Source organism: Cricetulus griseus, chromosome 3, assembly GCF_003668045.3.
Source record: "Cricetulus griseus strain 17A/GY chromosome 3, alternate assembly CriGri-PICRH-1.0, whole genome shotgun sequence".
NCBI lineage: Eukaryota > Metazoa > Chordata > Mammalia > Rodentia > Cricetidae > Cricetulus > Cricetulus griseus.
In genome coordinates this window covers 227,709,119-227,781,207 of record NC_048596.1, presented here as the reverse complement: position 1 = coordinate 227,781,207, position 72,089 = coordinate 227,709,119, and positions in this window count along the sequence as shown.

Genomic DNA, 72,089 nt, shown 5'->3' with positions numbered 1-72,089 from the left:
AACAAGGGAGAGCTGTTGGTTCCCAGACTGGTCACTGGGACACCAGCATGGGACTGATCCAGATCTCCTGAATGTGGGTGTCAGTGAGGAGACCTCGGAAATCTATGGGGCCCCTTGTAGTAGATCAGTACTTATCCCTAGCATAGGAATGGACTTTGGGAGCCCATCCCACATGGATGGATACTCCCTGAGCCTAGACACAAAGGGGTTGGGCATAGGCTTTGGGGTGGCCCTAGCCCAAAGGATACAACAAGCTCTGAAGATCCCCTATGGAAGACCTCACCCTCCCTGGGGAGCAGAAAGGGTATGGGATAGGGAGGGTGTTAGTTGCTGTGGCAGGGGAGGAGGGGAGGGAGAGGGACCTGGGATTGACATGTAAAATAATCTTTCTAATTTAAATAAAAAATTAAAAAATAATTCAGCAAGAATTAGGACAGCCCCATGTTCATCTTTGTACTTCCAATACTTAATAGCAAGCACATTCAAAATATGTTCACTGAATGAAGAGTTACACACTGAATAAACCCAGTATGTACGTATCACAAGGAAAGATTTGCACCAGAGGTACTTGACTCCCTATGAATTACTACTCTTCATGGAGGTCTCTCAGTGGGGATTTAGCATAGTAGATAAATGCAGAGTCCTACGTTGTGTTTATTTGGGGTAGAATTTCCACTTGTAAGTCATTGATTTGTCCATTCTCCTCTTTGATAGGTGATAAAAGGTATACGAAGTCAATAGAGTACAGGTTTGGTTCACACTCGAATCTGAAAGATCTCTTATTTTAAAGTACCCATAGTGTCCTCCCAAGGTCCACAGTAGTCTATGCATGGAAAGGATAAAGCACATTTTGTTGCCATTATGAGTTTGTAAATATTATTCCTTAGTGGGGACCCTCACTTGTGAAAAATGACAGATGCTATAAATAGAACTCTCAGTGTCTGGAGAGATGCTCAGGAGTTAAGAGCTCTTGTTGCTCTTGTAAAGGATCCAGGATTCCTAGAACCTACATGGTGGCTAAGAACCATCTACAATTCCAGTTCCAGAGGATCCAACACCCTTTTCTGGCCTCCACTGCCACCATATGGAAATAATGTCAGGCACACATACATGCAAAGCACCCACATACATAAAAATATAATTTCCATGTAGTATCTTACTATGTAGCCAGGAGTGGCTTCAACTCTCAACCCTTCTGTCTTGGGTTTGCCAGTTTTGGGATTACAACCATGCTTGGGAAACTACCATAACTTTGAGATGGTATAGGGATTTTTTTCTAAAAAAATCTTTGAATTTTTATCCTATTAAAACTCAAAAGTATCTATTCAGGTTTAAATGCATGATTAAGGCTTTTGTTAATCAGTTATTTTCTACAACAATTACAAAACATAAGGAATTCTTATGCTAATGGCATCTAGAGCTCTTGTTTTTCTTTGGTTAGTCATCTGAAACCCATCATGTCTGAAATTTATTCTGAGACACACTCATATAGCAGGTGTGCCTTGGAACTTTGGGACCAACCACAAGCCACAGATGTGTATGAAGGAAAGTCTTACTAAGGAGATTCATTTATGTTTGGGTCCTTATGATGGTCTGATGGTCTGAAAATCCTAGGAAAGGTGTGACCACAGCTTTGCTGAATAGCCCCCACCAGCCATGCTCTCCTTTGCAGCTTGCTCATTGCTAATAGAAAGACTAAGGTAGAAGGGTTAATTAAGTAATGCCACAATAATTTCCTTTCCCAGACTAGTTATCCATCATACAAAGAAAAGACAATAAAAAAGAGAGGGGAAGTAACTATGATCTGTTAACAGTGTAAGTCTCTTCTTAGAGTAGGAAGTTAACGAATACTATAAGGTTGAGGAGGTGGCTCTGTGGAAAGTAACTGTTAAGCATGAGGACCTGAGTTTGATTCCCAGAGCCCATGTGAATCTGGGTGTGATGGTGCACATCTGTAACCCCAGTGTTCCTACCATGAGATGGGAGGAAGATGTGGGGATTATCAGAAAAAATGTCAAACAACAAAATTTGTTGTCTTGAACAAGATGGAAAGGAAAGACTGACACCCGAGTTTGCCCTCTTGTCCCCTGACTTCTATACATGCATAACACACACGCACGCACGCACGCACGCACGCCACACATACACCTTGTAAAAACAAAAGCAAGTTAAAGAATACATAGTGATTTTTTTGCTTTTAATTCCATAATGGTCAAGCCTACCTTTTTGATGAGCTCTGGATCATTTAGGAAACCAGAAGCATCCAACAAATCTGTGATTTTGTTGTTTAAAATTATATATTGGCACAAGAAATAAATAGGGAGCATAAGTTGGGACTGTCAGTTTAGGTTATCTTATTTGTGGCAGATAATAAATGGCTTATGTTTTAAGTGAACAATAAGAAGCAATTAATGATTCAGTAACTTAAAATACAAGAAACTTTGATATGCCACAGCAGGTTAGAGTGTTCTGTTATGCGTCCGTCAACGTCACCATGCCACAGCAAATCCAGAGGCCAGACCATAAGACAAGCATCTGCTGTCCTTGCTATACCTGACTTTGGTCTCAGGATGCAGACTGAGCCCTTAAAGACTTGAAGAAAAAACTTTGATAGAAGAAAGTATATAGGCAGATACAGATCCATAACACCCATTGCCTTCAACACATACGGATATGGACTTTTAAAAGAATTACATGCATATTTGTGTGTGTGTGTGTGTGTGTGTGTGTGTGTGTGTGTGTGTGTGTGTGTGAGTGAGTGAGTGTGTGTATAGTGAGGCGCAATTAATGCGTACTGCAAAGGAGTCAGAGCAAGTTTGAGGAACAGATGTTTTAATAGGAGAGTACTCACGCGCCAGAGTCAGTCCCCTACAACCAGGGGAACCATGGAACAGAGAGAGAGCCACCTGTGTTTGACCCTCATATTTAATGTCTTGCTATGTCACAAACCACGATAGTGTGTTTGGTCTGTGTCACCTGTGCCAGCCCCCAAGAGGGCATGGCTAACATTTCCCCATACGACGTGCATGTGTGTGTGTGTGTGTGTGTGTGTGTGTGTGTGTTCTGTGTGTGGAAGTACATGTACTCATGATATGTATGTGGAGGTCAGAGAAAAATCTCAAGAATTATCCCTCAGGCCCCTCCCACCTTTTGTTTGAAGCAGGGTCTCTCACTGATCTGAAACTTCTTTACATAGTCAAGGGAAGGTGGTGTGTGAGTTTCCAGGCATCTTCCAGTCTCTGTTTTCCATTTTCCAACTGTGGGTTGCATGAGTGTGCCTGCCATGCATGTGGGTTCTGGGGATCTGAACTAAGGTCCTCCGGCTTTCGAAGCAAGTACTCTACTATTGGCCTGCCTGAGTTTCCTTCTTTCTAATCCTTCTGTCCACTGGAGTCATCTCAAATACTGGTCCATAAGCAGAGCTTCAAGCTTTGTTTCTGACCTGTTGCTGCTTACACATATCTCAAGTTCACTGGAGGGCAGTGAACATCAAGCTCATGGAAGTCGGCAGGACTGGTGTTCCACTCTGACAAAAATATCTGAGCAGCTGTGTTTAAACCAGAGTCATGTGATATGGAGTTGACTTGAGAGTAACCTGATATAGTATAATAATTCTGGAAACTTATTTAGGATCATGTCTAAAGAGAAATGAGTTTCATATGTGTCTTTTTCTTTTGGAAGAAAAATTCTTTAAAAAATAACCATTCCTTCTAAATAGGAAAGAGTTATGACTGTAATTTCAGACTTTTTGAGAATAATTAGTCTTTGATAAACTGTTACTAAACTCTTAATATCCTTTCCTTCCTTCCTTCCTTCTTTCTGCTAGGCAAGTGCTCTTGCCACAGTTACATCCTTAGCCCGCTAATTACTTTTTATTTTGAACAGGTTTTCACTGTGACCTCATTCTGTAGTCCAGGCAGGCCTTGAATTTATGCCATTTTTCCTCAGCCTCCTAAGTAGCTGAGACTACTAGATTGCACAATCATATGCAGTTTGCATGCTTTGATTACATGAAAATACATGCATTAAGAATGATGTAATTAATCATTAGTATTGATATAATATGCAGTGTCAATATCTATATCCAGACCAACTGAGGCACAATTATGAAAGGCCCAATGGTACAAAAATAAGAAGGAAAGGAACATGACCATTCTATGGAGATCAGAAAAGAACTCAACATTCTGTGAGCAAATGACTCCTCCTTTCTGGTAAGGGGTTACTCTGCAACCAGAGATGGTATCTTATAAAAGAACTAACCACTTATTCTTGTTTAAATCCATGCAACTCTGCTTTCATTATTTCTCTTGGACACATACATAGTTGTGTAAAGCGTGTGCAGAAACTAATGGATATGTACATATGCACATACATGCCACATACATTCATGTATATACCCCACATTCATATAAAACATACCAACACACAATATACATATGTACAAAAACACAAAATATATCCATTTCATACCCTGTACATCCATGCAAAGAAAAATAAACAAAGCATACATCGGTGCATACATACACAAATATATGTGTATACAGCACACAAATACACAGCACACAGAAACACACATGCATACTTATGCACACTGTTGTAATTTTTTAAAAGCAGCATGAGAGAGAAAGACACCATGCAACAGAATTAAAGTGAAGGGTTTTTATTAAGGGAAAGGGATTGCAAACAATGGAAAGGGGACGGGGGAAGAGCAGCCTCTGGGGACAGGAGCAGTGGGAGAGAGAAAAGAAAGGCAGAGAGGAAGAGAGAGGAACAGGCAGACAGGGAGGGAGGAAGGGAGAGAGGGAAAGAAAAAGAGAGAAAAGGATGGGAGGTGGGCAGGGCCCTCTTAAAAGGGCACAACATAGTGAATAGGCACAGGTAGCATTCTTAGTGGCAGCAGCTGAGGGCGTATCCTGTCAGAACCCAAACGCAGGCAAGTATAAATGACTAAATACTAACACAAACCACATATATAAACACATATACACTCACACTGTACAGACACACATGAGGAACAGTTCACAATAACACATATACATACACATGCTACACAGCATCTAGAGTGCAGAATCTCTCATCTGTGCTCTGACAGTGAACCTTATCAGGGCTAAACTTCTGTCTACATTCCACTGAGAGCACATTATCTGAATAGTGACTTTATAGATGTTCCCAACATAGTTCACTCAAATTGTGCAAAGTGAGTATTTAACCATATTTATGGTGAAGCAAATTTTAGCACATCCATGGCTTAAACATACAGAAAAGATACAGAATAAAAATTCAGCTTCAACACATTTCTCAACTAACTATACAGGGCCCAGAAGCACTATTGGAGAATTGTATCAGGCTTGTGCTTGAGGTAGCTTATCTGTCTCCAAGGCCTTTGTTTCTTATTTCTATTAAATTAACTATTCCACACTAATAGCTATAACTTCTTAAAATCACTTGTAAAATATGAACATATTGCACACATCAAGAGGAAGAAACTTCCCATTGTGGGATGTTATAAATAAATATGGGAAGTAGTATCACCTAATAAAGAGATGAGACTAACTCAAAGCTAATAAACATGGATGTTAAAAAGAGGGATTTATAAACTAGCCATATGATGGCACTGTGTGAGACACTGTAGTTGAGCATGTGCAAAGAAGCTCAATACAGAAACTGATGGTGTTTGAAGGAGTTGGCTTCGTTTTCTATCTTTCACTCTCAAAGACTTATTTTATTTATTTGTTTATTATTTATTTGTGTGTGTGTGTGTGTGTGTGTGTGTGTGTGTGTGTGTGTGTGTGTTCACACCCGTGTGTATGTGGGTGCTGGCAACAGCCAGAAGAGGGTGGATATTGGATCTCCTGAGGTGGAGTCACAGGTGGTTGGTTGTGAGCCTTCCATATGAGTGCTGGGAACTGAACTCATGTCCTCTGCAAGAAAAATCCAAACTCTTCACCACTGGGCCATCTCACAAGACACAGATGTTTCATTCTTTAGAAAATATAAATACAGAACAGAAAATGTCAAAAGCTTAGAAAGGGAACGTTAATTTACTTTGCTAGTCATTCTTTGTGACCATTGCACTTTTATTTGTCATAGCTGGAGAGGAAAACACCCCAACATCTATTCACACTAAAAGGAATAAACAAATAAGTATAACCACACAAAATACTAACCTCTTTACAAATAAAAAAATGAACTGCTGGCTTATGAAACAATAGGGATTCAGCTTAAATACATTAACTAAGTAAAAGAAACAAGACACCAAATACGACATTTCTGTGATGTTCAAGATCAGCATCAAGTAATCTATGAGAAAAGAGCCTAAACACAAGTTGGCACTGAGAGAAGACCAGTGACTGGACAGGGGACCCAGGGAACTTCCTAGGTTTGATTGTCTATAACTTCATTGAGATATTTAGCACATTAACATATGAAGTTGTTAACACTCATTCAACTGTGCATTTACTAGATGGGCATTTTATTATATGTATTTGTACCACCCCAAATATTTCAGCTTACTAATTCACTACTGTGTAGGGAACAGTAAACTATGCCTGTTAGAGGCTGGCTACAGGTGTGTCTGACCACGCCTGTTAAGGCATGGTCAAGGTGAGGTCAGGATGACTCGGGATGGGCTCTTAAGCGGCGGCGAGCACATGGGTGCCCCTTTGCTCTGGCCTACCTGCCTTGCTGCTCCTCTCATGCTCTGGCTTGTGTTTGGCTGGTATTTATCTGAATAAAGATATCTTGACCTTACGGACTATGGATCGTCTTCGTTCTCTTTATACTACTGTATTCCCAAGTGGCTTTTGTATTCTTGGATATAAATTTATTTTTCTAACTATAATGCATGTTGGTAATTCCAACCTACACTGTGGAGCCAGGAAAGCCTAAGACAAGTGCAAGCTTGGTTCTTAGGTTCAAGGTCATAGAGTCAAGATCAGCCCTGTATGATTTGCATGAGCTATCACATAAGGGCAGTGGTGTGAGGAATTACCCGTGGGAAGATTCAAATTTGTGTGAGTACACATAGACCCTGACTCAGCATGTGAGACCAGATAAGGGAAAGGTAGTCAATAATCCAATAAATTTACTTCTTCTTCAATAAACAGAGGCTTCTTCCAATGCCTTCATCTCTTCCCTTCCTAACCAAGGAAGGGCAAGCAGTGTACTCTCCAAGAAATACAGTTGTACTGTGGAAACTGATGAATATTGGTTAGTACTTACCCAGTGATTCTCTAATAAAGTGATACATGTATATTGAAAATTTCATCTTCCAGCACTCTATCAGGCAGATGGATACCATGACCCTGTATTACTATTTAGTCCATCATCTGAAGTTAACCTCAGTATATACACCCATACATAAGAACACCCACTCGCCAGGCGGTCGTGGCGCACGCCTTTAATCCCAGCACTCGGGAGGCAGAGGCAGGCAAATCTATGTGATTTCGAGACCAGCCTGGTTCTACAAGAGCTAGTTCCAGGACAACCCTCAAAGCCACAGAGAAATCTTGTCTCGAAAAACCAAAACCAAAAAAACAAAAAACAAAAAACAAAAAAACAAAAAAACAAAAAGAACACCCACTCATAGGGAAAGAGGGTGATGATAGGTAGATGATAGATAGATAGTCTGACTCTCTCTCTCTCTCTCTCTCTCTCTTCTCTCTCTCTCTCTCTCTCTCTCTCTCTGTGTGTGTGTGTGTGTGTGTGTGTGTGTGTGTGTGTGTATGCTACCACAAAGGTACTGGGGATTGAATCAGAGTCCTCTGGAAAAGCAGTCAGTACTCCTAACTGCTGAGCCATCTCTCTAGCCTACTATGGGTAGTGGTGGTAATTTAAAAGGGCATTGGTCATCATCATGCTGACACTCATTTACAGATAATGAATCTGAGGCCCATAAAGGTTAAATGACTTCCTAAGCCATTCATCTAATTAGGTGCAGAGCTGGAACAAGACGCCATATTTTAAATATCCCAGCCTAGGGTTTTTCTACCACATCAAAAAAAAAAAAAATGATTTTCTTCCATGTAATGTCCAATTTGAAATCTGTGCTCCAGGGAATTGTTGGTTAGATAGTCATTGTGTTATGAAATTCAAGTCTTGGAACTGCCCTAGAGAGATCCTGCAGCTCTTGCGCCCAAATTCTCACAGCATCAGCCTCACACCATGCCACCCAGATGAGAATCTTTCCCTTTTCTTAAAGCCTTCCAGATGCATCTCAACTGGATTTCTTAATTTATTTTCCAGAGCAAAAGAGCAGGTCTTAGAAAATAGCCTAATATGCATAACCCATTAATAGCATCCCAGGAGACAGATGAATCCAAGCCCTGAATGTCCAAAGCACTTTAATTCAGGATGTATTGCCCTGAAGCCCTAGGGATTATTTTTATCGGCATTGACTGTGAATATGAATTGTCTTTCATGCCTGCCTGCTTTGGCTGAGAAGGGAATCTCACACACAGGATTTAACATAGGACCAAGTATCAGAATTTAGGTGATTAATAGAAAAGAAAACTGGAATGAAGGTAAACAAGTATTTCTTCCTTGTACTCCAAACTTTTAATAGGTATTGCATGGTTTCTCTTTTTTCTTTCTTTTTGTTTCCTTTCTCTGTTGTCACTCTTAAAAATGTATTCGGTCCACTACTTCTCTTTTGAATGCTCTTCCACTTTGATTCTCAGCTAGGTGACTATGTCTGGGTCTGCAGTTGGTTACTTTTCCAACAGTCTATTTACGGAGACAGAAAGATGTGGCTGAAGAGGAGATGCCCAAGGGGCAAGCCAGTGAAGGGGTAATTGTATCTTATCCAGAAAGCATTATTGGCACCTTCTCTACCTTGAACGATGCCACATAGCCCTGAATATGTTGCGGCTGAATTAACATGTGCTAAGATAAACTCGATACCACCTGTGTTCCAAAAGGACCCCTACAAGCTTTAGAGGGTCCTGCCATTGGAACAGGGGAAAACAGGAGGAGACTGACCCAAAGTGAAAGCTAGAGGTTTAGTAGTGTATACTTTGTCCTGGCAGTGAAAAGAAATAAAGACACCTGCCCTTTATCTCTCTTTGTCCAACACTGTTAGAAATCCAGGCTAATGCAATAATGCAAGAAGATACAAAAAAAGCAGACTCATTTGAAAGAAAGAAATAAAAGTGTCATTGTGTGTGAATGAATTGGTTCTATATGGGGGAAAAATCAAAAGTCTCTACAAACAACTTAAATTTAATAAATCTATTTAGCAGCTTGGAAAGCAGCAGGATAAAAAATCAACTCTGTATGTAAAGACCTGGAACAAAGCTAAAATGAAATCTCACAGATGTTGTGACTTGCCTAGCATCAAGGATCACAAAATACCAGAAAATAAACCTTTAAATGCATGTGAATAGTCAGGAAGAATTTGCTAAAACATTAAAACAAATGTAAAGTGTGATTACTTAGATGACACAGAACAGTACGCTATTCATTTAAACAAATATAGGTCAATGATATAGAATAGAGCACAATTTAAGCATATTAAATTAGCATATATGAAATTAGCATATGAAAAGCAAGATGGCTTGGGGGTAAAGGGGTTTGCTGCATAAGCCTGGGTTCCTGAGTTCAATCATCACAACTTATATAAAGGTTGAAGGAGAGAGATAAGTTCACAAAGTTGTCCTCTGGCCTCTCTACATCATCATTGCTGTCATCATCATCATCACACACACACACACACACACACACACACAGAAGAGAGAGAGAGGAGAGAGAGAGAGAGAGACAGACAGAGAGAGAGAGAGAGAGACAGAGAGACAGAGACAGAGACAGAGACAGAGAAACTAAATTTTAAAATTTTTAAATGGAAAGCCCTTGTCCTTATTACAAGTTGTTTCTCCATTATTCTCTGCTCTCTTCTTTGTTTTTACAGTTCAAATTGAAATTCACTAGTATTTTTATTTACTTAATATTCATCTTCACTATCAGACTATTAACTCATGTAAGAAAAGATAGTCTATAGGTTTTAGTAACTGGATATAGCCTAGCACAACACTATACCTGATAGGCATTCAACAAACATTTTTTCTCCAGTTTTTATTTGAATTAGAGACAAGATTGTTTTACATGTCAATCCCAGTTCTCTCTGCCTCCCCTCCTGCCCCCATCCCCAACTAACACCCTACCTATCCCATATCCTTTCTGCTCCCCAGGGAGGGTGAGGCCTTCCATAGGGGGTCTTCATAGTCTGTCATATCCTTTGGGAGAGGGCCTAGACCCATCCCCTTGTGTCTAGGATCAGGGAGTATCCCTCCATGTGGGATGGACTCCCAAAATCTATTCCTATGCTAGGGATAAGTACTGATCTACTACAAAAGACCCCATAGATTTCTGAGGACTCCTCACTGACACCCACACTCATAGGGTCTGGATCAGTCCCAAGCAGGTTTCCCAGAGATCAGTCTGGGAACTAAGAGTTTCCCTTTGTTCAGGTCATCTGTTTCTGTAGGTTTCACCAGCCTGGTCTTGACCCCTTTGCTCATCACTCCTCCTTCTCTGCAACTGGATTCCAGTTCAGTTCAGTGTTTAGCTGTGGGTGTCTGCTTCCACTTCCACCAGCCGCTAGATGAAGGCTATAGGATGGCATATAAGTTAGTCACCAATCTCATTATCAGGGAAGGACATTTAAGGTAGCCTCTCCTCTGTTGCTTAGATTGTTAGTTGGTGTCATCGTTGTAGATCTACGGATATTTCCCTAGTGCCTGATTTCTCTGGAGAGCAAGATAAGAGATTCCATAATACAGGGAGCCATTATAGGTTTAAAGAGAATTCAGCAAGCGTTTATAAAACAGCTAAGTTAGTGGATGTGTCAATAAATGTACTCAATAAAAGAATATTTAAAATACTTGTTTCTTAGTATCCATCTGGTAGAATGTGCTGAGATAAATTCTAGTTGAGTTAAAATGTGTTAAAAAACAGACAAAATATTTTAAAATGAAATGATACAGAATATTAAAATATGGGCAAGACTATTATAAATACAAGATTGGTAGTAGCAAAGTTCAAGGGAAATGTGGCCTTTCAAAGCATTGAGCTTGTTATGCAAAAATGACCTCGTGAAAGCAACTTGAAGCTGCAACAGCTAATTGGGAGGAATATTTGCAATAATACTAAGGAAAAAAATTAATGTCTTTAATATCCAAAATTTTCTTCAAATGAGTAAGCAAAAAAACATTAGCCTTAAAATAAGTGCAGTATGCCAGGCGTTGGTGGCACACGCCTTTAATCCCAGCACTTGGGAGGCTGAGGCAGGTGAATCTCTGTGAGTTCGAGAACAGCCTGGTCTACAGAGCAAGTTCCAGGATGGGCTCCAAAGCAATACAGAGAATACAGAGAAACTCTGTCTCAAAAAACCAAAAAAAAAAGTGCAGCAAAGCACACAAATATATAATTCATAGTGTAAATACCAGTACCTCAAAATTATGATATAATACCAACTGATTAGGATGGTAAGATCATATAGAAGATATGACATGGGTTATGAAAAAAAGTAAAAGTAGAGCAGACTGAAATGCATGAAACAGACAAAGGGTGGGTCCAGTATATCTATATGCCACTGGGGGAGGGGGATTATGGAATTTACAAAAGGTGGTCAGGATAGATGCTTTGAGAAGTGAAGGTTGAACTGAAGGGGTTGGACTAGCTTAGAACACAGAACCACAAACACTCCACATTACCAATCCAGGTGTGGTGCCCCCTCTACCCAGCCTCCCCTGAATACTCGATGATAGTTTATTCTTTGGCTATTAAATAAGGTACTAGACTAATCCATATGGTTCCTGAGCATAATAACTGAGACTGCACATTGACAAATGGGTTAAGAACATCTAGTCTGAGCTTTGCAAATAGATTTCTAAATTTGAGAATCATTTATTTAAAAACTAGAACTTCTAAAGAGAAACAAACAAATGAAACAACAGGATCCCCTGGATGAAGCTAAGCTTTGGAGAATGCCCCAGGGAAAGTCCTCAGAGTACTTCTTCTAGCTCACTGGAAAATCATAGACTTAAAAAAATTGTGTGTGCGCATGAGTGCATAATTATGGAATGTGCCATGGTTCATATGTGGAGGTCAGAGGGCAAACTATAGGTTCTCACTTTCCCTGTGTTTGAGACAGGACCACGTTGTTTACCTCTGAGTAACCAGGCTAACTATATACCAGGCCCATGGTATTCTGTAATTTTCTTCTCTCCATCTTCCATCTCAGCACTGAGATGCACTGGGAGCACTGGGATGTGTCCTACCATTTTTCACTTTATTGGGTTTTGGGGATGCAGAACAAGGTTCTTATGGTCCCATGGCAAGTGCTTTATCCACTGAGCTATCATTCCAGCCCCAGCAAAGGATGACTCAAACCTTCTGTCTTTTTTCCCCTTCCATGGATCATATATATATGTATGATCTTAGAGAGGCAACAGCATTCATTGCATGCAATTTTCACACTTATTAAAAATACTGAAAATTTGTATGATACTATATTGACTAGAGCTCTGTGATTTAAATCATGCTTAGCTTTTAGTCACACAATAAAGAATTTGCTTTTAGTCTAAGAATTCTTTGCATTGTAATCTGATGGAAATTCCCTCATATATTAATAAATGAAAGTCTTGGTTTAGCCTCTCTATTTAAAAAAAAATGTCCAGCTTTTCAAAGATTGGCCAAGAATTCCCAGAACAGAATTAAAGATGTGCAAAATGGTCTTAATAAAATAAATCTCTGCTAATGAAGGTTCATTTTAAATGCTCCTAGAATCCTAAATCAAGTTAAATTATTTGGAAAATACCTTTAAGACTTAAATGGTTGTATCCCCACACAAAGTGGAGGAGTTGGATATTTAATCAATGTGGCTATACAAATTGAGTAATTTAGGTACAAAGTGGATGAGAATAGAAGTCTGGTGGAGGAGGTTTAATTATCTGATTTAGCAGAGTAGGTTGATTAAATCTACTAAATCATAGTCTGTTCTTTCTTTGCATCTGAATACAAAGAAACCAGACAAGTGTTTTTCCCAATCTGAGAACTTTATCAGTTCCCTGTGAGAGACAGAGGTAGTATCAGGGAACTGGTGAGTACCACTTTGTCGTCGCCCATCATACAGATTGCTTTAATAATTCAGAAAACTAATTGCCCTTCTGGCTCCAAACACAATTTTAGTTACAGATATCCTGGATATCTCTGAAATCTTTCTGTTGAATCTCTCTGACTGGGTATTACTCTGTTGAAAGAAGAGCAGCATTCTTAGTTATTTCACACAATAGGGCTATCATCCTTCCAATCATCCAAGCTATAAAGCCAAGTGTCATCCTTCCTCAACAACTCAGCACTTTTAACAGTCAGTGCCTCACTATGCTTTATAAATAGGCATTGAGCTCATTTTTTCTCCACTGACTACTGTCAACTCATCAATTTATACTATTAGTTCTTACATGGGCAAAACTTATAGCAGGGATCATGGAATGGTTAGTGGCAATTGTCACCTTGACAGAACTTAGAATCAGCTGGGAGATGGGCCTCTGGGTATGCCTGTGGCAGATTATCTTGATTATATTCACTAATGTTGGGAGACCCATCTTAATTGTGGATGGGACCAATTTACTGGTTGTGTCCTGGACTCAATGAAAAGGAGAGATGGAGCTGATCAACTGCATTCACTGTTCTTTTCTGGCTGTAGACATGTGACCAAGAGCCTGAGCTCCTGCTTCTGGGACTTTTCTACCACAATGGACTATAAGCTGGATATATGAGCTAAATGAAGCTTCCTTGGAAGCTTTTTGCCTTCTATGTCATGAGGCTTTCAAATCCAACATCATCTCTGGGGCTTCCTTTACCCATGTATTCCTTCCTTCCTTCTTTCCCTTCATCTCTCCCTCCCCTTCCTCTTCCTCTTCCTCTCCCATCCTCTTCTTCTCCCCCAACCTCTCTTCTGTAGTTCAGGCTTCAACTTCAGTATAGCTGAGGCTGACCTTGTATTCATGAAGCTCACATTGCTGCCTCCCAAGTGTTGTGATTGCAAATATGAGCCAAACACAGCTTACTGTAATAACTCACACATCAACAATCACCCTGTTACAAGACAATGGTTCCACATTACTTAATCAAGGTCAGATTTCCTTAAGAATTTTTCCCATTTCCTGTTTGATCCCTGTCTTAGTTAAGGTTTCTATTGCTGTGAAGAGACACCAGGACCATGACAACTCTTATAAAGGAAAACGTTTATTTGGGACTAGCTTACAGTTTCAGAGATTTTGTCCATTATCATCATGGCAGGTCATGGTGGCAGATAGACTGACATGGTGCTGGAGAAGGAGCTGAGAGTTCTGTATCTTGATCTTCAGGCAGAAGAATGAGTCTGTGTCCCATTGGCCAGGCTTGAGCTTATAAGACCTCAAAGCCCACCTCCACAGTGACACATTTCTCCCAATAGGGCCACACTTACTACAACAAGGCCATATCTCTTAATAACACCTTGCCCTATCACTAAGTGTTCAAACATATGAATCCATAGGGGCCATACCTGTTCAAACCACCACAGTCCCTATGCTTCTGGAACTTTGCCCACTTAATCATCTTTCTCAGAAATACTGAACTCTGCTCTCTGTGTGGTGGTTTGAATGTAATTGGCGCCCACAGGCATAGGGAGTAGCACTTTTAGGTGGTGTGGCCTTGTAGAGGAGGTGTAGCATTGCTGGAGGAAGTGTGTCTCAGTTCACTTCCTGTTGCCTGTGGCTCAAGATGTAGAATTTTCAGTTACCTCTCCAGCACCACATCTGCCGGCATGCTGCTGTGCTTCCTACTATGATAATAATGGACTAAACCTCTGAAGTTGTAAGCCAGCCCCAATTAAATGTTTTCCTTTATAACAGTTGCCATGGTCATAGTGTCTCTTCACAGCGATAGAAATCCTAACTAAGACAGAAGTTAGTACCAGGGACTGGGATATTGCTGTGATAGGCCTGACCATGTTTTTATTTGGAGGAATTTGGACTAGGGTACTTTGGGTTAGCAAAGCATGGAAATGCTTAAAGTGGGGCTAATGGGTCATGCTAGTAGGATCATGAAAGACAGTGGCACTGAGGATGATTTGAACTAGGGGGCCTGTCTCAAGAGGTTTCAGAGGAAAAGAATTTGTGTTGCCAAATATTGACTCTGTTGTGTGTGTGACTATTAGTGATAACTCTTACACAGATCAATAAAGAAAAGAAGCAAGCTGAGCAAGGGAAAATATAAAATGTACAGTTCAAGGAGAAAAGGGGGCACCAGGAAGTGGGATGGAGCTAAATCTTGTGATCAAGGAGATAAACAAATTAAAGAAAAGCCAGATTTTAAATGGAATAAAGGGAGTAGTTTCCTCAGAGCAATATCTTACCCAACTAAGTTTCTAACTTGAGGAAATAAATTAAAGAAAAGCTTAGAACTGGATGTATTAGTGCACATCTTTAATTCCAGCACTCCAAAGGCAGAGGCAGGCAGATCTCTGAGTTTGAGGCCAGCCTTGTTTACATAGTAAATTCAAGGACAGCCAAGCTTGAGTGATGAAGGAAATCATCAAAACCAGAAAGCTGGTGAAGATATAATTGAACAAGGGATCATGTTCCAGCCCCAGCAAGCAGTAGAACTTGGCAGCCTTGGCTACATGGCTCTGGCTTTAGAGTCAAGGACAGAAGAAAGGAGTTATGGAATTTCCTTCCCCAACTAAGGAAAGCAGGAAAGTCATTGAGGTTAGGCAGATGGCAGTGGTATCTCTGCATGGAAGCCTAGAGAGACCATTGTATGAGTCTGTGAAGGTGAATCCTGGATTGGCCTAGAAACCCCAAGATGTTGGAGATGCCAGAGCCGTGGTATACTTGCTGAGGAAAGCTGATAACAGAGAGTGGGACCAGACCAAGAGAAACAAGTGTGCTGCAGTCAACAAAAATGATTGGAGCTGGGGATGTAAAGAACACTTTGACATGATACGTGGGGATGCAGAGTTTATTTTGCCCAGTTGGTTTTTGGTCTTCCTTTGGTCCAGTATTTCCTTACTATGTTTTCTTTCTTCCATTTTGGGATGGTAATATATATTCTATGCCATTATATGTTGGAAGTATATGATCTGCTTTTTTATTTTGATTTTATAGTGGATTACAGTTAGGGGATTTTCATGAGTTTCAGAAGAGGCTTTGGGCTTTTATAGACTATGTGAACTTTTGAAGTTGGGCTAAAAGCATTTTGCATTTTGGTATGGGTACATTGCATTATGATATAGTTATAAGCCTTTGGGGTCAAGGAATGGAGTGTGGTATTTTAAATGCAATTGATGCCCATAGGCTCATAGGGCGTGGCACTATTAGGAGTTGTGACCTTGAAGTAGGTATAGTCTTGTTGGAGGGTTGGAGGAACTGTTCTGTTCATAGCAACAGAAACCCTAATTAAGACAGAAAGTGTCTTCTTGTCTTTCTCCATGATGACACCACTTTTGACCTCCTCTGGCACCTGTTACATGTTCATCTGTCTAGTCACTGTGTTATTCAGTACCTGACTATAAATTTATTCCCATAGAGTGAGATTAAGCATGAAAAATAAATTATGTACAATGTTCTTTAGCGATCCATTTGTCTAAGAGGTTTTATCCCCTTTATATCCTTCCAGAATTTGACTTGATAGAGTCTAAGCCCAAGCATTTAACTTCATATTTAATCATTTTCTTCAGTTTTCTTCTTATAAGTTGTTTGCATTCATTTGTGAATTTTGTAAGCATATTATTTTACTAATCAAAATTGTTCTTTGACATTTCTGAACATGTATTCTAATTACTCTTACCTTTAATTTTCCATCCTAGTTATCAGTTCTTTGAATCATTGGTGACACCTTGAATATAGAGGCCCTGTCACAATGCATTTATGCAGAGTGCTTGCAAAGTCAGTTGTAATTCTGGGGAGTATTCAGTTTTGATGATGAGCTTTCTAAACTAGCCATCTTTTGTAGTATAAGCACCAGAAATATTTCTGTTAAATATTCGTACTTCCTGATGTAGATTGGTTAGACATCTTTTTGTGTTTTTTAGTTTTCTTGGCATCTCTGAGTATACTTACTCTTTGGCATTTATTTTTCCTAAGTGGGCTGAGTTTTGGTACTTAATTACTTTATGCTCAGCCATTCATCAATGTTGCCTCTTTATGAAAGCATCAGCTAAAGAAACCTCAATATAATATATGGTTTAAATCACAGCTAGGAAGCTATTATCACTTACTGCAGATCCGAAGAAACTTTTAGGGCACTGCATTAGAGACAAATTTATTTACATAATCAGAGTTCTGCCTCCTTAGGGCTAATTTATAATAGAAATGGCACAAAACACAAGGGATTTCAATCTGAGCCCCAAAGAAAAACATATCTGAGATACATATTAGTTTTGTATAAATATCTGTTAGCCCAACCTAAGACAGCCTTGTTTGTGTTTATAGAAAACGTGTCCTAAGACAAAGTCAAATTTATCTAAGTCCAATAATATCATCAGACAACTTATCATTTCTACGAGTCTGTCTGTAGAGTTTAATTTACTTCAATTATTATTGTTATTATTGTTGTTTATTATTATTATTATTGTGTGTGCCTGTCTGGATGTGGTGAGTGGGAGTGTGTACATACATAGAAGTCAGAGGACAACTTTGTGAAGTCACTTCTATCCTTTTACTATGGGTTCCCAGCTGAACTCTGGCATTCAGGTTTGCAGAACAAGCCTTTTTACTTGCCATTTTTCCAGGTCCTGAATTTGCTTTGCTTTAAAAATAATCACTGATACATTATAAGTGCGGGGGTCATTGGGCAAGGGAATTTTTTCTCTAGTTAGCTAGTACTAGAGCTGGAAATAAAAAGTCTGGGTAGGAACTATTCCTGAATTTTAGCCTTGAGTTTCATTTATGACAGCTTTTTTTCAAGTTCATTTAACAATGTAATTGTTGTTAACAAGTCATCATCAAACAAAATGAAAAGCAGCCAGACATGTTTCCCAAGGAAGATGAAAATTGTAACGTTGTGCATGTACAATGCTTACTGGCACTTTTGCCAAGCAGACACTGAGGGCTGTGTGGCCGTGGAGGAGGACAGAGACAATGCAAATTACTCATGCTTTTGAAAGAGAAGACTGGAAACAACTTAAAAGGGAAAACCATTTGTTCTATGCTTCTGCGCTATAATCCCAAGCAGAAGTATTCCTACCGAAATGAATGGGGAATGTGGGCAATTAGAGAGTGTGGAATTTAGCCTTTGATTTATTTCCCCTTTGATCTCTAATCATCATGGCCCACAGCAGGTATGAATTTTATTAACTTCATTTGCCATTAGTTCAAGAAGTCATACATATCCTCAAAATAAACTCATTTTAAAAACTGAACAAATGTTTCAAGCCTTAAAAATGCAAATATGTCATAGTTTGGCTGTATTCAGCAAATTCCTAGAATCAATAAACCAAGAACAGAGCAATTCCTATTACTGGAGAGGAAAGTGAAAGCCTGTAAATTGAAACCAGGATGAAAAAGCAAATGTCAAAGAAGGCTCACAGCATCCATGGGAGCTTCCTACTTTGTAGGACTGTGATATTTTAATGAGTTCAGTGCATAAACATAGACAATACTTTATGTAAGAGAATCCTATTTTTCCCTGACATGACATAAGACATCAAAACTTCTCCAGACACAATCTCAAGCCATTGAATAATCTGGATCTATTAAGTCATGATGATAATAATTTCCATTTTACAAAATGCTTTTATGTACTTTATCATATTTTGTGTGTATATATATATATGTGTATATATATACACACACACAAAATCCCCTAAAACATTAGAACATGCACATAATTAATCTCATTTTGTAGATTAAATAAATAGGCATGGGAAAAACAGAAGTCAGTACAATACTTGCCTTGCAAACATGAAGATCTGAATTCTATCCCCAAAACCCACTTATAGAAGCCTGGTATGGTTATGCAAGCATGTAATCCCAGTGATGGGGAGGCGGAGACAGGAGTGTTCTGAGGATCAGTGGCAAGTCAGCCTAGCCTGCTTGGGGAGATAGAAGCTAGTGAGAGACTCTTATCTCAAAAAAAAAAAAAAAGAAAGGAAGGAAAGAAGGAAGGAAGGAAGGAAGAAAGAAAGAAAGAAAGAAAGAAAGGAAGAAAGAAAGAAAGGAAAAAGGAGTTTTAGCTGGGGTCATCCTTGTGAATTCCTGGGAATTTCCCTAACACCAGGTTTCTCCCTAACCCCATAATTGGTTCCTCTATCAAGATGTCTCCTTCACTGCTTTCTTTCTCAGCCCCCCCCCAACTTGACCATTCCATTCCCTCATGTTCTCATCCCCCATCTTCTTCCCTCCCCCCAGTTTACCCAGGAAACCTGATTTATTTCCCCTTTCTACTCTCTCCATATCTATTCAATATAGTGCAATTAGACAACAAAAGGAGATCAAGTGGATACAAATTGGAAAGGAAGAAGTCAAACTTTTGCTATTTGCAGATAAAATGATAATATACATAAGTGACCCCCAAAATTCCACCAGGGATTTCCTACAGCTGATAAACACCCTCAGTAATTTGTCAGGATAAAAGATTAACTCAAAAAAAATCAGTAGCTCTCTGTATACAAATGATAAACAAGCTGATAAATAAATCAGAAAAACATCACCCTTTACAATAACCACAAATAATATAAAATATCTTGGGGTACCTCTAACCAAAGAAGTGAAAGACCTGTATGACAAAACTTTAAATCTTTTAAGAAAGAAAGTAAAGAAGATATCAGAAAATGGAAAGATCTCCCATGCTCTTGGAAAGGTAGGATCAACAGAGTAAAACTGGCCACTTTACTAAAAGCAATCTACAGATTCAGTGCAACCCCATGATATCCCAACACAATTCCTTACAGACCTTGAAAGAACAATACTCAACTTCATGTGGAAAAACAAAAAACTCAGGTGAGTGCTGCTTTCATATAATGTGTACTTTCCCAGGCAACTGACATGAGACTAGAAACAACTGTTGCTTCTCTGACTTTGTGACCCTGACAGGGCTCTCTCTTGAGACATGAAGTCTTTCCACCTTGATCTTTAGTTTGCTTAAACTCTTGTTTTTAACAAAAGTTGTGCAAACTTAGAGCAGGCATCTACTTTCTTACAGCATGACCTGTCAGAGAATCTTTGCTAAGTTGTAGGGGGAAAGCTGAAGGAGAACCATGGAGTCTTGCTCTATAACATTAACCATGGACTGAATGAAGACCTGGGCCTGCAGCCAGCTCTGTTGGCTCAGCATTAACGTGGGCCCATGAATCAGGAAAGCATACGTTCTAATCAATGCTCCGCCATGTCTTAGTTGGTGGAACACGACAGTGCATATAACCTCCCTCAGTGCTAGTTTTACACCTATGAAATAGAGATTACAGGGACAATTAAGTGGAATAAATACAGCTAAAGCTAGTAACAATGTTAAATATCCAATGACTGATCATCAGGCATTAGGTGTGCTCCATCCATTGAGATAGGTCAAAGTCGGGCTGGAGAAATGGCTCAGCTGTTAAGGGCTAGGCTCACAACCAAAAATATAAGAGATGGGTCAAAGTCTTGTTAATTTCCATGGGCCATTGGTTGGTGCTTGGATATAAAGTGCAACAGTGGAATGTGAAGTTCCCCTTGTTGACTGTACGTGGATATCGGATGCTCCAGGGAGCAGAGGACAGTTGTGTTCCCTGCAAGGAGTGCATAGTATCTGCTTCTAAAAAGTCACAGCTGCCTTGGTGACACAGAGAAGGTTATCAGGTCACAAATGGCATAAGGAAGTAAGGCCTAAAGTGAACAACAGAGAGTCAGAGACTCTGGCACAAGTTGCTGAGTCAAAGATCTTTTTGCACAAGAGGGTGTGAATAGCTTCAAGCGAGATCCTGTCATCTGACAGGTATCTTATGAGAGACCCAGATCACACACTTCAGAGGAGTCTTCTTCCACATGCTTGGCTCCCCTCACCACAGGTGATATAATAGCATGGCATATGCCAATTTGTCCAGGCTTTAGAGGTGACAAAATCTAATGCAAGTATGTATGATGGCCTTGCTATTACCATCCAAAATGCCTTTTCCTGAAAACAGGATTGCATTTAAGGGGTGATTAAAATGGAATGGGGTGTGTGGTGCTTGTCTGAATGCAATCTAACTGCACTATTCATTTAGCGGAGTCTAATTACCAACTCTATAATTACACTACTCAAGAAAATTGTTTTAGTGATGGTTTTATTAGACTAACTTGAGACAATTTTTGTGCCAACATGAGCAGAACAAATGGAATTTAATTTCAAAACAGGGGCAAAAGAAGGTTACCGAGGAGAAGAAAACCTCACAGGCTGGACTACAGAGTTCAGAATTGCAGCAGAGAAAAGAGGAGCTGGGAAAGGAAGGCACACCCAGGATAGGAGATGGGTGGGCAGCTAGCCATCAAAACTTACTGATTTGGGTTTTCATGGGAAGAAATGACCGGGGAAGTTTCTAGATGCCAACTCTGAAACTCAGTGGACCCACAGTGATTCTTTCCTATTTGCTCATTATATAGGAAACTGTACTCCCCAGGAGCTCCCTGGCTAACCTCAGGGGCACAACCCTGGATCCTGCTTGAAGTGCGGATGCTCATGTTCTCCAAACTTTGCTAGAATCTGCTATCTTAAACCATTTCCAGGTGAGCATGGCTGTCCCTGTTTGAGGCAAACCCATGGAGGTGGCCAGTGTGTAGTTGCTAATTGAAGTTTTATTTACTTCCTGTCCTTAAATACAATGTGCATTCAATAAAATGAAAAAGAAGGTGAACACAGTAATATAAGGAATAAAAAGGTATCTGCATTCTGACCATCTTTCGAGGATTATCTATTCAAATTATAGTGATTTCTCTTCCAGGCTATTGATGGAAAGATAATTTCACATTTTAAGTTCAGCAGATAAGTAAATCCTTATGTTTTTTATACCCTGTTATGGATATTTTCTGTGTTTTAGTGGAATCTTATTGGAATTTGTTCATATTCTACAAATGGATAGTTCAATGTTTACAGTGTTTTTTGTTATTGTTATAAGTATAGACAAGCATTTGACAGGCTTTGTATTTAAACATTCTCCATTATTCACAAGACTAAACACTCAAAATCCGAATCTATTTGAAACTTTTCATACTGATGGTTTCTCATGATATACTTTGAAATAAAGTCAAGTTTAAAAGGAACTTTTGGACTCATCACTTCATGGAGGTCTTTAAAAATACTCACTTCTATTGTCTTTAATTATGTGTATATGCTTGTGTCTTTGTGTGGGAATGTCCAGGTGAGTGCAGGTGCTAGCAGAGCTCATGTGCTCAGATTACCCTGGATCTAGAGTTATAGGTGGTTATGCACAGCCTGCCCAACATGGCTGCCATAAAGTGAACTTGAGTCCTCTGAAAGGGTACTATTTTTAGTCAGAGTCATCCCCTCAGCCTCTTTCCTGGGGCTTTACTGGGAGTCATGGGAATTAAAAATTCTCTTTTTCTCTCCTCTTACTGTTTATGTTTGCATGTTCATGCATGCGTGTGTGTGTGTGTGTGTGTGTGTGTGTGTGTGTGTGTGTGTGTGTGTGTACATGTGTTGCACCTATACACATACAGAGATCAGAATTTAGCATCAGGCAGCTTCCTCAATAACTTGCCACCTAATTTTTTTAATGGATGCATTTTACTGTTTAAAATGATTTTATTTTTGTTTTTATGTGTTTTGGTGTTTTGACTACACACACTGTGTGAGGGTTTCAGACCCCTTGGAATTGGAGTTAACAACGGTTTTGAGCTACCAGGTCAGTGGTGGGAACTGAACCTGAGTTGTCTGGAAGATCAACCAGTGCTCTTATCTGAACCATCTCTCCAGCCCAGCTACCTTATTTTTTGACTTAGGATCTCTCACTGGAGCAATCCAGGCAAATCCAGGGATACTCCTGTCTCCACCTCTCCAATTTGGGATGTTGTATTACCTAGCTTTTTACATGGGTTCTGGTGAGAAAACTCAATCCCTCATGCTTGTGAAACAAGCACTTTAGTGGCTGGGACATCTCCACAGTCAATAATTTATTGACTTATTTAGGTTCCTGACAAAGTCTTTTCTCCAAGGAATGGGCAGTGGCTTGAACTTAGAGCTGTTCCATTTCCTAATGTTTTGGGGTAAGAGCAGAAGGGGCTACATTTAACTCAAGAGTTTTCACTCGTTTCCCTTTGCAATTCTACTCTATCAAAGGAATGAGTAAGACATATGTGAAATGATGGTGAACTTTGGAGCTAGATTCCTATGGGTTAAATGCTGCCCCTATTTCTAAACTGTGGGGCATAGTATAAATTATTACTGTCCCCTTTGGGGCTATATTCATCTCATTTACAAAATTGCATTAATACAGTCTCCCTCCCCTCATTAGTGATATCACAACCCCCAGCACAGGTGAGAGGGCCTGTAGTGAAAAATGATCCTGATATGATCCACCATTGCTTTTTCTGACAGGTATGCTGAGCCTGTGTCTACCATTCTTTTGCTGGATGAAATACCAACTTGGTTCTTATGAGAATCAAAAATCATCTTTGAGAACTATATCTTTAAAAGCATGTTGAACTTCTTTTGGAGAAATTCAGGTTTGGTCCATTTGTCTTCCATGAAACACAAAACATCAGGAAAGAAATTGCATCCTACCTAAGGTCATATTCATCAATGACAAGCCCCCAGCTTGAGGCTGGTGCTAGCATCCTCCTCAATGACAGAGGCTGGTGAAAGGTACTCACTCAGGTTACAAAAATGATGCTCTTGTTAAATTTCATCGTACATGTTCACAGAGGCTGGAGGAAGGCAACATCACCTGCCAATGGCAGGTATTTTGCAGACAAATTAGTTATGAGACCCTCAGCATCTGGTCTGGGAATTCTTGTACTCATTTCCGTCACAATTTCTAGAACATCTTACAACAAACAACACCATCCTAACCTAGGAATGGAGCTGATACAGAAAAGAAAGCCAGCTCACCAGCATCCTCACCTTGGCATTCAGTGTGCATTTGTTTCATCTAGTGTGACATTCATTAAATGTCGGGAACAAGAAAACAAAATGAAACAGACCTCTGTCAGGGGCTGAGCTGAGCTGCAGAGAGAGCTAGCTGCCAAATGTGAAGGAGTTCATTATACCTAAGCTGAAATCAAAGAGCGAGCCTTTAACCACTTAAGGGGATGGTCCAAGCAAGGGCTTGGATTCTGCTGCCTTATGACAGGGCATGTCAGGTGGATCAGAGGCAAAGTGAGAGTGATCTCATTGCTGTGGAAGTCTTAAAAAAAAAACAAAACAAAAAACCAACCAAACAAACAAACATAAAACAAGAAACAACAACAACAACAAAAACACAGCCCGGTGTTTTAAAAGATCCCGAGGCTAGGAGTGGATTGGGAGGTGTGACTAGGAGGGCTACTATGGAAAAGTAGTGAGTACTGGCTCAGACTGAGTGGTCGGTGGTGGGAGGGGAGTGTCTATGTTCCCCATTCCAGGTAATTTTCAGAAGAGAACTGGGCAGGGGATTTACAAAGACCTTGATTAGAAATCTAGGAGGGAGATCTAGGGATGAAGGTACTGGGTTAGGAATACAAATTGTTTAGCTCTCTCTCTGTCTCTCTGTCTCTCTGTCTCTGTCTCTCTGTCTCTGTCTCTCTGTCTCTCTGTCTCTGTCTCTCTGTCTCTCTGTCTCTCTGTCTCTGTCTCTCTCTGTCTCTCTCTCTGTCTCTCTCTCTCTCTGTCTCTCTCTGTCTCTCTCTCTCTCTCTCTCTCTCTCTCTCTCTCTCTCTCTGCCTCCTGGAGGTTGACTTTGAGGACAGATTTTGAAATTGTCTATAGTGAGGCTAAAAAAACAACATACTTGATTTTGACCCGGGAAGAACTGCAGCCTTATTTCCTAGCTGTGACTGGGATCAAGTTACTGAAGTCCTCCAGGGCATTAGTTCTCCATCCTGTAAATTATGCAGAATAGTTCCTCCCAGACTACTGCAATTACTAAATTAACACTTACAAAGTGCTTTTGTAAGTTTCTGTACAGAATGTTAATGAATTTGGCACAAGCAGTAAGTCTCTCTGTAGCGTTATGATATTAATGGGTGCATTTTCTTCCTTCCATACCTCTCCTTTATCCCTTTATTTCATCTCCTATTTCTCCAATAAAGACAGACTTTTACTAATAAAAGAGTCTAGGAAACACACACAGCAAGCATGCAGAGGAAAAAGACCCTTCGAAAAGTAGAGGGGAAGCAAGCTTGGTTTCTCCCAGGATGCTGGGACTTTTAAAGTCCTTGAATGGTCTTCTTCCCCTAATTTAGGATTGGTCAGTTTGAAGGTCAGGACAGCTGATTGGCCACAACTGTTGGGTAAACATGTCCTGATCCAGCATTGAACTTGTTGAACCAGTCCATCAGAAGAAAAAGCCCATTGGGTCTTTGTTTTAAGTTGGCAAGCTTTTGTCTCAGGTTGGTTGGAGTGGGGGCGGGGGTGGGAGTGGCAGGGGGAGATGTTAAGGGGGGTGGGCAGAGGCAGGCATCTTGGAAGCTCACTATCTTATTACTTAGTCATGGCTCTTCACTCTATCTATCTGCTATCCTGGAATCTGTGGACATTGTTAGACAATCCTATAAAAATGATGCAATGGAATTAAATTCTAGTGTTTGGTTGTGACCTCAAACAATGGAATTTGGATTTCATTCTTTCTTAATTTTAGTGAATAAAATGATTTTACTTGCTCATTTCCTTGTTTAAAAAGAAAGAATTATTTTTACTCTTTTTTGTTACTTGGGTGGTAGGGTGGAGTGTTCATGTGGGTGTGAAAGTGGCTGACTGAGGAGACCAGAAGAGGGTGTTGGATTCCCTGGAGCTGGAGCTCCAGGCAGCTAGCTGTAACATGGGTGCTGGGAGCCAAACTCAGGTCTTTTTACAGGAGCACTACATTGTTTTACCTGGTGAGCCGTATCTCCAGCCCACCCCTCCACCCCCTTTCTTATGGTTCAGTTTTGCTTGTATTGGGCTTATTCTTATTCCTCCAAGGCCTTAAGTTCTGGCATTTTTCCTAGCTTCTGGAATCTGGCTTATCTTGTAATCAAAAACAGTGGTTTTTGATGGATTGATGTGTGGTGGTCTTGAACAAAAATGAAAAAGCAATGGGTTTGCCCAAAGCAATCATGACTAAGAAATAAGACTACACTATTATTATTTATTACTTAATTATTTTACAGTATTTGAAGAGACCATGGTATCATTTCCAAAGCAATGATGTTCTTGAACAAAGGAAATATGGAGATTTTATTCAGGGAATTAATGTGTATTGATATAGGAAAACACTTGAAAAGTGGCCACAATCCTGAGCATATTCAGTTACTGAGGTACATTACTAGGTATGTTCCATTTAAGGTCATAACACAAGAAGGAAAGATGGAAGACATATTCCTGGACAGTTTAGTTCAAGGTCATGGAGCACATGTTCAAGAATGGGTTAAAATGATGGGTATGAACTGGGAATATTTAATTTGCATTGGAAAGATGCCAGACATGTCTATTTCTGAGTATGCTCAGTCTCAAGATTTGGGCTGCAACCTTCTGAAAGTGTCTTATTGTGGGAGGTTGTCCCCATTGTATCTGTCTCGTGAAACTACTAACAATCCAACTGACAGAGTCCATCCATTCCTGTAGAAAGACTTACTGACAGTTTACTACATACTCTATGTTTAAATGGGCTAAGTCTTTGGGGAAACTATGAATATTAGTTGATTTGATGAAGGCATTTAAGATGGTTCTTCTGTGTTTCTGGATGCTTATCTGGGACCAAACACAATAGTTTAGTTGTTATGTGTTCTGGGTGAAAAATACAGATTTTTTTTTCTCTTTTTCTTTTTCAGAAGACTTCAGATAAAGTTTTGAAACATACATGGAAGATTCTTAGTCAGACATGAGCCCTTAGTCATATTACCCCTTGGATATCTGAGAAAACCAATGTTTTCAAAAGCATTTGATATCTTAGTATTGTAGTTCTTTACTCTCTTTTTTCTTTTGAAATGACACCTTATTTTCCTTAGGTAATCATTGCCAAGGGCATACAGTGAGTTCATAATATTGAGAAAGGAAGAGACTCAGTGTGACTGTCAAGTTTACCCCAGAGCTCTCACATGGGCTACTCAGTTTTCACATATATCTATAATCATGAACAGCTGTGTTAAGTTGGCTCAGAGCTCTCACATGGGCCACTTGATTTTCATAGGAACAGCTGTGTAAGTTGTCTCAGCGTTCTGATATGGGCCACTCTGTTTTCATGTGTCTAGAGTCAGAGCCAGCTATGTAGGTTGCAGACCTTAGTGCAGTATGAGAACATTTTGCTTTTGAAAAACTAGGAAGAGCTTCAAGATGCCAACAGCAAAGAGGAAGCCAAACATGCATCTGCTCGCTGGCTAAACTGCACAGCTGTGTGTGTATCTGTGAATGAGTTCTTTTTCATTACAAAGTTTCAGCTACATTTACTTGCAGGGCATGGGTGGGATGCTCTGTGTACCTTCCAGTGACTTAGGTGTTTGGTAGGTTGAGAAGTGTGGTCTCCCCCTAATTTCAGTGATGCTGTCACGTGGCAGCACAGCAATATCTCTTTGTAAGTCTTTGTTGTCTTACAAGCTCACCACCTTGGAACAAACACACATCTATAGGACTAAGGAAAAAGTCCTTGTGAGCAGAGAATATGTTGCTAATCTTATTTTTCTACTCCGTTTCATATACTCTCACACTCTGAGAGTTCATGGTCACTTGAATGTGTGTTCTTTCATTTTAAGTCACGTCTGGGAAGAAAACAAAGAGATTCGGGAAATAGGCAGACATCTGACTATTATTATTCAACAAATACAAATCATGCTTGGTATTTCCAATGTAATGCCAGGGGCTGTGGTAATCATCAAAAATGTAGCAGACAGAACTGTGAGTGTGTGAATTGCACAGGAATTTTTAGAGGGAAATGAACATCAAATAGAGGAAATAAGATGTGGCACATAATCACTTGTTCGGTTTTGCAGTATGAAACATAACAATAAAGAATTTCCTAGTAGACAGATCTGGTAGTGAGATGACAGAGCAGTGGGGAGCTGTGAGACAAAGGAGGAAAAGTTGCAGTGGGTATGATAGGACAACTGAAAAATAAGCCAGGAGAGGAAAGCAAGATGCGACAATTAACACTGAGCCATTTTGAGAATTCCTTTCAGCTCCAGGGTAGTGTGGCACTATGTTCTAATTGTATGGATTGGTCCTACTGTATAACCAGAGTCAGAGGAGGCGTGAGCTGAGAGCAGAACACAAGAACTTTAGAAGATCATCCTATAGAGATCAAAACGAACTTAACCATTCAATAGCGGGTCTCTAGTTCAGGGCTTTGCACTAGATTCATATTTTACCGGGGACATCCATGGGTTATGAAATAACTTGGTAATGGTGGTATTGTGTTAGAAGAGTAAACCTGGTGCACGTTTAGAGGGAGAAGATAACCAAAGGAGAGAAGCCAACTGGATGGTATTGTACATGACAGGAGGATATTGTGAGGACAGTTTAGATTGAGACAACACACTGGTCCGTATATAGCATAGTTCAGTACAGTAAAGTTTATCACCTTTTCTTTTAACTCTCTTGGGATGCACAAGGTGATCCAGATGAGGAGAAAATGGCCTGGGCTCTGTTACATAAGTTGGCAGTTGGGTTAATAGTAACCGAATATTTTTGCTATTTTAGATATTTATAAATAGAAGTGAACCTTGAGCTCCTCCAATCAGGCTTTATTAGGGGGCCTATACAAAGGACTAAAGCTTTATGGACCAGACTAGCAAATGCCTATGGTTGTCTCTGATGCCTGTGGCTATTTTCTTCCCTGGCAATACTAAGGTAAAGCTAGAAAACAAATTTTCCTTGTAAAGACATAGCTGTGTGGTTATAGGCTTCAACTAAACTGTCTACTGAGGCCTGAAGAAATAATAACCTTGTTACTTGCTGGCTTCCATTTGATTTCAACATCTTTACCATTCTGCACATGAAAATACCTAGTGATTTGCTATTGTCAGAATAAACTCAATTATGAGATGATTTTATGTTAACAAGTTAAATCTGGAATACTTTTTATTAAAAATGAAAGTCTACTTTTTAAAAAGTGTTCTAAGTTTTGAGATAGGATTTTACAATGAAGTCCTGGCTGACCTAGAACTTGCTAAGTAGACCAGACTGGCCTTGAACTCATAGTGGTCTGGCCTGACTCTGCTTTTCAAGTGCTGGAATTCAAGGCATGAACACCATGCCTAGCTTTGTTTGTTTGTTTTTTTGTTTTGTTTTGTTTTTGCTATTTTTAGCAAAAGGCCAAGAGAGGAGACATTGATGGGGTTTCAAGTGGGATATAAGAGGAACCTTGCTAGTTTCTCAAAAGCACAGCATATGTGACGTAGCCAATGCTTCCCAGACCCTTTTTACTGTGCTATCCACAGAAAATGTGTTTGTACAGTGTGCAATATAAACAAAATTGACTTCCCACTGAGGATCAACTGTGAGAAGGCTTAGACTGTGCCACGTGTCATGTGACTCCTCTGTCCTCTGTGGGATCTGTCTGTGCGGATACCTTTTCCTATCCAAGGAACCTCTTTGAAAGCTCAAACAGGCCACCATATGCTTCCCATTCACGTCAGGCCATTCGTATATGTGCTGAGTCCACTGTCCACTGATAGAATAGGAAGACATCATGTGTGGTCATAACTCCCAGGGGTTTTGATCCTTTACTGTTATAACAGAATGAAGTGCTGAGCTAGTTGAGATTGGAAAATTAATCCAATCAGACCCATAGCTGCCTGCTGGGCCTCACAAGTGGGCAGGGAACAGTGACCACGGTGTGAATTTCCGAGTCAACTTTCTTTCAAAGGAGGTGTGATTATTTGAAACAGGATTTACAAAGCATAAAAACCCAACATTAACTAGGTCAGTTCCTTGTGGACAGTGCAGAATTATGTTGCCATGCTCTTCCTCAGCTTCAGATTCGGCTCAATTTTAAAATGCTCAAGGGATAGCGAAATGAATTTGTCAACACTTAAGTTGCAGATTCCTAAGTGCAGCCAAACAGCAGGGGTGGCTTGACCTGCCCACCTGCACAGCAGCAGAACAAAGAGCAGAACTGTAAATATGCAGGGAACTGATTCCTGGAAAAACTGCTCATGTGGAGATGAAAGACTCATAGAGTGAACTAGACAGCAAATGAAGGCTAATACAGCTTAATGTGTTCTTAAGTTTCACTGGGCAGGGGGTCCATGGCAAAGACCTAATCACGAGTGCTTAGAACATCTGCTTATAAGTTGCTACTGTATTTTTTATCTTAACAGCATATAATTGTTCTTCAAGACAAATTAGGTTCATACTGTGTGTGTGTGTGTGTGTGTGTGTGTGTGTGTGTGTGTGTGTGTGTGTGTGTGTGTGTCATGGTCCTGAATGGAAGAGCACATGTGCCAGTCTAAAAGTGCAACACTAAACCGATGACCTTGGGTGTGGTTCTCCTTCCCTCCTGTTTAGGCAGGGTCTCTTTGCTGTCTTTCTGTTACATACACCAGGATAGCTGGCTTTCAGACTGATGACTCTCCTGTCTCCACCTCCCATCTCTTGTAGGAGGGATGGCATTACAGATACTCAGACTCCGTGTCCAGCTTTTTTGTAGGTTCTAAGGATTCAGACTCAGGTATATTGGAGGGATTTGGGGAGGGAGGAAAGAGAAGAAAGGAATGTTGGAATTATAATATCAAAAAGTGTTTAAGAAATGAAAAACATACAAGTCAGGTCCTTGCCCTTTCACTGCAGAGCTTTTGCCCAATGACCCATCTTCCCAGCCTGGATTGTTCTGGTTTTCCATCTTAAGCTTCTTTTATTCCATTACCCAATTGTTTCTTGATTAAGTCATGCTCAATGTTCTAATTGGTTATCTTCAGGTATCATCTGGCAATAGACAACATTTCTGTCATTTGCTTGCATGCCATGAATTTTAAAGCATTACCTCTGAGCTCATCACACTTGAAAAATATTAAAACACAGACACACACACACACACACACACACACACACACACACACACACACACACACTGTGTTAGGAAAAGGTGAATGCCAAGAAGATACAGAGATGGGGTATTTTTTTAGTCAGTCATGCACTCCATTTCTTAATCTATTCAATTTATTTCAGTGCAATTACTTTTGACCAAATTGCTTTGACCAGTTGTTTCTAATTAATTGATCATCTAATTGAATTATCTTATAGTGATGACATCCTCTCCAAAATCATTAGCTTTTGCCTACACCTGCCCATTTGGCAATGAACTTCTTGTCTAGCTCTAGTTCCCTTCTTCTGCTCCTTAGGAAATCGGGGTGACTATGTTCAAGTCACACTTGCATCTCTCACCTCACCTTCTGTAAGATGCCAACTACAAGGTATGTTACTGGCCTCCCAACTCCAGCCTGGCAAAGAAGACTCTCCCATGCCATTCCACTGAAGAAAAACAAGCAAAGGGCCCCAAACAAAACAGTAGGTTTGTCACTACTGCCTCTGCCTTGTCTCTGTGTCTCTAATTTTTTGTAGTCTAGTTAAGAACACATTCTCTGTGTTTTATCATATATCTGTCTTCTCAAGCTTTTTTTTAATTACCCTTGTTTCAAATGGAATTTATTTAGTGGAATATACAAGCCAGCAGGATTGATTTGTGTTTAGCTTTTCTTCAGCTAAGCAGATCATAAGTTATCTCAGGACCCTCACACGCCCTCCTTTTTTTGTTGATCTGAAATACTACCTTTACGTTTCCCAGTTTCTCCTCTAAGTATGAAGTTCTGGTTCCAGATTATTTAGCTGACATTACCATTATAGCATTGTCATATTTTGATATATCATAGAGGTGTTCCTTCTTTCTTTTACTGCATATTTCCTTTTGCTACCTATCTTTTCAAATCTATTAGGGTTTTGAGGAGTATTGCATTGAATGTATAGGTTTGTTTGGGGGCAGAGCTGATATCTCTACAACACTGAACTTCCCTTTCTGTGAAGGAATTGTGTACTTTATTTACTATGACAACAGCATCCTCCGTCTCTTTATTTCCTTTGTAGCTCTTCTTCCTACTTTTAATGATAGCATAATGAATACATTAACTCTTTTCCTGTTTATGTCTCCATGTAGAACGAATTCAGAGTTTCTAAAGCATGAAAAGTGCATAGAGCAGAACGGGTGAACATTGATGAAGTTGCTTTCAATTTCCTGAGGCTTGTGGACCTCAGTTTGGAACATTGCCGGTTTTCCTCTTTTGCTTTTTAATTTTATTTTGGTCTGTACCTTATTGGAGATTTACCCTGTTGCTTTACCACTCCAAGCAAGCTAAGAACCAGGCTATCAAGTCACACATGTACTTCCTGTCTCCTTTCTTCACTGGCCTGCTTGACTGTGCTGGGTTGCACCCCTCCTCCCATGCATACCTAGGTGTATTCTTTATCTCACTACTTTGACTAAATACCTGACAGAATTAACTTAAAGGAGGAAGGATTGACTTGGGCAGAGGCTGATTTTGACCTAAGACCAGAAAGTAGAGAGCTCAGGCCAGCACCAGAAACAGCTGTAATTTTAGGATCCATTCCCAGTGACTCATATGCCCCAGCTAGGCTCTCCATCCCAAATGTGCCATAACTCTCCCAAACTGGCAAGGGCTCAAACACATGAGCTTGTGGGGGCCCTTCAGCCTTACACCACAATGCCAGGTATTGTCAGGTGAAGCTCTGCTCACAGCTTACTTTTTGCAACATCTCTCCAGGATCATGGAGGGCTCTTTTTCTTCCATCCATCCAGTTGTGTAGCATTTTCCTCTGTCTCTTCTGTTTATAAAAACCTCTGAATTTTATCACTTGGATTTTCTCCAAGATTTTGATGACTGGCAAATGTAATTTTCTAGTTGACATTACCCCTCCTTCTCTCTCTCTTTTTAAATTTTGGGCACATAGATTGTATGTGAGTGCTTACTGAACACATATATTGAAAAGAAATATTATAGATCTCTTAAGACAAGTCAGAATAAATCCCATTTGCAGAGCCATGCTCTCTTGTGCCCCTGTTCCTTTCCCATTGGTCTCTCTCTGCCCTTGAGAGTGACACTTCCAGTCTTCAGTGCCAGGATACAAGAAGCTGCTTTTATTCTCTGTTCATTTGTTGTTAATCAGTCTCACTCTCTGATTCCTCAGTTTCTTTAAATTCACACCTCTTGCCCCCCCCCACATGCACTGTGACTTATAATCTCTTGTCCTGATAACCCTAATAACCTTCTAATTTTTTCCCTTTCATCTAAGGCAGAACTCTAATCTTCCAATCTTACCGTGTCCTGTCTTTACTTTAATCCTGGCTTCTCATGACGTGGAGATGCATTTCCCAAGTGTACTCTCTGCTGGCCCTAATATGTTAATGTTCTACTTAATTCAACTTCAAATGTAATTTTTTAAGAGCCTGTATCACTTTGATCACGACTTGGAGCCTTCCTAGCTATGGACAATGATGACTTCCAGTCAGACGGCCTGCAATACCCTGCAGGCATCTGGCTGGCTGCCAGTTTGCAAATCACTTTGTTCATATTGTTCTTATTTGTGACACTGGATTGATTCCAATTAAAAGTTTAATAATGAACTAACTAATAATTTAAACAAGTTTATAAGATTAACATGGAACCAATGCTTTAAAGTAAATTTACATGCATAAATCCTTCTGAATTATTAATCTATGCTATTTGTTATGAAGCATATTAAAAATAACATTGAAGGGCCAACAAGATGTCTCATTGGGTAAAGATGCTCTCTGCCAAGCCAGATGGCTTGAATTTGATCCCCAGAAGACACAGTGGAAGGAGAGTCAGACTTCCCCAAGTTGCCTTCTGACCTTCACTTGTACACCTTGTCATATCAGTCCCACACACTAGGCACACTTCCCAACAAAGTAAATCAATGTAAAAAAAAAATCCACAAAGGAAGATTTGTGAAAAGAACAGAAGTTAGAGGGCCTAGGCTCAGATCTTGTCTCTATTTGTCCTTTGACTGGACATTCCAGTTACTTCTCATCTCCATGTCTGATTTACCCATGTGTTGGCTGGAAATGGTAGAGCTCACCAAGACTTATGCAGTAATATGGAAACAGGATAAAAAAAATCTATAAATTTCAAGGGCTGGAGAGATGGATCAGCAATTAAGAGCATCGGCTGCTCTTGTAGAGGACCTAGGTTCAATTCCCACCCCCACATGGTGGTTCACTCCAGTTATGACCTCCTTGGGCACTGGATACATTTGGTGGTCAAACACACAAAGAGGTCAAACACATATACACAAAATGCTTTTTAAAACACCTATATGTGGGCAGTGGTGGCATACACCTTTAATCCAAGCACTCGAGAGGCAGGCAGATCTCTGTGAATTCCAGGTCAGCCTGGTCTACAGAGGTGGTTCCAGGACAGCCAAGACTGTTACATAGTGAAACCCCATCTCAGGAAAAAAAAAATGTCTGCATGTATTGATAGAGTTCTTAAGAACTAACCAGCTTTAATCAATATTTATCAAAGTTCATTGTGTCCAGGAATAAGAGACAGTTTCTTAATCAAAAAGTCATTTCTGGAACTAAACATAGTGCTGCACACCTGTAATCTCAGCACGGAGGAGGCTGAAGCAGGCTTGGAGACTAGCCTGGCTCACATAATGACTTCAAGGTCAAGTGAGACCCTGTTCCAAAACAAAACAATCAAATAAAAAGCAAATTTTCTTTTATTTGGGGTATATTAGCATATTATTTTCCCCAAATTTAATTTGCTTTTCTAATCCTAGCTTCTTTGGGTTATCATAAAATTAGTTAATTTTTTTTGATTCACTGGTGACAGAATGGTAAAGCCAGAAGTTTTATTTGACTTCAAAAATCCATAAGCCTCAAAAGAAGAAAAGTAGGCACTGATTATTAGTGCTATAAAGTGATAACAAATAAAAGTTCACGTGAATGCAGAAATAGATCTGTATTGTAAAAGGAGCTGCGTGTTTCTGAAACAATGAATGTCAATTCATGATGATCTCATGCTCTCAGGGTGAGAGTGAAATCTGTCCTCAGCCAAGACACACATTCTTTATTTACTACCATTACATCTGCCTCATTGGCTGACTAAATGAAGAGCAAATCAATCATGAAAGTGGGTTTCCCCTCCACTGCTGGAAGTCAAATATTGGGTCTGTAATTATAATGCTTTTTACAACAAACATCATACATTTGACCATTTTTGTTTACAGAAATCTTCCGATATGAACAAAGAACAATGTTCAGTTAAATCAAATTAGAATCTCTGCTGTGTTGATCATATCTGGTAAAACCATTGCCTTCTTTTTTTCCTGATTATTGACTTTCCTGCTACCCAAAGCTCAGATTTAGTATATGTGTGCACTTGTGCATGAATATGTGTATATTTGTATTTGTCTATTTGTATGTGCACAGATGTTGCACAAATGTGGAGGCAAGAGGACAACCCTAGGTGTTATTCCTCATCAAGGACTGCCTGTCTTGCTTTTTTTTTTAAAGACTGGGTCTGTGGTAGTTTGAATGAGAATGGACCCACAGACTTATATGCTTGAATGCTTGGTTCCCAGTTGGTGGAACTGTTTGGAAAGGATTGGGAGGTGTGGCCTTGTTGGAGTGTGTGGCTTTGTTGGGGAAGTGTGTCACTGAGAGTGTGCTTCAAGGTTTAAAAAGCCCACACCATTCCAGTTAGCATGCTCTCTCTCCCTCCCCCACTTCTTTCCCTGCCTCCTATCTATGGATCAGAAACAAGCTCTCAGCTAGTTCTCCAGCACCATGCCTGTCTGCCTGCTGCCATGCTCCCCATGATAGCCATTGACTAACCTTCTGAAACTGTAAGCAAGCTCCCAAGTAAATGCTTTCTTTTATAAGTTGTCTTGGCCGTGATGGCTCTTCATGGTAATAGGAAAGTAACCAAGACATGGTCTCTCCCTCAGGCTGACTGACCACTCCCCAGTCCACTCCCCCAAATCTGATATTAGGATCGTTTTTCACCACACCTAGCATTTCTCATATGGGTGCTAGAGATTGAACTCCAGTGCTTACACTTGTGCTGCAAGCATTTTGCCAATGAAGCCATCGCCCTGCATCCGGAGTCTAGCTTTGCAAATGAGTAACTTGCCTTTTTCACCAGGATGGCACCAAAAGCAAAGTTGGAAACCCCTGTCCCTCCTAAGCAAAGGCCTCGACAGCCAAGAAAGCAGTGTTGAAAGGTTTTCATAACCACAAAAAGAAGATCTGCAGGGCACCTACCTTTCAGTGGCCCAAGACCCTATGGCCAAGAGGCAGTCCAAATACCCTCTCAAGAATGCCCAGGAGGAACAAGCTTGAGCACTATGCCATCATCAAATTCCCCTGACCTTTGGGTCAGGCAGAAAGAAGATAGAAGACAACACATCTATGTTCATTGTGGATATCAAGGCCAACAAGCAGCAGATCAAACAGGCTATGAAGAACTCTGTGACAGTGATGTGGCCAGAGTCAATACCCTGATAAGGCTTGATGGGCAGAAGAAGGCAGACATTTGCCTGGCTCCTGATTACGATGCTCCAGATGTTGCCAACAAAACTGGGATCATGTAAACTGAGTTCAGCTGGGCTGGCAAATTATAAATAGACATTTTTTCACTGCAAAGTGAAATGAGTAACTTGTATGATTCTGCAGGAAACTTGATGGCAGGAAGACCCCACAACAATTCTATGGCAGCCACTGGCCAGGTTCTAAGAACGTATTCAGAAGCAGTATTTGCTCCTGTAATGGGCAGTGGGCAGCTCTGTGATGACTTACAGACTTCAAACAGATCAAATCCCTCCTTTCTCCATTGTGGAGAGGCCCCAAGGAATGAGATGACGACAGCTGAGTTATGGAATTTCCCTTGTTTCTACTACAAATAATAAAGTTAATTTTTACAGCACTTCATTTTTCATGCTTTTTAGAGAATAACACATACATATAAAAGTTTCATTGTTGCTTGGTTGTTTCTATATAATTCAAATGAATTGCCCAAATTTCTGAAATTAGAACTCTAATTAATGTTAAAGGTAATGTTATTTGCCAATAACAGGAATTTTCAGTATGAAAAGCACTACCATTCTCATTCCCTATCATCCTTGAACCTGAAAACTATTATTATTCATGTCTTACAGATAATTACACTGAAGGTCAGAGATAGAGAAACAAGATTTAACATCACTAAGTTAATCAGTGATGGAAGTGGTTATTATGTAATGCCAAATTGATTATAAATCATGTGCTTTATGCTATGCTATAGATACTAATTTTTAATAGACTTATCATTTCACTCCTCATGATGTATCTCTTGATCACTGTAAACTCAGCATGCCATTTAAAGCAATAACAATTACAGGAGAAGGATGCTGCATTTCTGGGTGTCACTATCCATTCAACCTGACTGTCCTAGGGAACATGGATAACCTATGAAGGGACAAGAAGGTCAAGGCCACTTTGTAAGCTGACAATAACACACATCAGAAAACTGTTGCTCGAAATCATAGCCAACATCTCCATAATGGCTTCTCAGCAGTAGGATGCTAAAAATGCCAAGAGAGCCTGGGGGAAATGGCTTAGTAGGTAACAGCACTTGCTACACAAGCATGAGGGCTGGAGCTCGAATCCTGAATGTCCATGTAAAAAGCAGAGCTTAGCTGTGTGTGCCTATAACTCCAGCACTGGGAAAAGAGACAAGTTGACCCTGAGAGGCACTGTCCAATCAGCCTAGCTAAACTGGCAACCTTTTGGTTCAGTGAATAGCCCATATCAAGGGAACAAGGCTGAAAGGAATAGAAAACATTTAATGCCCTTTTCTGGCTTGTCATACATTCACACACATGCATACTACCCTCCTGTGGTGGTTTGAAAGAAAATAGCCCTCATAGAGAGTGGCACTATTAGGAGGTGTGGCTTTGTTGGAGGAAGTGTGTTACTGTGGGGGCCAGCTTTGAGGTCTCTCTTGCTCAAGCTTCTTTCAGTGTGACCTTCAGTCAACTTTCTGTTGCCTACAAGATGTAGCACTCTCAGCTCCAGCACCACTCCTGCCTGCAGGCCATCATGCTCCCGCTGTCATGCTCCCTGTCATGATGATAAGGGACTGAACTTCTGAAACTATAAGAAAGCCACCCCAATTTATTGTTTTCTTTACAAGAGTTGCCGTGGTCATGGTGTGTCTCTTCACAGCAATAGTACCCCTAACTAAGACACCATCCTCATATAAACCACATGGCACAAAAATAAATAAATAAAAATGGAAATGAGCCTGAGAATGGACACTCAGATTTAATCTTTACCTGAAAGAAGATAGTTGGAGCAACATCAAGAAAATTTTATTCATTCCAGAATGAGGAGGATGGGAGTCAAGGAGATACAGCAGGAACCAGAAGGGGTTCATGTATACTCAGAGAAGAATAAAGCCATGCCCATTTGCCAGAGCCTAAGGACAAACAAGCTGCATGAATGCAGTGAAGCAGTTTGGGTTGCATGTTATTAGAGGTTTTTGTTTGTTTGCTTTTCTCTACAAATGTTAAGTGTCATAGTTTGGTAACTATATAATTTACTTACTGAGAAAGGGTCTTGCTACATAGCCAAGCTAACCTTGAACTTAGATTTCCTTGTCTCTACCTCTGTTAATGGGGCTATAGGTCTGTAACACCACACCTGTAATTGCACACTGTAATACTGATAGATATTTTTCAATCCTTGAAGGAATCAATGCAAAAGCCCCAATAAGACTATGGTTATAATCTTTTACCCAAATGTTATTATCCAAAAGCAAAGGTGTTAAACTCACTCAGTCTCATAATATTTAAAAGGCAAACTCCTCGTGCCAACTAAAGGTAAACTTTCCATCAACTTGTTCAGGTCAACAGTGCCTGGAAAGCAGAGATTATGGACAAATGTAAGGGAAAATCGTATGAAACCATTTTAGCCATCTACTCTTCACTTTTGCTCCATGCTTTGCTCAGTAGAGAAGAGTAGTGAGTCTAACTCTAGAAAATAAGAAGTCTTCAAAGTAAAATACATGTCAGAGATCACCTTGCTTTATCTATATGCTTCACAAGAAAACAGGATACAGAGAACATGATGTATGCTCTTGACCCATTGTCAGCTAGGATGGCAGCATCAGCCCTTTGATTACTAAATTCTCCATTACCCATCCAGGTAGCATTAGATTCTAGGGAAAGCAATATAGACAGAGGAGCATCAATGAAGACAAGTTTTATAATTCTCCAGAAAAAGGGAATGGATCAAAATGAACTTCTAAGTCTTTATATACATCAACTTTAGATATAAGTAAGAAAAATTACAAATCTAACTCCAGTAGCTAGATAAGGTCATATTCCTTTAACTAGAAGTTGGAATCACAAACAGATTAATAAGATAAAGCAACATAAAATGTATCCTTTATAAAAAAGAAAACACACTATCCTAAGATGTAAAGAAGAACAACTATCTATCAAGAAGACATACAACACAGCAGAAATTTACCAGCCTGAAGCCACAAATAATGTACAGGAAACTTGGTGGAGGATAAATGGAGAGAAAGGCAGAGTTGGAATGGCTTTAGAATTGAGGTTATGGATGATGCTTGCTCAGAAAGCAGACCTAGCATCACAAACCTGACAGAGAAATAAATAAGATCAAGGAATAGCAAGGAATTCAGGCTCCTGACATGCTAGAAGGCTCATTCTGCTCACACAGTCATAGCCTGTCTTATTGGAAATTTAATATCTTAGAAAACTGAGGTAGCAATGAAGTAAAAATCAATTCTTGAATGAGTAGTAGAGATACTCAAAGCTTTTAAAATACAATAAAAAACTGTGTAGGTAGTGTGCATGTATGAATGTAAGTGGGGGTGCCCAAGCATGAACAGGCACGTGTGTGTGTGTGTGTGTGTGTGTGTGTGTGTGTGTGTGTGTGTGTGTGTGTGTGTGTCAGGGATGCATGCACCAGTGGAGGCCAGAATTTGATGTCAACCATCTTTTGTTATTGCTCTCCACCTTTCTTTTGAAACAGGGTCTTTTAATTGTTTAGCTTTGCTTTTAAAAGTAGATATATTTTTGAAGTTTAATCCATAGATCAGTAGGCATGCAGAAGGTTGAAACTATTTTCTCTGAAACACTAAACTATTACTTGGCATCATAATCACATTTATATTTGCACTGTTGGAACAAAAAGAAGGGAATAAAGCTGAAAACCTTAGCACAAATTCAAGACGCCACAAGCTCAAGAGGGTAATCAAATGCTTAAATAAAAGTAAATGCATGTCACTGTGATTCAAGAATGCCTTAATGAAGCAGAGAAATGATTGATACTATGATGCCTTGAGCCTTGACTATATAGCTTGTTAGTGTTCTGTCTGACAAAACAAGAAGTGAACAAATTCTATTGCATGACAATGATCATCCCAAAATAGAGCTATTTGATTATTTGTTGCCAGCTGAACTAGACCCACCCCTTTTATAGAAGAACATTTTATGTGAAAAATTGGCCACCGAATTCTTATTCAGACCCAGGCATTTAACACAATTGGTTTTTAATGAATAAAGGAGGCATCAAATGTCAAAGGAAACATTACTGTGTTTGAGACAAATAAAAACAATTTGATACAGAGAATGGGAAATTCAGTGATAGGCTTTATTTCAGACTCTATCCAGAGCTAACCCTTAAGGAAATATTATTAGTTGTTTTCACCATCCTATTACTTACTAACTTCTTTCTGTTTTTTAAAAATAACACACAAAATAATGGGTCTCATTAGGGCATTTTCTTCCTTTTAAAAAGGTTTATTTGTTTCTATTTCATGTGCACTGGTATTTTGCCTGCATGTATGTCTGTGCGGAGGTTTCAGATATTCTGGAACTGGAGTTACAGACAGTTGTGAGCCACCACATGGCTGCTGGTCTTAACCACTAGCCATCTCTCTAATCCCCTCACTAGGGCATTTTCAAGCATACATGCAATGTTATTTCATTCTTAACCATTCTCCTAAAAGAGATAGGATACAGTCTTTATGAGTAAGTATTTAAAACATTTTAAGAAAGTTATTGACTGCTGCACAAAAGGGTCTTCAGATGGGGATGTTCACACTGGCTTTGTGGTGTATATATTTTTAAAACTAGGGGCTCAAGAAGTATCGAAGTCAGCAAATGCCTGATGCACAGGGGTGAGGACCCAAGTTTAATTCCCAGCACCCACATAACAAGCTGGGTGTGGTGGTGCATGTTTATAATGTCAGTTCTGGGAAGGCAGAGGCAGGAGGCTCCATGAGGCTTGCCCGTCCTCCAGGTTAGGCTAATTGATGTGGGCTAATCTCCCAGAAAATCATCTGTCTGAAAAAACCAGCTGGATGGCACATGATGCTGACCTCTGGCTTCCACATGCATGTTTATAATTGTGCACATATACTTGAACACACACATACAAACATCACCTGCACACACACACACACACACACACACACACACACACACACACACACACCATCTTAACTTTAAAAAATTGTCCCAAATGAACTGCATTCCATATTTGTGGCTTATATTTCTGCATTTTATATGCTAATTCTTATGACAAATTAATTCATGCAATTTTAGGACACTGTTACTTCATTTTAACTGCTTATGTATGAAGAACCTTGCCTATAAACTTTCACTCATTATACTGTTTAAAAGGAAGGGATAAGATTCACTATGCTTTGGTGGCATAACATTGGCTGTTAACCTTAAGTAAAGTTAGTAGTAATTTTCTTTATTTTACTTGAAGTGAATATTCATTAGACACTTTGCTGTTCCTGCAAAAGAGAAGACTTGAAACTCTGCAAGATAAATTAACCTCCCTGAGCCCATTACCATTAACAACTCCTCCAGAGTCAGGTGAAACATCAAGCTGGTTAATTAAGATGCATCTGCATTCCTAAAAAATTGTTAAACTTCTGGTAATGTATCTCTCTCTCTCTCTCTCTCTCTCTCTCTCTCTCTTTCTCTCTCTCTCTCTCTCTCTCTCTCTCTCTCTCTCTCTCTCACACACACACACACACACACACGGTTTGCAAATTAACAGTGACAAAACAATGAGTTTATACATAGTAACCTAAGAGAACCAAAGAGTATAGACATAATCTCACAGTAGACAGATTACCTCTTTTTTTTTAAATAAAAAATATATAAATTCATTTGTGTGTATGTGTGCGTGTGTTGTGTGTGTGTGTACCTATAGAGGCAAGAAGAGGGTGTTGGACCTTCTGAAGTTAAAATTCCAGGTGGTTGTGAACAGCACAATTTGGGTGCTGAGAACTGAACGAAGGCCTTTGTAAGAACAGCAAACATTCTTAAATGCTGACCCAACTCTCCAGCTCCTGCATAACTCTTATTCTAACCCTCTAGGTTACCCAGACAGAACATTTAGAAAGGTAGCAATAGTCTGAAGAAATAATAATGATGTGGGTTACAGAGGTGAATTGCCTTTCTATGTGTTAACGCATTGGTCACTGAAAATTTGCTAACAGATATTTTTTTCTTTTTTCTTCTTTTTTGCTTTTTAAAATTAATTTATTTTTTTACTTTCTAATCACAGTTCCCCTCCCTCCTCTCTTCCTGCTTCCCCCATTCTCCCACCACCACCTTACATCTGCTCCTCAGAGAGGGTGAGGCCTCCCCTAGGAAGTCTACTAAGTCTGTCCCATCATCTCCTTGAGGCAGGACCAAGGCACCTCTCCACCACCCACACCCCTGTGTCTAGACTGAGCAAGGTATCTCTCCATATAGAATGGGCTCCACTAAGTCAACTTGTGCATTAGAGTTAGATCTTGGACCCACTGTCAGTGGCCTCATATATTGTCCCATTCGAACCATTGTCACCTATATTAAGGGAGTCTAGTTTGGTCTTATACAGGTTCTCTATTTGTCAGACCAGAATCAGTGATTTCTCACTAGCTCGGGTCAGCTGAATCTGTGGGTTTTCCCCATCATGGTCTTGACTCCTTTGTTCATATTATCACTCCTCCCTCACTTCAATTGTACTCCAGGAGCACAGCTCAATTATTAGTTGTGAATTTCTGCATCTGCTTCTGTTTCTGGAAGAGGGTTCTAGCTTCTCTGGGGTTGTGGTTTGTAGGCTTGGTATCCTTTGCTTTATGTCTGGTATCCACTTATGAGTGAGTACATACTATGTCTTTCTGGTTCTGAGTTACCCAACTCAGGATGGTTTTTTTTTTTTTCCTATTTTTGAACATTTGCCTGAGAATTATAGGATGTCATTGTTTCTTACCAGTGAGTAGTACTCCATTGTGTAAATGTACCACATTTTCTTTATCCATTCTTCAGTTTAGGAGCATCTAGGTTGTATCCAAGATCTGGCTATTATGAATGATATAATAGTTGGGCAAAAGTCCTTGTGGTGTGCCTTCTTTGGGTATATGCCCAAAAGGGGTATTGCAGGGTGTTGAGGTATGTTGATCCCTAATTTTCTGAGAATACTGATTTCCAAAGTGGCTGCACAAGTTTGCACTTACAGCAGCAATGGAGGAGTGTTCCCCTTACTCCACATCCTCTCCAGCATAAGCTGTCATTGGTGTTTTTGATCTTAGTCATTCTGACAGGAGCAAGATAATATCTCAGAGTTGTTTTGATTTTCGTTTCCCTGATGACTGAGGAGGTTGAGCATTTCCTTAAGTGTATTTTGTACCATTTGAGATTGTTCTGTTGAGAATTTTCTGTTTAGATCTGCACCCCATTTTTTAATTGGATTATTTGGTAGTTTGATGTGCAGTTTCTTGAGTTTTTGTATATTTTGGAACTCAGCCCTCTGTCAGATGTGGAGTTGGTGGAAGATCTCTGCCCATTCTTTAAGGAGCCATTTTGTCTTGTTGACCGTGTTCTTTGCTTTACAGAAGCTTCTCAGTTTCAGGAGGTCCCATTTATTAATTGTTGTTCTCAGTGTCTGTGCTACTGGCATTTTATTTAGGAAGTGGTCTCCTGTGCCTATGCATTCAAGTGTATTTCCCCCTTTTTCTTCTATAAGGTTCAGTGTGGCTAGGTTTACGTTGAGGTCTTTGATCCATTTTGTGCACGGCAATAGATATGGCTTTATTTGCATTCTTCTACATGTTGACAGTCAGTTATACCAGCATCATTTGCTGAATATGTTTTCTTTTTTCTATTTTATATTTTTAGCTTGTTTGTCAAAAATTAGGTGTTCACAGGTGTGTGGGTTGATATAGGGGTCTTCAATTCAATTCCATTGTCTGTTTTTATACAAATATCAAGCTGTTTTAATTACTATAAGCTCTATAGTAGAGCTTGAAGTCAGGGATGGTGATGCCCCAGATGATCCTTTATTGTACAGGATTGTTTTCACTATCCTGGAATGCGTTTTTCCATATGAAGTTGAGTGTTGTACAAATAGATTTGTAGATAGGCTAAAAAACCTAAACACACATCTCACAAAATAGGTGCAAGATTTATAGGCTGAAAATTATGAAATGGGCTAGGAGATGATTCACTTGGTAAAGTAGTTGCCACACAATCATTAAGGGCTGAGTTAAAATTCTCAACTCTACCAGAAAAGCTGGGCACGGCAGTGGCTGCCTGTAACCCTATTAATGGGAAGGTGGAGGCAGAAAGATTTCACAGCACTCTGGCCGATTGTTCTTTCTGATTTGATGAGCTCTGGGTCAATGACAGACTCTTCAAAATGAAAAGTTCAACATGGTGGAGGAATATACCTGACACTGACCTGTGACTACACACACACACACACACACACACACACACACACACACACCACACAAGAAAACTACTATGAAACACACACACACACACACACACACACACACACACCACAAGAAAACTACTATGAAACACTAATGAGTAAAGATAAGAAAACTCACATCAATGCAAAAGACATCATGCTTATGAAGAACCTCGGTATTTTTTCATGAACATTTCTCTTTTTTAGTTTAAATTCTTTAATTACTACTCATATTTAAATATCCATCCCCACATTCCCTCACCCTCTCATCCTCCCATGTTCCTCCCCAACCCCCCCCAACCCATCCCCCAACTCCTCCCCAGGGATAGTGAGGCCCTCCACCAGGGACCAAAGTCTGTCATATCATTTGGGAAGGGCCTAGACCCTTCTTGCTGAATCTGGTCTGCAATAGTATCCCTCCACAGGGAATGGGCTCCCAAAGTCCATTTGTGGGCTCCACTGTTAGAGGTCCCATAGACTGTCTTGGTCTCCTAGCCGGCACCCACATTCGGAGGGCTTGGTGCTGGCCATCACTCAAACAGACTCTATTTTATACCCTGCTGGCTCCATTTTTGACTGTTTAACCTGTACTCTTGAATCTCCTAATCACATTGGATCTTAGGAACTGGGCAAGAAATATTTGTATGATAATCTATCCCTAAGCAGCACAAACCTCATCTGATGGGCCACTCCAAAATGAGGGTAGAATCTATGATGGTGAGCAGGACTAGTCATTTGATGGGAGTCAGTTTACTCTCTTGAGCTACAGCACCATAATGTCTCCAGACCTCTGCAGCACCAGAAGTCAGCTAAAGATAACTTCTGAACCCAAATTGCTGCTTAATCATGCACATTTCTCAACATGCGCCTCAATTCTTCCATTTAAACATCAGGCTCATGTCAGTTCCCAAAGATGGACATGTGTGTGTGTGGGGGGGGGGCACTGGATCCCTTATCTGTTCCTCTTCCCAATGGTTCCTCTTCTCATGTGGGTTAAATATATTTTCTTTGTTTTCCACTCTTAATCATCTCCAACTGGTATATTAGGATAGATTGCCTAGCCTGGGATACTGAACTCCTAATGATAGGCCTTTTCCCCCTTAAACTCCTGTAATAAGTCTTTCACATCCTCCAGGTAGATCTATAGGGTCACACTTTCCAGACACATTCTTGGAGCTTTCTGTCTCTCTCTGTCTCCCTCTCTGTCTCTCTCTTTCTTCTTGTGTGTGTTAGAAATAATTGAGTTTGGTCTAAAATGGATAGGGAAAAAGAATGACATTAACTAACCAAAATAAAAATGAAGAAGAAGAAAAAGAAGAGAAATAGAGGACTTCTGTTATATAATTTCAAGGGCTACAAAAAATACAGGACAACCTTAAAGCGATACTGAATGGGTGGAATAAGAGACAAACAGATCAAAGGGTCCAAACAAGGAGTCAGGGAATAGTTGCTACACACATGTGGCCAATGGATTTTGGACTATGGTGTTGTTCAGTGGAGAAATGTCAGCCCTCTCAACAAATGAAGTCACAATGATTGTTTGCCCACACGAAAAAAGACAGAGAAAAATGGGGTAAGGAAAAAGAAGATAAATGTTGTTCATGCAGCGGCGTGTAAATGTAAATTTGAGACGAGTTGAATCATGTAAAACACTGGAGTATAAAGCCCAGAGAAGTAAGCTTTGAGACATTGTGAAACATATCTTGGGCCATAGAAAAACGATCCAGAAAAGTAATAATAGATCCATTGGATTTCATAAAATAAAAATACTCATGCTCTTTAGATATATTACTATAACAAAGTATGTAAGCTATAACCTAGGAGAATATTTTTCTGTTTTGCAAAATATGCAATTCAAGCCTATGTCCAGAATATCACTATAGACATGCCATCAAATGCAGTAGTGAAGGTAATAATCTAGGTTTAAAAGTGGGCACAAAATTTGCATAAACATTTCACCGAAGAAGATATATGGATGGCAAGAGAGATGATCAGCGCAGTTGTCAAGATAATGGAAATTTAAACGACAATGACATATAACTATGTACTTATTAGAATAGCTGATGCTAAAAAGCCCCATAGCTCAAATGTTGAGGAAGATGTAGCACAATAAGAATTCCCTTATGCTGTTGAGAATTCAGACATCTATAGCCACACTGGAAAAGATTTTAGCAGTTTCTTGTGAAATTAATCTTGTTACCCAGCAACCCTATATCTAGGTATTTATCCAAAATATATGACAAATATTAGTATCTCTTATAAAGATCTTCGTGAAGATATTTGTGTCAGCTCTGATGACAGACTGAAGCAGAAATTGACCCAAATGATCATCAGCAGATGAAGAAATAGTCCCCACACAGAGCTACACATAAATACCCAATTGGTTTTGGAGAAGTGGTGTCATTCAGTGGAGAGAAGACAGCCCTCTCAACAAATGATGCCAAGATAATTATCCACCTCTATAAGGGATAAACCAATCATGGTCCATCTATGCAGTAAAACACAATTAGCAGTAAAAAAGGAATGAACTTTGCTACTTCCCCACACTGAACAAATCTCAATGCATTGTGCTGAACAGAAGAAGTCAGATTAAAGAGCTACCTGCTGCATGGCTCCATAAGACATTCTGAGAGGGATCACTTCAAGAAGCTAGCAATAGCCAGGAATTGTCTAGGGTGTTGAATCAAATGAGGAAGAGGCGGGTATTTTAGAAGTGTGGAAATATTCTTATGCTGATGAACAAATAAATAAATTCCCCAAGTTGTAGAATTTTAATTAAGTTTCAGGCTTAGAATTAATTTATGTAAACTACTGTATTAGACCCAAAGCCTTCTAAATGGAGCAGTAATGCTTTTAAAGTACGAGAGATTTATCCAGTCTTTGGCAAAACAAAACTAAAAATACGATTTTAAGAGAAATTGGTTTATTGTCCCAGAAACAGGCACAAAAATATAATAAAAATCACCTCTGGATGTGTGAATAGCAGTGGAAAATTGAGAAATAAATAATTTGCTAGTTTTTTTAAGGAAGTACTACTTGACTATGATGCTCATCTGGTGGAAGAAATCAGCTATTGAGGCACATCAGGTGTCTGTAGCAACGCCAGGCAGGAAGAATTGTGGAAATCCAGAACTTACTTTCTCCATCATACAGAGAGGTTCAGGATCACTAAAACTCACCAAACTTCCTCACTAAGTCCTTGCTCTCCTTGATACTTAACTGCCTTTTCCTCTCTGTGTGTGCGTATGTGTGTATGTGCACATGTATGAGTGTGAGTGTGTGAGCATACATTCATGTATTTGTGTGTGTGTGTGTGTGTGTGTGTGTGTGTGTGTGTGTGTGTGTGTGTGTGCAAGTGTGAGTATGTATGTGAAGGCATCACTGTATTGGCATCAACTGTATTCCTCAATTGCACTCCACCTTGTTTTTTGAGACAGGGTCTCTCACTGAACCTGGAGCTTACTTATTCAGCTAGACTGTCTTTCCATCAAAGCCCTCCTAACTCTGCCTTGCCAGGATTACAGGCATGCACCACTACACCTGGCTTTTTAAGCATGGCTTCTGGGAAGGAAACCAGGATCCTCATACTTGCCCCCAACACATTTCACATCATGTCCGTGCCATCTCTCCAGTCCCTTGTTGGTTTAATCTCTACATATTCAAGAGTATGATTTCCAAAACTACTGATTGCTGCTTGGAGATACTAATATTTGTCATTGTGTTTCTTCTTTTTCATCTTTTGTTCAAATAAAGAACTATATGCAGATACCTTTGGGCTTGATATAGACTAGTAGTCAATAGAGTTAGATGTTTCTTAAGGCCTCAGGGCTCCATATGACCTCACAACCAACCTGTTTATATTCCTTGGATGTGAGAAGACATGATGGGAAGACATCTGTGGGAAAAACAAGAAGCTAATTTCCCATTTTTCCCAGTGAGAAGGTGGCTTTGAGTAAGAAATCTGGTTGAAATTTTAGTATGAAATATTATCTTTTACAGATCTGAGAATATGGGACAAAATTTACAACTGCTAAGTTAGTGTATAGCATCACATTCTGGTATGTTTAGTCAAAACTATGTAAAGAAAGAAAAACAAAGTCTTGGGATTCTGGGAATTATAATTTTCTTTCTACCACTTCTAGAAAAAAATGAGCAAACAAAGTCTACAGTATTTTTGGAGATAAGATTGGTATTTAACTTTTGTTCTTCATGCATCCTAATTCTCCTATAAAATTCGTGCAATTGTGTAGAAAATGATTTTTTAAAATTCACCACTTCTAAAACAAACACATGTAAATAATCAAATGCCCAAATAGAGGATGGTGTGAATTATTCCTGAAAGACAGAGAGAGAGAGAGAGAGAGAGAGAGAGAGAGAGAGAGAGAGAGAGAGAGATACAGATATAACATGAACCCTGAAGCAGACTCAGAACTCTACAGAAGCATTAACACTGGGTAACTGCCACTCCAATACTTGGGGCTGAAGAAAAATATCCATTCCTCCACCACTTGACCCTTCCATCATGCACTATCCAGACAGAAACTGAAAATCCTAGGAGGCTAATAGACATAAAAGATACTTCTATGATAATTGGCAGGTTTATAAGAAATTTAACAACTCTGTTTTATCAAGTTTTCTTTTAAAAATATAGTATTTTATTAACTCTTTGATATATATATGTTTTTCCAGAGAGGGTTTCTCTGTGACTTTGGAGGCTGTCCTGAAACTAGCTCTTGTGGACCAGGCTGGTCTCAAACTCACAGAGATCCACCTGCCTCTGCCTCCTGAGTGCTGGGATTAAAGGTGTGTGCCACCACTACCTGGCTCAACTCTTTGATAATTTAATACATGAATGCAATATAGTTTGATCTTATTAACCACCCATTTATAATCCTGACTCCTTTCAGATCTACTTTCCACTCCCAACCCCAACCAACTTCCTGTCCTCATATATATTATATACATACATACAAATTGGACTTGGTAATTATATGCAATATGTTCCTATGGGCTTTCTTTTGAATCCTCAGCTAGTGGTGTAGTTTGGGAAGGTTGTGAAGGTTTTAGGAGGAGGAGCCTTGCTGGATGAAGTGGATCATTGGCACAGGAGTCAACCTTGAGTTTTGATAGCCTGACCCAATGTAGCAAAATTTTTACTACTCATTACATTTTATTACTCTCAGTCTAACTTTTTCTACCTCCTGAGAGCTAGATTCCAGTGCCTTTACCCTCCTCCTAAGAGCTAATGAGTCTCACTCCAGTCTACTCACTCCTCAGACCATATCTGTAGTGTGTGGAGAAAATCAATCAATGACTCAAACTTTTCTCTTCCAGCTAGGGAGAGTTTGCCTGGCAAGGCACAGAGAATAGCCCCTTGATACTTTCCCTGGTCCCAGAGTGGGTCTCTAGAGCTGCCTAGGAGTGACTCAGCAGTTACCTTTATAGTGTGGCTTCTTGTCACTGCTCCAGTGCAATGCTGAGAAGAGAGGATTTGCCTGGCACCATGTGGTGTGCAGATCCCAAGATTCCAGTCTGGCTGCAGATCTGCTCAGTGAGGGATCTGGTGCTTGTGCATTTTAAGTCTCTGTCTTGGTTTTTAATTTTATGATTGTTTTGTTTTTCTTTCTGCTTCTCCCTCTCCATCAGCTGATCCACTGGTTTGGGGCTCTTTCTCCCCCTGATAAACTGTCACTGAGTGAAGAGCACAGATTTTCAGATGTTCTCTCAGTGGTTCTGACCCTCTGCCCTTTCACTCTCTCCACACTGAGAGCAGAATCTGGAATTGGGACTGAGCCCTACAGAACAAGCTCTGGCCTGGCTTTCCTTTTGTTCCGTCTTCTAACGTTTCCTTTGTTCTGTAAGGCTACCAAAACTGTCTCTTTACCACTAGTCATGAGACCACCACTCACCACTCTCCCTGATTGTTTTTTTTCTGGAGATTCTATCAGTTAGCACGTGAGCACTTGAGCACTGAGCAGTTTCTTCCATCAGAGGTGTTGGTGTTTCTGTGCTGTCTTAGAAAGAATTTCTGTGGTTATTACTATTAGTAGTAGTATTAATATTGGTATTATTAATGTATTGTGCCCCTGTTTGTCAGTGCATACACCACATGCTTGTCGGTACCCAGGCATGCCAGCAAAGGGCATGGAATTCTCTGGAACTGGAGTTTTAGGCAGTTGAAAGCTACCAGATGTGAGTGCTGGAAACTGAACCCTGGTCTTCTGCGTGAGCAAGAAGTGCTCCTAATCATTAAGCCAGCTCTCTACTTGTTTCTATGAACAACTTTTTGGAGAGAATGAGAGTGGGAACCAAGACAGAAGCTGGAGAGACAGAGCTTCTGAGATTCTTGCAATGTCCTTCTGTTCAAAGTCATGAGGATGCCACTGCCGCTTACCTTGGGAATCACATTCTGAGCCTCAGTAATACTGATCTGTAATGATGGAGAAACCAACCAACCCAATGGGAAAAAATAAAATAAGGAGCTGGCAAGATGGCTCAGTGGGCAAAGGCTGTAGGGGCCAAGTCTCGGGCCCTGAGTTCTTTTCCTAGAGCCCACATGGTGAAAGGAGATAACCAGCTCTCATAAGTTATTCTCTGACCTCCATGTGACTGTAAGGACTAGGAATACAGCTCCTCAGTGGTATAGCATTTGTCCTTCATGCATATAGCCCTGGGTGCCAGGCCTAGTACTACACAGAAGTTTAAAAGAAAAAAATATATTTAATTTTTTTTGTGGCTTCCAAAGACCCACCTTACATAAAGAAAATAAGTAAACATGCAAATGCTAAGATTTAGACTAAAGGCAATGTCTAAAGAAAAAAAATCATTTTACATTTTTAATAAAGAAACCAGTTAAAAACAAGCCTGGTGACAGCATTTCCCACTGTGACAGTGAACATCAGTACATGGTTAAGCAACATTCATAGAGATGTTTGAATGCAGATAAAGAGTAGCAGGACTCCACAGACAGGCTGATCTCAGCCTTGTTTGTTTGTTTGTTTGTTTTTGAGAAGTATCTATAGAGTACACAGTTTCCACAATGTTCCAAGCCTCTAAAGCTGTAACACTATATTTTTTTTTGTTTGGAAGGCAAGTAGCAGACAGGCTAATTCAGGTTAAATCTACAGCTTATGAGCTATAATGGTATATCACTAGTGATGTAGCCACCAGAGATTGTTCAATTAATCCAGGGATGGCAACCATTCAGATTTATGTAAGAATCATCTCCTATAGCCTGGCACTTTATTTTTTTTTGTGTGTGCCATGGTCTGTCTCTATAGCCTGGGTTGGCCTTAAACATGTGATTCTCTGGCTCCTACTATCTCAGAGCTGGGGTTACAGACTTACACCATCACTCTCAGTTTACAGTCTAAGATGGTGGTGAAAATGGAAACCAGGGGAGGGGAGAAATCCTCTGCATTCAAAATGCCACTTTCCATTGTCCTTGCCTTTATAATTTAAAAAGTGTATATACACGTTATGACTGAGGCTCAGCCAACAAAGAAGTTTGTGGAGATTAATACATGAAATTCCTCTCTCATTTGTCTCCATAATTGCACCTCCCCTTTCAAACTAATGCTTTTTTTCTAAATCCTTTCAATCATGTGTTTGCTCATAAAAGTACATAAGTATGCATATACACATGTTATTAAATAGGAAAACATATTTTAGGAGGCTTGTATTTATGTTCAAATATGAGAAAATTTGACCTTATAAAACAAAAGATGAAAGCGGAGAAGGAAATGAAATTGATTAAGATGGAGTTTTTTTGAGGTGGAATTTTCATTTTAGAGGCTTATGGTAAAATACCTTTAGATGAAAGCAAATTTTTTTAATTATCAAGACTAAAAATGCTAGAATATAATTAAAATCTGCTCGGAAAGCTGTAAGAAAAAAAGTGCAAAATCCTGTCAGTCTTAACAGCAAACAATCAAGCAGCTCTCAAAAAATTTATTTAAAAAATCAAGATGTAACAAGAACCAAATCTAGAGTGAAGCAGGCTAAAAATGACTTTCAGGAGTACCTAGACATGGACTAAGCCAAGCTGTAATACAGTTAACTCACTCAATTAAATGCTGAACATATGTCTCAGACAGACAGAAACTCCAAATTCAGAAGCAACCAACAAGCCTGAATTGGTGGCCTCTCTCCAAGTACCATTGAAAGAGGCAAGTGAACTCTTTTCTTCTCCCTACACCCTGCTTCTAGTGCCTTTTCTAGAAACTACTATAGCTTCACCTCCTCCTGCCAGTAGCCCATTCCTCACTCTGGTACACACTTGTCATTTCCTGCCCCAATTTTTGTCTGTCCCTGTCTCTGTCTTTCTCTGTCTCTCTGTCTCTCTCTCTGCCTCTCTGTCTCTCTGTCTCTGTCTCTGTCTTTGTTTCTCTCTCTCTCTCTCTCTCTCTCTCTCTCTCTCTCTCTCTCTCTCACACACACACACACACACACACACACACACACACACACACACACACGGAACTAGCCTGTCCAACAAACAAACAGAAACATCAGACTCTTTTTGAAACAGAGCAGCTAAAGACCGAATTATATTCAATGACAGAGAGAGAGAGAGAGAGAGAGAGAGAGAGAGAGAGAGAGAGAGAGAGAGATAAAACACCACAAGACTAACATATTAATTAGGTTTGTTCCTCTCACACTTACCAATTCAATTCCACAAACTCCAATGCCAATTACATAAATACAAACCACTGATTCCATTATTTCAACAGCAGTTTTTGATGTATGGAGTCTGTAGAGGATACAACAGAGAACAAATAGTCAAGGCTGTTGACCTCAAAGCACACATGATTTCCTACCTGTGATGCAATTGCTGTGCAGCACATTGAGAAAGGTGGGTTAACTCTGCAATTAAGAGCCTCCTCTGAATACTTCCTGAAGAACCCTTTTATCTCTTACAAGCTGGATCTTTAGAATACCTGTGTTCAGTCCCCACAGTGAAAGTTAGAGAGGTCCTGTAGCATAGGAAGGAGTAAGAAAAGACCAGAGTCCTTCAACAGATCTGCTCTTGCAAGAGGCTAGCAGGTCATCTCCAAGAAGGAAGCACCCCATCTCTGTGAGCTCCATAAATATTCAGCAGTTGAGATGTGGGAAGCTACACACTTGGGAACAGGGGTGTCCCCCAAACAATATGTGTTCTTGGAGTTTAATTTTTTTAGCATCTGGTTACACTTACTATGAAAGAGAAATAGAAATTGTAAGTAAACTTGACCAAGCCTTTCTGGCTCGACAATTGATATTTTCTTTATTCTGTTTTCTAACATTTTAGTTTGAAATGACTGTGTGCTCTCAGGAAGTCACAAACCAGCAGGGAATTTCTGTGTCTCCTTCCATGAACTTCATCTAGTGATGTTGATCTAATGTAACTATGGGACAGTATGGGAACTAGAAAATGGATATTGGTTCAATCTGAAGACCATGTTCAGATTTCTACAGGACTTTCATGGAGTTTGTGGAATTGAATTGGTAAGTGTGAGAGGAACAAACCTAATTAATATGTTAGTTTCATGTGTGATCCTGGGTGCCAGTGTGTGTATCTGTGAGTATTCTGTGTATGTGTGTAGTAAATGTGTAATAGTGTATACGTGTATATGAGTGTGTGTGTGTGTGTGTGTGTGTGTGTGTGTGTGTGTGTGTGTATGAACACTCTAATACACACATTTATTAGTACTGTCTTCATAGTGCTATCATGGGCAGGTTTCTTTCACCACACTACCACCACCTCCACCACCAAGATACAAGACAAGTCTAGAACCACAAAGATACTCTGACTCTCTCTCACTCTCCCTAATCACTGATTGTGAGTAATTTGTTCTCCATCTCTATAATTTTCTCATTTGGAGAAACTGCATAGATAGAGACACACGATGTGTGAACTTCGGTGACTGTTTTTTCATTCCACATAATTCTCCTGATATCTGTTGAAGTCATTATTTTAAAAGTCATAAGTGCTTTTAAAACACATATAACATGTTAAGTGCCAAAGTAGTATCATGTCAATCCCTGTTGAAGACTTTGCTTCAACATTGTGGACCACAGTTAATGATTCTTAACCAAGCAGGGTAATTGAAATTAACAAGTAACCAATGGCTTTTATTTTGCTTTAACAAAGACACTTTCTCCAGGATTGTTAAAGAACAGTTAAATTTGTGAATTCAAGTGCACATTGTCCTCTAAAATGTCCAGCTCAAAAAAAAAAAAACTTTTATCAACACCTCATTGCAGAACTATTGATAGTTAACAAAATATAAACAGACTTCTGAGTCAATGGGAAGCTTTTCTAAAACAACAACAACAAAAAGCCCAAAACAACAACAACAACAAAAATAAGTTTATGGTGGAGTGGTTAGTTGCTCAGTCAAGTGCTTGGCTTGTAAGAACCCAGAATTGTTACTAAACAAAACAAAACATAAAAAAAGTCAGGCATGGTGCCCACACTAGTGAACCCTTAACTGGTCAGTTAGTCTTCTCCGTGATTCCAAGATAGGATCTTCAGATGAAAGCATGTCCTCTGGCCTCCACATACTCTCCATGAGTGCAAACACACACACACACACACACACACACACACACACACACACACACACACACACGAGAGAGAGAGAGAGAGAGAGAGAGAGAGAGAGAGAGAGAGAGAGAGAGAGAGAGGGGAGTGGAGAAAGAGAGACAGAGACTTACACACACATACATCTCTGTCTGTCTGTCTCTCTATCATCTATCTTTATCTATGTATCTAATCTACATATCTTCTATCTATCTATCTATCTATCTATCTATCTATCTATCTATCTATCTATCTATAGGTTTGGCTTAGCAGCAATCTTCCTTCCATGAAGCCACTGTCCAACCATGCTGGAACAGCTGCAGTTTGTAAGATCGCATAAATCAATGGCTCTTAGATTACACAACATTGTGTCAATGCTGTTTCTTAGGACATGACATTTGTCAATCGCTTTTTCAACTAAGAGAGAAGCTCAACCTTCCACTACTGACACGAGAGCTACACTGTAGATGGACTGCTACTAAAATCTGTGTAAACTATAGTTGATAAATGATATTTGGAACAGTCTGGAGAACAAATAGAACCTCTTCATGAGACACCAGCTCCAGGCGGAGCTTTCAAATGTAAATTGCTTGTTTTTTTTTTATTAATTTAGCTCTCCTAAAAATGTTCTTCTCAAACAAGATTCATAACCACACACTCTCAGCTTTCATCTGACATCAGTATTAAGAAATACTATTTCATAAAGTGTATATGTTTATTATCCTTAAATAAAGTATTATTTTTCCTTGAGAATCCATCCATACTCATTGTACATAAATTGGGAAGTGCATATAAGAAAAAGGAAGAAAAATTTCTGATAGCTTTAGTCTGCAAGCATCGTTTATTTCCCAGTCTGTCTTTTCTCTGTTTCATGAAATTCATTGTAGAAACTTATGACAATAAATAATTTACAAAGCATATTTTCCCTAGAAAAATAGACAACAAGGAAATTGTTTATGCTATTTTATATTCTTAATGTATATTTCATCAGATCCCACTTTGTAGGGAACCTTCTTAATGTTCTATTTTGCTCCTTGATGTAATGCTCTTTTCTGTGTTTTCTTGTGCTCCTCTCTTCCCATGTGACTGTGGTGTGGTGTGTCAAGCCTTCTCTATTTGTCTCTGTCTCTGTGAGCATGTGCGTGTGTGAGTACAGGTTTCTTTTGGGGCTAGAGAAGGGTGTTGGACCCTGTGATGATTTAAGTAAGATTAGCTTTCATAGGCTTGTGTAGCTGTATATTTTGTATATTTTCAAGCTTAGTCCCCAGTTGGTGAACTTTCAGAGAAAGATTAGGAGGTATGGCCTTGTTGGAGCAGGTGTGTCACTAGGGATGGGCTTTGAGGTTTCAAAAGCCTACACCAGGCCCTGTCTCACTCTCTTCCATTTGCCTGCTGCTTGTGATCATGACATAGATCTCTGAGGTACTTATCTAGCACTGTGTCTGCCTTCCTGCTGTACACTCCCCACTGTGATAAGATGATAATGGACTATCCCACTTAAATTGTAAACAAGCTTCAAATTCAATGTTGTCTTTCATAAGAGTGTCCTTGGTCATGGTATCTTTTTACAGCAATAGAATAGTAAGTAAGACATACCCTTAGAGCTAGAGTAATAGGCAGTTTTGAATGCTGGAATGGGAACCAAAGTTCTCTTCTGGAAGAGCAGCAAGCAAGTATGGAGGTAGTAAGGTGAGGTCTGGTCGCCTTGGAAGATAAAGGGAGTGGTCACGCAAAGGATGGTGTGAAGAAGGTGTTTGAAGAGGAAATGTCTTTTATGTGTTCACATGTTTAACACTTGGTCACCAGTTGCTGGCATTGTTTGTGAAGGTTATGCAATCCTGAGGACATGGGACCTTGTTGGAAGAAGTAACCATGAGATTGGAAGAAGTGACTATGAGATTTATAGCCTGATCCCACTTACTGTTCTCTCTCTGCTTCCTGAGTGTGGATGCAATGTGATCAGCCAGCTTCCTGCTTCTGCCATGACTTCCTGACTATTGCCATGCCTTCTCCACCATGACAGACTCTATCCCTTTGGAAATGTAAACCACAATAAACTTTCTTTTCTTTTCTTTTCTTTTCTTTTTCATTTAATGTCCAAAAGAGGCATAGATGCAGAGTATAGATGTGGCAGGGTCTCAGTCCCTGCACCAGAAATGAGAGATGAACAAAAATTAGACACTTCCAACTGGCCAGTCTTGGAGGGCAGGGAGAAACACAGATCTGGACATTCGTAAGAAAAATAAAACCTGAAATCATTCAATCTTTACCCAATGAAAGGTTTGAACAGGGAAATCAGTCACCACCAGTTCCCACCCTCCCCTGCCAGCACTAAAGAAAAAAAAAGCTTAATACACACTAAGGGCTTAGGAGGAAGGGGCATTCTCTTGCCTTCTCCCACCCCCAAGAATTGGCTGGGGAATAAAAGCTAAATTTCCCCACCCCTTACAGCGTCAACTCTACTGAATGTTCTCAATGTGTTTCACTAGAACCAGCAGTTCAATTGGCAAAATCAACCCCCACCCACCCAGATCATGTCAACAACAGCTGAGGTTTCCCTTGCACCCTCTCTGGAAGGTCCTTTCACTCACAACCCTTCTCCACCTGACTCCCAGAGCTTCATTATTGTACTTTAGACCTGCTCCAAGGAGTCCCTCTCTGCCCTCATTTCTTCCATTGCCAGGCCCCACTAGAGGCTGGGACCAGCCACAAGTTGCTCCCTGACCACAGGTCCATGCAAATAGCAGCATGGTCATCTTGTCCTGGGTGACCTTCCAAAAACTTTCCCAGAAACAGACAGCCATAGGGCAAATCAGGGTGTCCAAGCTAGATGGCTGAGGGCAGAGGGATGGTATGCCACCAACCTGTCCTCAACCCCACAACAGGTAACATAAAGCCCACTTAGAACTGCCGCCACCTACCCATACACCCTAGATTCCACATATTCTGCCCCTTCCCTCCCTTCTACCCCACACACGCACACGGACGAACACAAACACACACAAGGAAGTATCAATGGGACACTGATTTGGTTTAATGGCTAAGACCTAACTAAGGAACTACAGTCACTAGAAATTCCCTTGCCAGACAACAACAGGGCTACTCTAAGGGAACTGAGGAATGAGAAAAAAACGAGGGCTAATCAGGGAGCAGACAGAAGGATGTAAAGGGAAAAAAGTCAACTAATCCTACTCCCAGCATCCTCCCAACATGAAGTCTGGCTGGAAGAATAAAGGAAGGTAATCCACAAAGACACAGCCCTTACTTAGAGACCCTGACAAGGACAGCAAGACAAACACCTTTTAAAAATTATTTTATTATTTTATTTAAATTCTTTAATTTCTACTCATATTTACATACCCATTCCCACCATTCCCTCGCCCTCCCATCCTCCTAAGTTCTCCACCGATCCCCCCAACCCATCCTCCAACCCATCCCCAGGGATACTGAGGCCCTCCACCAGGGACCTTCAAAGTCTGTCATATCGTTTGGGGGAGGGCCTAGGCCCTCCTTGCTGTATCTGGGCTGCAATAGTATCCCTCCATAGGGAATGGGCTTCTCAAGTCCATTTGTGCTCTAGGGATAAAGACTGGCTCCACTGTTAGAGGGCCCATAGACTGTCTTGGCCTCCTAGCTGGCACCTACATTCGAGGGCTTGGTTCTGTCCAATGCTGTTTCCCCAGCTTTATGACTAGGGTCTCTATGCTCTCCCTGGGTCAGGTCAACTGTTTCTGCAGCACCGTCTTGGCTCCTTTGCTCATCCTTCCTCCTTCTCCACAACTGGATTCCCAAGAGTATGGTTCAGTGCTTAGCAGTGGGTGCCTCCACAAACTCATCTTTAAACTTGCTTTTTTTTTAGTGGCTTTTGTCAGTGTATTATATATCACAGCCACAGGAAAGAAGCTAATATAGAAGGCTATAGATGATAAAGTCTAATGGTGGAAATTAATTCAAATAAGAAAAGAAAAATGTACGAGTTCAGAAAGCAAGAAGAGGGACATGAGATTTGGTGTGAACCATGGACTTTATGGGATTGTCTTCTGTGAGAACATTATGTCAATACTGGACCAAGGCTGTGGAGCTGCAACTTGTTAGACCAAGAAGACAGAATGCAGCTCAGGAGAACTGAAGAAGAAATCTGGGGTGTGATTTTGGCAAGAGCAGATTTGGTGTAAAACACTGGAAAATCTGAGAATATCTGGAATTGGAAGATCTGAAATACAGAGAGTTACTAATAACAGTAGCAATAGGCAATAGTAAAAGAAGTGATAATGTTTTATAGTCAGTCTGTCAGTTTGGGGTGGAAGTCATTCTTCACAGCAGGGGCTGGGTTTTACCTCCACTGGCTACCTTGGTAAAATGTCCTAGTTTAGAGCTAAGAGGCAGGGGCTAAACTAATATGGTACACAGCCCATGATTAAGAGCTTGGCTGTCAGATGGACATGAACTAACTCCAGATCTTCATACTATTAGATAAATGACCTCCCTGAGACATCCTGTCCCCTGTGAAACCATGCAATAAGAATATCATCCTTGCCGGACATTGGTGGCACATGCCTTTAGTCCCAGCACTCGGGAGGCAGAGGCAGGTGGATCTCTGTGAGTTCAAGGATAGCCTGGTCTTCAAAGAGAGTTGGACAGTCTCCAAACATACAGAGAAATCCCATCTAGAAAAAAATCAAAAAAGAAAAATGGAAAAAAGGAACATGGCAGTAACAATATCATCCTTGACTTGCTTCTTTGAGGAGATAGAATTGAGGTAATATGCATAGTCCATGTCTGAACACTGTAGCAAGGCAACGCTGTCATATATGACCTGATTCTATGAGCCTCAGAAAATATTACAGACACTTGCAAAGCTGTGCAGACATACGGTGACAATGTGAGCATTGGGTGGATTGTGCCTATGACAGGAGAAATCCCAGGAAGAGACAGATGTTAAAAACAAATAGATAACTCTTCAAGAAACCTTCTGTCATTCCTGCCTGGGGTGACATTTCCCTCTAAACACTGGAGTCCAATGGAATCAGATAATGGTTCAAATGTTAGCGATACCTTCCTGTCAGCAAAAGAAGGGAAATGTGATTAAAAACTAGGCATGAAGGTGGAGACTGGGGAGATGGCTCAACAGTTAAGAATATGCACTGCTATTACAGAGGACCCCCCCACCCCCCGTAGTAACCCATGGTGGGAGGCTCAGAAATATCTGTAACTCCAGCTCCAACAGATCCAACACCTCTTCCCGCCACGGACATGTGCACTCACATACATACCCCTCTGCATTTATGTGTGTATGTAATTTAAAATAGTAAAAATAACTCTTTAGCATTCGGTAAACAGAGCTGGAAATGCAGGTCAGTGGCAGAGTGCTTACCTAGCATGTGTAAAGCCCCTGAGTTCTGTCCCTAGCTCTGAAAACAGAATCTGATCATGGAATGGAACACCTTATTACATACGCCGGGGATATTGAATGAGATAACAATACACACCTGTGATTTAAACTTAGTGCCAAATTAAACATGTTGAGTTTTTAAAATATGAAATGATGTTTGGGCAAAGTTTTATTTATCTCATTAGAGAATCTCCATTTAGCTTTTCTATTCTCTTTTTTAAAAACACGTGTGCTCTAGTGTGCTATAATATGCAGATGAAGGATAGAGAACAACTTGGGTCCTTCCTTCTACCACATGGATCCCAGGAACAAATTCATGTTGTCAGATCTGGCAGACAGCACCTTTACCCACAGAACTACCTCTCTGGTCCCCTAAATTTTCTATTCTTCAAATGAGTTCCAATCTTGGATTTTTTTTTTAAAAAACATATTCTTCCCAGATTCCATTAATGATGCAGCTACTGTAGTTCCTTGCTTTCAAAGTTGCATAGCTGAGGCTGAAGTTGCGTAGCATAAATGTGACATTTAACTAAGACGTGGGAATCCACGACTAGGGTGCGGATTTTCATTATGTATAAAACAGAAAGTCAGTCATTAAAATTAAAAGCCTTCCCATAGTGGGGATGTCTATTTGTTTGAAGTTTTAATACAGTCATATAACATCTCAAATAACTTGCTTACTTTAAACAACAAATATTTGAAAAGGGAAATAGGAATGAAACTCTAAATCAAAGAACAGATTGTTAGGAAAGCAATATTCAGGGCATAAATCACTTGTTAAAAAGTAGCTGTTTCATTATGGAAGTTTGCTATCTAAGGCACTTGGATGAATCCCCTTACAAAACAAATAAAAAAGCAGTTAATGAGCAAGTTTTCTGACATATCCTTATTACAATTTTTCACATCAGTCTTTCTTGAAGGGTATGCTACTAACCACAGCACATGAACTACATTTCAAAAACCCTCAAACTTCTGAACATATTTCATTTGCCCTCTGTGGAGCAGAGTTTAGAAAAGCAGCTATCTTGAGTAGAACTGAAGCATATGTGTAGTTTTGAAAACATGAAAGTGTGAACTTGGCTAAGAGTCTTGTTTTTCTTATCATTACAGATGGGGGCATTTTGCTACAGATGGAGACAGGGGTCAGCCTATATGTCCAATGCTGGTATCCTTCTTTTTGCAAAAACCAGAACACACGTGGCATGACTTGCCACTGGTGCCTTTGGCACCATTCTATTTGAAGAAACTTTAGATATTCTTCAAGAGCTTTGGATTTACAGAAAAACTGCAGTACCCCATCCTACTTTCTCCAGGGGTGACATCTTATGTTATTATAATCCATTTAGCAGGGCCTTGTTAGGTGGCTGATTTACTGAGTCCATACTCTAATTGATGTTTTTCAGGTCTTTCCAGTGCTTTCCATTCCAAGGTCACCATACTATGTTAAGTCATCCCGTGTCCTCTGCTTAGTACCTGGTTCTCAGATTCTGTGCTTCACTTGGGACATGGCTCATCTAATATTTTTGTAGAATAACCCGAGCTTGGATTACTCTGACTTTTTTTTTCTTCTGGATTTTAGTGGCAACGAGGCTCTGGGGTGAGGGGATAGATACCACAGGGTAAAGTAGCATCCTCATTCCTGTTATGGGTATGTCCCATTAAACTGATTTGTCCCTGACAACCAAACTTTGAAAACATTGCTATGAAGCATTGAGTGGCTCAGAGACTTGCTTAATGATTTAGTTGGCACTGATACAAGTCACTAGAACATTCCTTATTTGAAAACTTTCATAACCAACTTTACTCCTGACAAACTAAACATTTATGTTGTAGTTGCTCCTCAGCTGAGGTGGTTGTGAGTTAGAAAGGATATAAATTGGTGAGGGAAGGTAACAGAGAATGGGGGAGTTAAAAATTGTTTGTTTGTTTGTTTGGGGTGGGGGCTATATGGGCTGTCATTTTGTAGAGGAGAGGAGATCAGTTCTTAGGACCCATGGTAAGCAATTCACAACCGTGTGTAACAGCAGCTCTATGTGATCTGACACCCTCTTCTGGCCTCCATAGACACTACGTGCATGTACACATAGGCACACATAGGCATACATAATTAAAATATGAGTGTGTGGGATCACACACGTGTCTGTGTGTGTGTGTGTATGCATGTGGAGGCCAGTGGTCAGTGTCTTCCTCAATCAATTCTTCATTTGTTTTTTTGAGGCATGCTCTCTCACTGAACCTGGAGCTCACCAATAGTCTAGGTTGGCTAGCTAACAAACTCAAGGGATCCTAATGTCTCAGCCTTTGCAGAATGGGATTACAGGCTTGTAATGCCACACTAGTTTTCAATGTGGGAATAGAGATCTAGATTCAGGTCCTCATGCTTGTACAGTAAGCACTTTACCTACTGAGCCATCTCTCCAGCTCACAATGAGATTTTTCCTGACCAATCATTTTCCTTTAATTATTGCCCATGTGACTGAGAAAACAAGACATGCAAAGAAACAGATTTCTTTGACAAGACCTGTTGAGTTGCTATGGTTTGGCTTCATGTTTTGGACCAAATGTCTGTCTCTCTGTGTCACAGAATCCTACCTGTAACATTGGGATCACAGACTAGGTGATTGATCTATCCAGAACGTTCAGATGATCTATCCAGAGCATTCTGTTATTCCATTTCTACATTTAAGCAATAGATGTTCAGGGCCAGACTCTGTATTGGGCACCAAGAGTAAAGTCACAAAAAAGCACAAAGCCTTACAGCAAATTTTAATGAATATTTTTTTTTAAAATTCATCATTTTAAAATTTATTTTACATACAAACCAGTTTCTCCTTCCTCCTCTCTGCCTCTTCCCTCCCCCCACCTCCCTTATACCACCCCCCCCACTCCTCCTCCATCTCCATTCAGATAGGATAACGGCTTCCATGGGAATCAACACAGCATGGTATATCAAGTTGAGGCAGAACCAAGCTCCTTCCCTGTGCATCAAGGCTGGACAAGTCATCCCTCCATAGGGAATAGGTTCCAAAGAGCCAGTTTAAGGACTTGGGACAGGTCCTGGTCCCACGGCTAGGGGCCCCACAAACAGACCAAGCTACACAACTGTCACCCAGATATAGAGGGCCTAGGTTGGTCCCATATTGGAACCCTAGCAGTCAGACCAGAGTATTTTATTCACAACCACCACAGAGAGTGTGACAGTAGTCAGAAAAATGGGGTCCTGAACACAGAAGCTTACAATGCCAGCTCTCACTAATGCACCCGATTCCACCAGTCTCTCACTTGCAAAATGATTTACATTACTGTACCATTTAATTCCATCTGCTCATTTTCATAAAGATTTATTTTTATTAATATATATATGTGTGTGTGTGTGTGTGTGTGTGTGTGTGTGTGTGTGTGCGCGCGCGCGCGCGAGCGCGCGTGTGCATGCATGCGTGTGTCATGTCCATGTAGGTGTCCATGGGGGCCAGAAGAGGATGTCAGATCTCTTGGAGCTGGAGTTACAGGGTGCTGAGAACAGAACCTGGGTACTACAGAAGAACAGTGAGCGTCTTTAACTGCTGAGTCTTGTCTCCAAGACCTCCATTTGCCCATTTTAACATTTGTATGGATGATGCAAGATAACCTACTGCAGAAATTATATGGAATGCATTGTAACATATTTGCTTCTTTTCCCCAAATAGAAGAAGCAGAGTGATGTATTTTCTATTCTTACTAACCAGTCTTTTGCCATTTTCCCACCTAAAACATTTGTATATCACTTGAAAGAATTTATATAAGTTGGGAGAAGGGTGATGAGCTACAAGAGCCTCAAGCAATAATATTAACACTGTATGCCAAAACCGGAAATGTCATTTCTATAAGACTGAATAAGAAAACAGAATAGATGTTATAAGCTGTGAGTTTGCAGCCAAGACTATAATGATTGTCATTTGTAAAGATGACAGTACATTAAAACAGTTGGCGATTAGTGACTTACTTCTACCAAATATGAAACATGTACCCTAGTTCTTTCTTAAAAATATGTTTCTCAGAATGTGGTGTTTGCTTGTTTTTAGGAATGAGTATTGAACCCAGGGCTGTTTGCATGGTAAACAAGTACTCTAGCACTGAGCTATGTTCTCAACCTTTGTAAAATTATAAAGAGCCAGGATTTTACTGTTTCGCAAGCTACCCTAAAACTTGCTCAGTAGTCTACGTCAGCTTTAAGCTTGCACTCTTTCTATCTGCATCTTCTGGGAGTATAGACAATCATCATTCCAGCTATTTGGGGAAGTTCGGTATGAATTCTAAACACATTCTTCAGTGGTATTCCTGTACAGTACTAGTTCTGTATGGTCTGGTCAATGATCTGTGATTGCCACACTTCTGGTTTCGAATGAGTGAGTTTGTTAAATACAAACCAAGCCAAAGCTGAAGGCCAAACATCAAGCAGCAGTTAAACAGCAAAAAAAACCCTCAAATCAGACACACTAAAACAATAGGCAGAAAACCGGAGTAGCCAGACTGAGAGAGCAAACAAAAGGGTGATGTTATCAAATCAGGGGCCTGCAAACATCTTATAAACATTCACTGGGGAAGTTGAGGGAGTCTACTGGAGTTCCCAGAGGACAGGCTGAGGCACAGCAGAGTGTCCCCTTAGGAGAGGCTACCAAGTGAAAGAGCAAACAACAGCAGAAAAGTAATGTGAAGCTGAGCACATCCGGCAGAAATGACCAGGGAGGTCTTGAAAGCTGCATGGAGGTTCCCTCTGATCGGGAGGTCTAGACAGAGCAGGGACTTCATTCCACAGGGAGCTTCTGCCATCTCTTCCACAGCAGACACTTTTATATCATGGGATGAATAATAGCAACCTCCACTGGAAATAGTTGACCTTCTAGCTATTCTCAAGGTCACAATGTTCTTATTCTTGGACCATTTTGTTCTTCCCTCACCCCTTCACAGAGCCAGGAGAACCACCCACACAAGGGGTCTATGAAGAACCTGAAACAAACATGCCAGAGCCCTCTATTCTCAACAACCTCAAACATCGCAGGATAATTTGCCAACATACTGTAAGTTAGAAAAGCCCATATTCTCTCAGGAGAAACTCATTGCAGTGTTGGAGTGTTTTTTTTTTTTTTTTTTTAAACAGTCAAGTCAAAGTTGGTAGTTTTCGTTACTTTCCGTGGCTGGGATTGAACCCAGGGCCTCACAAATACTACAGAATTTCTCTCTGCCACTGAGCACATCCTCAGCTATCAAAACTTCCTTTGTAGTCTCTGGGAAGGAAAGTAGATTGTGGAAATTTGATCATTCCTTTTAAGTAAAATAATCTCAATATTTCTTCACTCTGAGGATTGAAGTAAATGGCTTGTATGTGAAAAGAGTTTTGTAAATATTGAAAAATGACACAAACATTTAAGTTTTCTAAGTATCTCTTATTTAAAGCTTGACATTCAATGAATCCTTCCATGACACTCCAAGTCTACTATCTGTGGGTCATCTTTGTTTTCTGGTTGCTTTTTTATTTTTTATCAAATTCATCAAAGACATTAGGAATTGCTGAAATGAATTAAACAGCAGAGATTTGTAAAGAAATCATTGTCTTCTTACTAAAATTCCATCTCCAGAAGAATACTGTCTTATACCATGTACATCCATGAGCTTTTCCAGGCAGTGTAAACAGGTGACCATTCCCTCCCGCCTGCTCTCCTCCCTCCCCTCATCCTTTGTCCCTTCCTCCTCCCTATCTCTCTCTCCCGTGTCCTATCCCCTCCTTCCTCCCTCCTTCCCCTCATTCTGACTTTCCTTCTTTTCTTTATAGTCTTCCTTTTTCCTTCTTTCTCTCCCCTTTCCTCATTCCTTTTTCTTCTTTAATTTTCAACATTAATTGAATACATCACAGCATAGACTACTTACTCCAACTTTTCACTTAATAATATAATTGGCATCTTTATAAATAGAAACATAGTGGTACGGTTCATTGAAGTCCATTCTTTCCCATGGGTGCATTAGTTAATTTTCATCACTATGACCAAATATCAGGGTGAACCACAATGAAAGGAAAGAGACTTATTCTGCCCCATGGTTGCAGAGTGTTTCCTCCATAATGGCGGGAAGGTGTGTTGGGACACACACACACACACACACACACACACACACACACACACACACACACCAAAACATGTACAAAATAAGTTAAAAATTATTAAGTATCACAATGGGTATACTTTCATCATAAAGAGCAAAAATACAGCCATTATTTAACATTTAGCCTGTTGATAAACATATGGATTTGCATCTCTTCTTTCCTTTTTTTTCTTTCCTCTCCACCTCCCTCCATTTCTTCCTCCTTCCTTTCCCCTTTACTCCCCCCCCCCCTTGTGGGAGGAAGTCACAATAGCTTACTATGATAGATTCTCTTTGTGTCTATACCAACATGGGGTTTTAACAATTATTTTGAAAGCAAGGAAAAACCCTTAGGATTTTTTGATAGGAGTCAGCTCTAGCACCTTAACATCAGACTGCACCTAAATTAGAGACAGTGGATGGCTGTATATTAATGTGCATATGGCGGCTATTATTTGAACAGCGGGATATCTCCTCTTCAGTATAATGAGACCCTTCAAGACAGAATTTTACTGTTATTATCATTATTACTTGCCTCTTCAAATTGAACCGTATATTTTAAATTTAAGTGTAAATGTGAGGTGGGCAGTGATAAAATTAATTTAGTAATAACTGTAATTATTAATGATAGCTATTATTCATTGCTAATTATAATCACTTGAAATTTTATCATTCAGATAAATCTACTGTCTATCAGATTTTAGTGCTATCCACGTTATGTAAAGGTTTAAAATCAGCTCTATTAACTTCCAGGTAACTAAGATTCCTGCCTTCTGAATTGTCACTAAACTTGGATGCATGGGCAATTTCAATATGGGAATTTACTCCAAATTACACCCAGAAATGGGAGTCACACGTTTGCTAAAGTGGGTCTAATTTTATGTCATGTTTGAACTTGGTGCTTATTACTTTCCCACTGTGTGCATTCCATGAGTTTGTAAGTGTACATGTTGGTGTATGTGTGTGCACGTCTATGTAGGCATGAGGGCATGTGTTGGAAGGTTGTTCATGTGGAGATCAGGGATCAGTCTCCAGTGTCATCTTCTGTTACTTTCCATGCTATGTTTTGAAACCTGGAGCTCACCAATTTGACTCTGCTGGCTGGCCAGTGAGCCCCTGTTCTACCTCTCCAGCCTGGGATCACATGTGTGTACTGCCAGGGTTTTTACATAGATGCATGGAGTTGAACTCAGGTCCTTCTGCCTGTACAGCAAGCACTTCACAGGTTGAGCCATCTCCTCAGTCTCGTCCTGTGTATTTCCCAGACTAGGGCTTTTCTGATCTACTGATAAGATGAACTGAGTTGTTCTAACTCAGCTCTTGGCAAGATAAATGATCAAAGGTCACTCACTAGCAGACCTGTCCAGACATGCAGGAGGCTGGAATTTCCCTTTCACTCTTCTGCTCAGACTCTTACAGGAATTGCAAATGACTGGATTGGATGGGCTCAGTGTGCCATGATGAGGTGAAGCCCACACTTCAAACATGACTTGAACAAAATTTGTATTTTCACATGTTCTTACTCCTTGTGGCATGTGGGACCTGTAAGATTTATAATTGTCAGGGTTGATTTTTTTTTCCTGTTGGCTGTTAGTACTATATCTATTTGATTTCCTTTCTTTGCTTCATGCTACTTGTGACATTCATTCTCTTTGTCTTATACAACTCAATTCAAATATCATCTCACTTAAGTGGATTCATATACCTATGTGCTAGTACTGAGTGGATACTGTGCCCCACCAATGGGTGCCAGACTTTGAAGCCAGATAGATATCATCCTTTCCCTCATGTTTAAACACTTGAATAAAGGTCACATATATCTCAAGATACCAAATGCATATTTATTTTTTATTTTAATTATTTTTGACAGAGTTAAATAGCTGTCTTCAGGGTTCCCTACAACTGAGGCTCACCAGGATAGTCTTTTTCCAAAATCACATGATGACATTGGCTGTGGAGTCCAGACATCTGGCATGGGCAGTGCTGCTAGAGATAACCCTAATCTACCTTCACTGGTCCATTAATCCGAAAAACACTCAACAGAGTACCTGCCAAGCAATTTTAGAGTGTATTTCTAAATTAAAATGTTCATTTTAATTATTCTATGGTAATTCTATGCAATCCCCTGAGGGTTCTCTAGTCAATAGCATCATTTTCAGATTAAACAAAAATATCTTTAATTCAAAAGAAGATAAGATTTGAGAGGAAAAGAGGATGTTTAAATGATCTAGGTTCACTGAAGAATCCCAGGCTAGATTGAAATGAGAAGTTAAAGTCAGGGGTGGAAGAGGTAGTTCATGTATTAATGAGCACTGGCTGCTCTTCCACAGCTATCATCCCAGCCTCCACACTGGGCCTCACAACCATTGTACCTCCAATTCCAGAGAATATGAAGCCCCATTCTGGCATGTGAAGGCACTGCACACAAGTGGTACATGCATGCAGGCAGGCAAAACACCCATACACATAAAAAAATAGTATGCGTATTTTAAGTCAAGCATCATTGGGAAGCTCTTGAAGATCTGCTCATCCCAGGCTTAGCATGACTTTGTGATATGATGATCCCCAGCCTTAGCATCCATTGACCCCAGGTTGTCAACATTAGAAGCTAGTTTAAAGTATCTGCTTACTTCACAATATCTCTATCTATCCTTGAAAAGAACTATTCACTGTATTTGAGCATACTAACGCTTTGCTCACTCAAATCACTAATTTATTATATTAGTCACTGTTTTATTGCTGTAAAAGGACACCGTGACCAAGACAACTCTTATAAAATAATTTAATTGTGGGCTTGCTTACAGTATCAGAGGGTTCATCATTATCAGCATGGCAGGAGCATGGAGGCACTGGAGCAGCAACTGAGAGCTATGTCCTGATCCCTAGGCAGAGGTGTGGGGGGACTGGGCCTGGTGTGGGCTTTTGAAATCTCAAAGCCCAGCCTCCAGTGAAACACTTCCTCCAATAAGGCCACACCTATTCCAACAAGGCCACACTTCCTAATCCTTCTAATCCATTCAAACATCTCTCCTCCCAAGTGACTAAGTATTCAAATACATGAGCCTATGGAGGCCATTCTTATTCAAACTGCTGCAAAGATCTTAAACAGAAGGTGGACTGGGACATTTTGAGATAGGAGGCACAGGGATGCCAGACAGGACTGGGGAAGAGTCTGGACAGATGAACAAATGTCCTTAAAGCATAGGACATCTATAAGTGCATGCACACAAGTCTTGGCCACACATTAACTTCCTCATCACAAAATAACAAAGGCTGAATACAGACCAAGCAAACACTTCAACTGTCTGAGGTCTTCTCTGAGTCTCCCAAGAGCCTGTCCCTCTGCAACTTAGCTCATTCCATCTGACATGTGTGCTGAATTTGTTAAATTTAAAAATGGTCCATTTCCCATATCTACTTATTCTAACCTTCCTATTTTTTTATCAGCTATCACCCAGTCTTTGGTAGTACAATCTTTAACCATGATTAAGTTTTGTAAACTAACTTGACAAAGGAATACCATCCTCATGGCCTTACCATCTTCCCAGGAGCTCATTTACTGATCTATCCAGTTACTGTCTCTCAAATGTCACTTCCTTGGTTTAAATAGAAGAGCAGTCCTCATTCTACCTATGCTTTAATTTTTTTCCATAACACTTACCAGAACTTCATCTTGTCTTGGACAGCTCTTGTTTGCTTCTCCTCTCTCTTTCCCTAAATACATAGAAAGCATCCTAAGACAGTTGCAGAGTGGCATTATGGTTTCCAACATGAGAACATTCTTGGCTTCTCAAATGAGTTGAGCTTACATTTTCTGCCCACACAGACTAGAATTGTCCACAGACTAATTCGAGGAATACAGATTTTCATAACTAGATTGAATCTAAGTAGATGCACTAGAGAGTATGTGCTTCATGAGAACTGACACTCTTGTTATAGTGACATTCCCAGAGCTTTAAGATGTTCCTGGACAGTGGATATTCATTCAATATTTGCTGAATGAATGCATCTAGGAAAACTTGGCGCCGTCATGCTTTTTTATTATTACATTTAAGATCTTGAGAAATCAATGGAGAGGCTTGCCAAACTAATTGTGTTTTCATGCTGTTGTTTCCATGGGGGGCATTTTGGGGAAACTGTCAAAAGATATCTTCTTTTCTGACTCCATACAAAAAATGTTAAAGAGTCTTTGTGTATGTCATTGTATGTACCTGTGCATATGGAAAAGTTCGGTGTGTCCATGTTATTTTGTGAGACAGACTCACTCACTCAACTTAGACCTCAGCTATTGGGTAGGCTGACTGGCAATGAGTTCCAGGGATATACTTGCCTCTACCTGCTTGCTGAGGCATAGGGTTATAGATGGATGTCAGTGCACTCAGCTTCTTATGTAATCATTTGAGATCTGAACTCAGGCCCTAATGCTTGCATAGCAGGAATTTCACCAACTGAAACATCTCCCCAGCTCCCAAGGAGGTTAAGATTTTTTTAACTGAAATAGTTATTCATGACAGAGGAGAAAGTGACCTCTATAGTCTGGATAGTGGGTTTTTCAAGACTGAGAAAAAGCTTCCTTCTTAAAAGATGTTGATAAGCATGGGGCAGTGTATGAAGAGGCACTAGGGGATTCTTTCTGGACAGTTAATGACACTTACAAAACAACAATGCGATGAGCTCAGTCCAAATAATTCACAAACATATGGAATCAATTTCCCTTTAAACACACATGGTTTCAACAATTAAACACCAAAGCAATTTTCAGGGAAGAGGATACACAACAGGGATTTGATGGGGTCCATTTGAAAACTGTCTGAGGCCTTCTCTGAGCCCCACATGGAGTCACTCCCATGGAACACTTGGAGTGCGAGTTCACCAGCTGTGGGAAACACAAAGCTCTTTTCCCAATTGCAAGCTGTCAGAAACATTCGCAGTAACATCCACAAAGCTCCTTGTGGGAGAAATAGCTTTGATCTTAAGGATAATAGGAGGAGTAGAATTACACATTTTTCAACTTAACACTTTCCCTGTTTTGTTAGATTGGCAACATACAAAGCGAAATAAAGTGGTTCTATGTGTATGTGCAT